The sequence below is a fragment of the Euwallacea similis genome, unplaced genomic scaffold, assembly GCF_039881205.1.
Source record: "Euwallacea similis isolate ESF13 unplaced genomic scaffold, ESF131.1 scaffold_58, whole genome shotgun sequence".
NCBI classification, from domain to species: domain Eukaryota; kingdom Metazoa; phylum Arthropoda; class Insecta; order Coleoptera; family Curculionidae; genus Euwallacea; species Euwallacea similis.
Genome location: NW_027098683.1, coordinates 192,567 through 264,655, shown reverse-complemented (window position 1 = coordinate 264,655; position 72,089 = coordinate 192,567). Strand labels below are relative to the sequence as shown.

Here is a 72,089-nt window from a genome sequence, read left to right as displayed (position 1 = left end):
ACCTTCAATGTCCTCTCATATTATGTAAAGGGCAATGTGACCAATTTCTAAGACCCACTGTATAAATAAAATTTATAGTGTAGGGAGTGTGCTTCATTAATACACAAATTTCGTAACCGTAGTTTGTAATTATTATACATAAATTTTTTATATAGCAATACATCATATTTACATATTGTAAACTATTTACAAATACAAGGAACTACGTGAGATTAAGACAATATGCACATATTTATTATAGATAATGATTTTTTTTTTATTTTTCATAAGCTAAGATTAGACAATAAATATTATTGAAACCTTATAGAATTGGAAGATTATTATCACTTGGATTGTGATTGTGGTAAATAGTCCTTGTACAATTTAAAGTGTACTCTTGCTGCTAAGAATATAGCGTCCCTCCTGGGTACACCAGACACTCGCTCCTGCCAACATGGAACTCCCTGCCCAAGAATTAATATAAATTAGATAAATTGAACTTACCTTTAGATACTCTGATAACTTTTGTTCGACATCAATATCTGCCACTTCTTTGCTTCTTTATCTGGGACTGGGATCGCTTGAGAAAAGGTGTGAATTTGCATACTGAGATCTTTATGTTTGAGTAAAAGTAAACTAACATTAAACCAACTAAAAACCTTTAATGTGGAAATATTTAAAAACAGACAAATTTATTTCCTTCTTTCAATAAAACCCTTTCCACAGCTATGGTGGGGGTTTTTCTGAATTTAAAGGATTAATCTATCCTTTCTTCTGCAAGAACAAGGCCTGCGTCAATCCCAATTGTGATTTTTTTGACACTGTTGATTATTTAATACCACTAAAAATAGGTGCTCATAAAATCTCTAGGTAAATCAATATAAACTCTCATTTATTTAACCCATGTTTTCCTGAAACACTGAATGTCCAGCCTCCCTAACACCACTCGCTATGTCCTCCTCTTCTGTGGCTGCGGTAATTTCCATTGCCTCCTTAAACTAACCTATTAACTGATTAACCATACAGTTTTTTAAAATCCTTTAACATACAAATATATTCACTCATTCGAGGGTCCAAAGTGGTTATAATTGAGTCAACAGAACTTTTTGCTTTCTGAACTATTTTAGTCAAACAACCTGGCCTGAAAGAGTCCCTCTAACAAGCCCCAGGAAGCTACTTGAAGCCACTGGTGGTTCCCCTTCAAATGGTTGTACAGATTTGAGTTGTGTTGTTGCTACTTTACTTGAAGGTATTGCGATACTGCGGGATTGGTAATTAAAAATTTTTTGTTGGAACTTAGGAGGATGTTATGTTATTAGGTTTAATATTGTCTGTGAGTTGTGTTGTATTTATGCGAGTTGTTAGCGGCCTTATTTGTGGCCTCCATTCGCCCGTCTACATCGCCTTTGTACTCTTCGGCGAGGACTTGCATCATACTTAATCGATCTCCACTTTCCATTACGACGGAATAAAAGCGAGACGAGCAATTCAGTCAATTTATTTGAGGGAGAAACAACGTGGATTTTAATCACTATTACTAATCACGGGGTACCACCTTGGTTTTCTAAAGTTCCTTTGCAAGAACTTTAAAGATTAACTTAGGAAACTTTAAATTAAAGGAAATTTAAGCCCACTGATGTGAACACTTATAATTCCATTAATAATAATTTAAAATTACAATTGAATAAATAAAAGAAAATATTTATAATGATAATTATAATCAACGAAAATAATAAAAAATATATATATATACAGGGTTGTCCACTAGGCGCGTGTCGGACGATTACGGCCTTATTCATAACTCTTTTTGAAAATTGTTTCTTCTTGTACATTTTAAAAATATTTTCATTTGCACAGGGTCCGTCAAAAAAAATGATACAACATAAAATGTTGTTTTTTTAAATGGAACACCCTAATTAGAATTGAATTTTTTTTATTCTACGTGCAATTTTAATACAAGTCTATTAATACATTGGCATTCTTAGAATTTATAGTTTTCAAGATATTTATATGCAATTGAATGTTAAAAGTGACAGTTACAGATGCCGGCAAAATTGCAAATTGCTAATGGGAATGGGAAGGTATTTTCTATCTCTTTTTTGCCACTATACACTAGAAGGTCCGTATTTTAGTATGCTAGGAAGCTTTGCTTAATACTATCTATAGGGCGTCCACGAAAACAGTGCCAAGTTGAACATCAATAAATGGTGAAAACTTGAAAATTTCAAATGGAACCCTACTATTATTTTGACGGTTTATGAAACTACGAAACCTAAGTTCATATTTAATTACCCACAGTAAAGTTGTATGATTTTTGTGTAATTTGGCTTTACAAGTTTATGCAAGGATGGTCCATCCTTAATTTCAATTATTATTTAATACTTTCTCAGGTCGGTGGCTATTGTTTAGCATACAGTTGCGGACAAAACATCAGCCCCAAATTCATAAACTTTATTTATGGAAACGTTGCAAGCTTATTATTGACCATTCAAACAACAAGCGAAATACACCATTTTGTAGAGAATTGGAAGCTCTATAAAACGCACAATTTTGCTTTTGCATAACTTTTATTTATAACGTAACAATCTTATTTAAACAAAACAAGGTAAAAATTCGACCGGACAAAACATCGGCCCCAAACCGAAGTCAAATGTGTTTCATTTTGTTTGTGTCAATATTTTTAAATGTTTTTTAAGTTACGTTTAGGTTATTTTGTTGGTATATTTATATGGCCATTTACACGTGGGATTACAATGAACAATGCCACGAGCCACACGTGTAATAGTCATCCATAACACACTTCTAGCTTTAAGTTTAGGTCAGCCAATCTTTAATTATAAAAGGGGAATTCCAATTAGCATAGGAAGTCAATTGAGTCTCTGCTTTCAAATGCTGCATTTTTACCTGTAACTTTTGTATTTTAAAAAATAAATAAAGTTTTTTTTTTAAGTCAAAACCAAAAAGTTAATAAAATTTTTATTTCCTTCGTTGTTTTTCCTCAAAAAAAATCTTGAAATTACGCTATTTTTCGAGGGTCTAGGCTAAGGCTTTCCCCCTTAAGATGTCGATTATTTTCATGTTGACTACATTGTCACTTGTCACCAGAACTAACGTATGTACAGGGTAAGAAATTTTGGCAATTCACATATAGGAAATCTCGATAATTGTAGAAGGAAAAATAAGAATAGAGTACTCTCTTTGATTTTCTTTAATAAAAAGTAGTTCTGTTTGTATTGAAATGGTTAGATAAATACTTATACGAACACGTAACGGTTGCCAAAAATCCTTAATCACATTCTTCTTACTATTTACCAATCATCATCCCAATTTAAGTAAAATCAATCGAAGGCTAATTCTATGCAAACTCTCTTTCCTCTTTTGGGCCTTGCCTCCTACACGCGTTCTCCAACTGTACAATTGCGGATACTCACGTGGTCTGATTTAAACACATAGTCAGAATAATTTTATACTTCCTTTATTTGAATAAACTATTAAGTGCACGTTCCTGCGTTGTGGGTTATGGTTGTACTAACTGCTCCGAGCTGCGAAAGTAGCTGATCAAGAAAACCCCTACACCGACAACGGGACAATGTTATGTGGTGGTTTACTTATGTCCTGGTTGTCTACGTGGGGTTTTCAGATCGGCTGTCTAGGAGTGGCTAGGGCGATCAAAACACACGACACAGGATCGTTCACTTATTTTATAACGAAAATAAATATATTGAAATAATAAAGATAACTGACTAAATCAATCAGAATAGTAAGCGTTCAGCAGCGACGTGTATAGCACGGAGGTCGGGTCAAGAGTCTGAGGAAGAAGAGCTTCCACAGGGCTGTTGCTCCTTTTAAAGGCAACCAACCCTTTCTACACTTCCGGGTACTGTCACCTATCCAGTGTCGCTCGAGTGAGTGTCACTCGTCGGTGCATGTTCCCGGAATCCATAGCTGTAGAGTAAGTAATCCATTACAGTGCTGCTGTCTCCGCCACACTTATTTGTCCTGTTGTCGGTGTAGGGGTTTTCTTGATCAGCTACTTTCGCAGCTCGGAGCAGTTAGTACAACCATAACCCACAACGCAGGAACATGCACTTAATAGTTTATTCAAATAAAGGAAGTATAAAATTATTCTGACTATGTGTTTAAATCAGACCACGTGAGTATCCGCAATTGTACAGTTGGAGAACGCGTGTAGGAGGCAAGGCCCAAAAGGAAAAAAGTGATTGTATTGGGCCGTTGGTCTTTTTAAAGGCAACCAACCCTTTCTGCACTTCCGGGCACTGTCACCTATCAAGTGTCGCTCGTGTGAGTGTCACTTGTCGGTGCAAGTTCCCGGAATCAACAGCTGTAGAGTAAGTAAACCACCACAGCGCTGCTGGCTCAGCCACATATTTGTGGTGCATTATACACTCGAGAGTAGTTCACACCGAGAACCTGCACCGACAAGTGACACTCACAGGAGTGACAGTTGACGAGTAGCAGGGACGGAAATAGCGAAAGGGTTGGTTAGCTATATAAACCCAAAACAGACCCTTAAAATCTCTCTTATATCTCCGATCTCTTATATCTCTGATCTCTTATACCTCATATACTCTTACTCTCAGTTCTCTCGAGGTAACGTACCACGATTATCACCCTCAGTATAGTATATACAGACTGTGATAATAAACGTAGCAATAGTTTTGTGTAAATAAAGATAGTCGAGCAGTATCAGCGCGTATTTTGTATCTACGACTAGTATCTTTGCCGGGTTAGAATACTGGTCCCTTCAGCGTGTCCGACTCGTAACGGGAGAATAGATCACCCCGTTAGCACCCACAACACGCCGCGTTACTCCGAACCCTATCGGTAAACGCAAACACCTACAAACCCGACAATTGGTGACCCCGACGTGATCAGCGCCATACGAAGCCCCAGTACAGGGAATCTCGACAACAAGAAGAACACAGAACGGCCCCAGTGACGCCAAAACCTAACACGAGGATCATGGCAAATCCAGGCCCGACAGAGAGTAGCAACAACGCCACAATGGTAGACAGAGTAGCAGTTAAGCCTCCTCCATTCTGGAGCAGAAACCCCGAACTTTGGTTTTGCCAACTGGAATCACAGTTCCAACTGGCTGGAGTTACAGCAGACTCTACCAAGTTCCACCACGTGGTCAGTGCTCTTAACTGTGAGGTCATCGAGCAGGTAGGGGACTTATTACGTAACCCCCCAGCTGGGGACATGTTCCTAGCGATAAAAGACAGGCTCATCACATTGTTCTCTGAGTCTGAAGAACAGAAATACAAAAAACTAGTCTCACACACATCACTGGGGGACAGGAAGCCGTCACATTTGTTGAATGAAATGGCAGGATTGGGCGGTACCTCGGTGTCGAAACGGCTACTCAAATCAATGTGGCTACAGCAGCTCCCGAATCAGATCCAGTCAATTCTGGCTAGCAGCAATGACCCACTGGAGCAGCTGGCAACGAGGGCAGATCAAATCGCTGAGATCCTACAGCCTAGTGTGTACCAGATCCAGCAACAGCCTGAAACCCCTAACTCGCCAACCTTAGCTGAAAGTTTGCGTCGGCTTACCTTGGAGGTGAAGGAAATAAAAGAAAAAATCCCACTTCTGACACCACGGGGAAGATCACAGAGTCGGAGAAGCTCAGGCTCAACAGGCCAAAGAAGGTCAAGATCGTCAAGCCGGAGACAGCAAGACTCAGGGACATGCTGGTATCACCAACGATTCAAGGAGAAGGCCACCAGGTGCTTACTGCCTTGCAATTTCAATGCGGAAAACTAGCCCCCACGTCGCTTAAGGCGAACAGCAACGTGGGACAGCCAGATCGCCACGCGTCCAGCTCTCTAGCTCCCACTAGTAGTAAGATAAATACTTATAGGCTAGTCATTAAGGACGATTTGACGGGAATCAGATTCCTAATTGACTCTGGCGCCGAGGTATCAATAGTTCCCCGCTCGAGGAGGGACCAGTGTGTTGATACCCGATTCAATTTACTCGCGGCAAATAATACGCAGATACCTGCATATGGCAACAAGCATTTAGCCGTCAGCTTAGGCCTGCGAAGGAAATTCAACTGGAATTTCATCGTAGCTAAGACGGATATGGCTATCATAGGCGCAGATTTCCTGCATCACTTCAACGTGCTGGTCGATATGGGCCGCGGTAGAATTATAGACGGCACCACGCAAGTAGCCAGGTATGGACAGGTGAAACTTGCTAATACGTATTCGGTATGTACCATTCCGACATCCTGCAAATATGGTGAAGTCCTAAGGCAATTCCCCAACCTCACCAAATTCACCTCTGCTCCCAGCGATTTAAAGCATAATACCTCACACGTCATCCACACAAACGGACCACCGGTCTACTCAAAAGCGAGACGGTTGCCCCCGGAGAAGCTTAAGTTGGCTAAACAAGAGTTCCAGTACCTACTCGAGATGGGTATCTGCCGACCCTCTAAAAGTCCTTGGGCTAGTCCACTGCATATGGTCCCAAAGAAGGCAACAGGCGAATGGAGACCCGTGGGAGATTACCGTCGTCTGAACGCGGCAACAATCGAGGACAAATACCCAGTTCCAAACTTGCACGACTTCACGCATTTCTTAGAAGGGAAGACCATCTTCACAACACTAGATCTCGTACGTGCATATCATCAAATCCCCGTCGATGAGGACTCAATCCCGAAAACTGCGATTATCACCCCATTTGGGTTATTCGAATTCACCCGCATGCAATTCGGATTGAGAAACGCAGCGCAATCCTTCCAGAGATTCATCCATGAAGTACTGGAAAATCTGGACTTTTGCTTCCCATACATCGACGATATCCTGATAGCATCCGAAAACGAGGCGCAACACATAAACCACCTTAAGACGATATTTGAACGTCTACAAAAATTCGGGTTGACCATCAATCCGGAAAAATGTGTTTTTGGTGAGGAACAGGTCAAGTTTCTAGGTTACCAGGTCTCCCAGCAAGGTTCCACACCGCTCCCGGAGAAGGTAGCAGCCATTGTTGAGTATCCCCTGCCTAAAACTATTTCAGACTTGAGGCGTTTTCTTGGTATGATCAATTTCTACCGAAAATGCATACCAAAAGCAGCTCACAACCAACGAATCCTCCACGAATTACATAAGAACGGCAAGAAGAACGATAAAACTCCCATAAGCTGGACGGAGGAAACTCAAGCAGCCTTCGAACAATGCAAGAAGGACCTAGCAAATGCTGCAATCCTGGTACACCCTAGCTCATCGGCACCAATTTCACTCACAGTAGATGCTTCTGATTCCGCAATGGGAGCAGTAGTCGAACAATTTGAAGACAACTTATGGAAACCACTCAGTTTTTTTTCGAAGAAATTTTCGAAAACCGAGAGGAATTACAGCACTTATGATCGAGAATTACTCGCTATTTATTCAGCTGTAAAGTATTTCAGATATATGCTGGAAGGCAGGCATTTCAAGATTTTCACCGATCATAAACCGCTTACATATGCTTTCCGGCAAAAGTCCGACAAATCATCTCCGAGGCAATTCCGTCATCTGGATTTCATCTCACAGTTTTCAACGGATATAGATCACATCAGTGGTAAAAGCAACGTCGTAGCTGACGCTCTCTCCCGGATCGGCTCAATCGACGCACCTCAACCGGTCGATTACGAAGCCCTAAGCAGACACCAGGCAGACGATCTGGAACTGCAAGCAATGTTGGGAGATCCTCAAAGAACCGCATTGAACCTAAAGCAATGCAATGTATCTGGCACTGATGCAACCGTTTACTGTGACGATAGCAACTCGAAAATCAGACCCTTTATCACAAGAAGTTTTAGACGATCTATTTTCGACAGGTTTCACAACCTCTCCCATCCAGGGATAAAAGGAACCACCAAGCTGATATCCACAAGGTTCGTCTGGCCATCCATGAATAAGGACATTCGAGACTGGACCAAAGCTTGTATCAGCTGTCAAAAAGCAAAAGTCAATAAACATACATACACACCATTGAAGCAACTGCAAGTCCCAGACGCCCGTTTCCAGGATATCAATATAGACATCGTCGGACCACTACCACCGTCAAACGGCTACAGGTACTGTCTGACATGCATAGATAGATACTCCTGCTGGGCAGAAGCATACCCGATGGCCGACATGGCAGCGGACACCGTCGCAAAAACCTTTTACGACAACTGGATTTGCAGATACGGAACACCACTCAAGTTAATCACCGACCAAGGCCGACAATTTGAAAGTTCTCTTTTCAGCGCTTTATCCATTTTACTAGGTTGCAAACGAGCTCATACCACGCCATACCATCCTATAGCGAACGGCAAAGTAGAAAGATGGCACAGAACTCTCAAAGCTGCAATTATGGCCCACGTAACGGAACGCTGGACGGAAGTTCTTCCCACAATACTGTTGGGATTACACTGTACCTTGAGAGATGAGGTGGGCGTTTCACCGGCAGAGATGTTGTATGGAACAACTCTACGACTTCCAGGAGAATTTCTCGAACCCTCTAAGCCAGACCATGACCCAACATCTTTTGTACAAAAACTGAAGCAGAAAATGAAGCTGTTACAACCGATCCCCACTAGCAACCACAGCAGTAGAAAAATCTTCGTTGCCCCGGAACTAGAGACCTGCACACACGTCTTTGTGAGGAACGATATGGTGAAAAAGCCTCTCCAACCTCCCTACGAAGGTCCAGTACCCGTAAAAAGCCGTAGTGACAAATATTTCACCGTCACCATGAGCAATAGAGACGTCAACATCTCCAAAGATCGGTTGAAGCCAGCCTACATTCTCCCTACAGATCCTATAGCGCACGACCATACCTACGTTGGCCAGAATCAAGTGAAATCTGCAGGTAGTAAAAGAAAAACTGTACATTTCAGCATACATGGTAAATAGTATTTTCAGCAGTGTACCAATTATATTAGCATATAGGTAGTTGCCATCATGTACATCAAGCCCTGTATCATTTCTTATTTCTGGTAAATTCGGTACTCCGTTTCTAGGGGGGGAGTATTGTGGTGCATTATACACTCGAGAGTAGTTCACACCGAGAACCTGCACCGACAAGTGACACTCACAGGAGTGACAGTTGACGAGTAGCAGGGACGGAAATAGCGAAAGGGTTGGTTAGCTATATAAACCCAAAACAGACCCTTAAAATCTCTCTTATATCTCCGATCTCTTATATCTCTGATCTCTTATACCTCATATACTCTTACTCTCAGTTCTCTCGAGGTAACGTACCACGATTATCACCCTCAGTATAGTATATACAGACTGTGATAATAAACGTAGCAATAGTTTTGTGTAAATAAAGATAGTCGAGCAGTATCAGCGCGTATTTTGTATCTACGACTAGTATCTTTGCCGGGTTAGAATACTGGTCCCTTCAGCGTGTCCGACTCGTAACGGGAGAATAGATCACCCCGTTAGCACCCACAACACGCCGCGTTACTCCGAACCCTATCGGTAAACGCAAACACCTACAAACCCGACATATTCTACAGCTGTTGATTCCGGAAACATGCACCGACGAGTGACACTCACACGAGTGACACTTGATATGTGACAGTTCCCGGAAGTGCATAAAGGGTTGCTTGCCTTTAAAAGGAGCAACAGTGCCGTGCAAACTCCCTTTCACTATAAGTTTCTCACCAGCTCTGCATCGTGGCATTTTAGGCAGTAAATCACACACAACATCACCCCTTAGTACCGTTGTATAAAGTTGTGATAAATTGTGTAAATAGTGTAAAATAAAGTGTTGAGTTGGAATTTAGTGTATTAGTGCTCAGGATCATCAGTTTCGTCGTCGGACTCGATTACTGATCCCCTTCCACGTGTGCGTTCGGCAGCTAAACATCAGAATTACCCTTTCAGTTCCAATCGCACACGGTGTTGTACTGACCTCTCATCAGTACACGCAAGCGCCTAGCAAACCCGACATGCGTTACGAACGACAATAGTGACATACGTCAGAATTTCTAATTTATTTGATTTTATTGTTTGGATATAAAGTTTAAATTTGAAGTGCAATATCAAAATATTGTGTCCTTAAAAAATTAAAAATTAACAAACAAAAAGTAAAAAGAAAGTGATGCCGGACCACCTATACAATATCAAGGGACCAAGAGGTACGACAGAAAAGATATCCGTTGCTGAAACATTCCCAATAATTCTCTATATCCAATACTAATTCTAGTAGGCTTAGAACGTATTACAACCAGTAATAAGTTTCCGTTTCTTCTCGCGCAAAGAAAACTTATCTTTTGGTACTGTTCCAGAGCACAGTTTTTATAAACGACCACATCAGATTCATTGTTAGGTTTTGATTAACTCAAGACTTGGAATTCGAACATAGGGATTTAAATATTAAGATTGATTGGTGGGATTTCCTTATGCTTGTGTATAATTAATGATAGGGAATATTACTTTCTCGATGGAAGGGTGGATACTATAATTGTCTGTGTTTTTTAACATAAGACCTGCAAGGGAAAGAACTAAACTTGAAGTTCCAATTTGGAAGAGACAAAAAGATAAGGACCAAAAAAATGACTCCAAATTATAGAGGAAGACAAGTAGAGCACTTTTTTCAATTTTCCTTCCATTTATTGTAGTTATCCATTGTTGTTGACTTATAAACACTTCGGTATATTTTTAATCAGTTAAGTCCCATTTATCTGTATCGACATTCAAACTTACAGATACATCCTGGCCATTTGGCCGCTTTCCGATATTGCTTAGAGACATTTTGTAATTGAGACGTTTACTTTCAGGGTCTCGAGAAGTAGCTTTAAAAGGAATAATACTGTCCAGTTTCTGCATATCCTGCAGCTCCAGTATTGTGTAAGTTTAGGGAAGGCAGAAGCTTAAGTGATAACAAATGAATAAAAACTGGAAGGCTTTGGCATGTCACAAGTTTTGTTACCTCAGAAGGATAAATTCTTGGACAAACATAATTTGAAAATTCTTATTGTATTTTGTGCGCGAGTGATTCGCTTTTAGGGTAAACTAATTTTATTCAGTGGCAAATAATAAAGACATTAATATTTTGGCTTTTTGTTTACAATTCATTACTTAAATAGTTCTCTCTTTTAATTGGTGCACCTCAATTGTGTAAATATGTCCTGTAAATTATAATATACATACTATAAGTTAATAGTAATAAGTAATGTAAATATAATATATAATACACAAGTATAGAATTTTGCTTTTTTTTTTATTTAGTTTCCACGCCAAAAAAAAACGCGTGTTCGGACATAGAAAAAATTGACCGAAGTTTTCTAATGCTATAAATATAGGAACTTGCTTTTTTTTAATTTAATTCCCATGTAAAAAAAACGTGTGCAGACATAACAAAAAATCACCGAAATTTTTCCAATGTTATAGGTATAGAACTTCGCAATTTTGGAAAAAAAAATTTTGTTCACTCGTTGAAAAATCAGGAATTCGTTTGTGAATTATGAAAAGCATTTATTAAGGGTAAATAAGTTTCAAAATTAAATCAAACAACACAAATTTTAGAGTTATTGATTTTTGTCGATGGTGGCGCCATCTATGAATGGGGTACAAAACTACAGGTTTCTATTCGTTAAATGCTACAGATATCTTTATCGAAAATATTATTGATTTTCTTCTCTTTTGAAAAAAATCGCCTGTGGGACTTGGAAAAAAATCACCTAAATTTTTCTAATGTTATAAGTATAGGACTTTGCTTTTTTTGAAAGAAAAAATTTTGTCCATTGAAATATACCACCGAATTTTGCAATGCTATAGGTATAGGACTTTGCATTTTTTGAAAAAACAAAATTTTTTTTTCCTTCCCCTTAGACATCAGGAATTCCTTTGTGAAGTATAAAAAGTTTTTATTAAATCTAAATACGTTTCATAATTAAAATGTGCAACAAAAATATCCAAGAAGTTATGGATTTTTGCCGATTGTAGCGCCATCTGTGAATGTGGTACAAAAGTGTAAGTTCCTATTCGTTTGACATTACAGGTTTCTTCCGCGTCGTTGCAGGTTTCTTTCTTGTGTGCTTAGTGCAGAACCGGGTTTATTATTCATTATGACAGACAATAGTGACTTACGTCAGTAATTCACTGGTCCAGATTTTGTATTCGATCGTTTTCAAAGTTCGAATTTAAATTAAAACTTTAAGTTTGGCGCAAAAATATTGTGTTTAAGGAAAATCTAGAAGTTAGAGTTGACCTGCCACCGAAAGAATAACTAGGAACCAAGGTCTACGATAGGAAAGAAACCCACTGCGAAAAAAACTCCAATAATTCTCCACATGCAGTATTGGTTCTAGTACCGATGGGATTTACAAAAAGTAGGGACAAGGTTTTTCTTCTTCCGAGGCAAGGAAAACTTATCTCTGCCACCATGGCAAAGCACCGTTTTTATAAACGATCACATCACATTTATCTTTGAGGTTCTATTATCTAAGGAAATAGGACAAGTCAAAAATACCCACCTTTTCTAATTGAGTTTCCCCACACATAAAGCAAAAGGTAAGAAAGCTCGGAAGAGGTCCGTTCAATCAGAGACGGAAGCGTGTTTCCACATTTATGGCAAAGAAGATGGATCCGCATGACATGCCCAAGTACATGAAGGTTCTTTTTAGCCAAACAGCGAGCAAGTCCAGATTTCTGTGGATAGTATTCTCAGAAACAAGTGGCTCCACGTAAAAGAAGGTCCCCCGTCTTCCTAAGGAGAAAGTTTAGTTTAAATTTGTAGCACAGCAAAGTACCAAAGGGAAATTAAAAGTGACCCATTAAAAGAAAAGTCAAGAAGGTAAAAAACAACGGCCCTTTTCCAAGGTATGCGCACGGAAGTTGGGCCTCAGTTTTTTTGTATTCAAGACCTTTGGAATATTTTTAAACTTCATCGGTCAAATTAACTCATCGAAGTGCAGTTGGTCAAGCAAGATTTTAATTTTTTTTAGGCCCGTTTGAGGTGCATTACTTAACAGTGAAACAAATTACTTCGTAAGTCGTCTCAGAGTTTGTCGAAATAGTTTGCCGGAAGCAGCAAAGAAATTACCTTCTAATAGAAATTGTAAATTGGGGATAATTTGGTGAAGGAAACCGTTCACCACAGAATCGCGACAAGTTCCCTATCGTTTAAAAGGTAATTTCATCATTAGATTATCGGAATTATTCAACTCTAGAAGTTATAAATTGTTTAACAACTTGGAGAAAATGTTAAAGTCAGAGATTCATTAGTCCTTAAGTTTAGCAAGGTAACGATAAAGTTCACAATAAGAGAAAGGGCAGGCGGACAGAGCATCTTTAAACGAAGCAGGCAAGGGTGGGAAAGGTCTTCGAAAGAAAGGGACCGGAAGGTACCTTTCTTTGGGTCCGAGGGACTCACCAGTACCGGGAAATGTGAGGAAAAAAAGAAACGGATGGGCGGAAAAGGGGTCGAATCGTAGGAATTTGCTTTTCTTACCTACTCAAACTACTAAATGTGGAGAAAGTCAACAATTCTACCCCGACACGTCAATAGAGTAGGAAATTTTAAATTAGTATCCTCGCGGTAAGGCGTCGAACTTTTTTGTCAAGAAAATCTTGCAACAGGTTAGCATAAGGAAAATGCCCTCTTTTCTTTCATTTTACCTAATTTAAAAACATCACAGGTGTCGTTTCTCAGCCCGATCAGCTGTACCCGGACAAAGGGCAGGTAGTACCGACATCGCTTCGTAGGTGATGATTCAGTCGAGTATTAACACGGGGACGAGAAAGACGGCGGTGACGCACGCGGTACTAATAATCGAAATAATCGGGATTTCTCTTGTTCTAAAGACCAGTGAGGAACTGGGTTTAACAAATTCGGTGAGGGAGTGAGTGAAACTGGAAATAGTCGGTGTGAAGGATTTAAAAATTTAATTAAAACGGTGGAAAGTCGAAATTACTCGTAATTTAAGTTCGTCGAGAAAGTACCTCAGGTCCTTTTGGGATCGTGGTCTTCGACCACGACATCGCAAGTCGTTTTTCGGGCGTTTGAGGTTTAACCGCGTATTTTTCTGTTTCGAACATGTTTTTCAGGAATTAACATTGATTTTTAACAGGTATTTCTTGTTGGAATTAAGAAAAGTATTTATTTAAGATAAGTACGTTTCCTAATTAAAATAAAACCAAAGAACGTTCGAAGAGTTATCGATTTTTTTGTCGCTCGTGGCGCCATCTGGGAACGAGGGTGCGCAAGTATAGAGTTCCGGTCTTGGCGTCATTCGTCTGTGCATTACGAACGACAACATTGACGTGCGTCAGCAATCGACTCATCACAATTTTCCGTTCGTTTGTTTTTGTCATTGGGAAATAACCTTAAAGTTTTAAGTTCAAAATAAAAGTTTTGCGCCCTTCAAAAATAGAAAATTAGGAAGCAAAAAGCAGGGAAAACGCGACGCCAGGCCACCGACAGAAATCTAGGAACTAGAAGGTACGACAGAAACGAAACCCACCCGTCGCGAAAGAAATTTCCAACAATTCTCCACATCCAGTACCCATCATAGTATCCTCGGAGCATACTTAAACTAGGGACAAATTGTTATTTCTTCCAACGCGAAGAAAACCTATCTCCAGTACCGTGCTAAAGCACAGTCTTTGTAAACAACCACATCAGATTCATCATCAAAGTTCGATAACCCGTAGACTTGCTATTTGAATTTATAGGAGTTGAGTTTCAAGATCAATCTTAGGGATCTCTCTATTCTTGTGTATAATTAACGATAGGGAATATTACATTCTCGGTGGAAGGATAGGCAATATAGTCGTCTGTGTTTTTTAGGATAAGAACCGCATGGGACAGAAGTAAAGTTGTGGTTCCCCGTTGAAAGGGGGAAAAGGATTTTATCACCTTGGAAAGTGAAAGCCGCCTACCAGAGAAAAGGTTTCTGACAGCAGTAAAAAGGGGTAAATAGTTTTTAACTATTTTGTGCAAAGTAATAATTGTAATGATGCGAAGGAATAATTCATCCTTGGGTCCAACCTTTAATTACACGTATTTTTTTCTTCATTGTAGCAGCATTTTTCCTCCCTTATTAGGCATATTATTAATTGTATATTGTTTTACCAATTTATAACATATTTTAAATCATATTAAACATAGATATTACATTAAAAAAGTGAATACACAGTAGATGCCTAACAATAAAGGAGGGAAAAAGCATTTTTCACTTCATTTTAATGTTATTTTATTGTAACATTTTTGAAACTTACATTTACCATGGTTATCCATTGTTGTCGGCCTATAAACGACTTCGGTATCATCTTTTTGATCAGTTAAGTTCCATTTATCTGTATCGACATTCAAACTTATGGATACATCCTCGCCGTTCCGCTATTGCTTAGAGACATTTTGTAATTGAGACGTGTACTTTTAGGGTCTCGAGAAGAGGCTTTAAATGGAACAATAGTGCCCAGTTACCGCATATCCTGCACCTCCAGTATTGTGTAAGTTTAGCAAAGGAAGAAGCTTTTTGAGAAACCGGCAGTGTTCGAAGAAAATCAAGAGGTGGTAGACCGACTAAACGAACCCCAGAATTTGTCGAAAATGTGAGGCGAGTAACGGAAATAGTCTACAGGTGGAAAGAGACCTACCAGTGTACTTACAACTTTATCGATTAACATAAAAAGCAAAAGGACATAGAAGATAAATTTTTATTTCGAATTTTGGAAAGTAACTTCGAAAAAATTCGAATTATAGAGGATGCAAAAATGTCACCCTCACTACCTCACTACCACCACGTAAATATGTTTAAAAAAGTATTACCGTTCCGAGCACTACGTTATTTAAAACGTTATTTTTTCTGATTTTTTGAATAAATTTAACTCGTAACCTTGTAGTCAAGTGGAAAACTGTTGCGTATGAAAATATTATCGGTTGATCGTATTATTATTATTATTATTGTATCATTGAATGTATCACTTGATCGGTCGTATTGTGGATGAAATTTTTTTTTTAATATCAAAACGATGGGATACTTTTGGGAGGGCCACGTCCCAGTAATAGCGTGTAGAATCCGTAGAATCCAATATTTATGGGAACTTTTTTTACTATTTTGGCTCTACTTTCACCTCCTTAAATTTGGTATCGACTTATGTATATAATAAATTTTACGATTCGTTAAAGGAACTCGACACGGGGAGATCGACGAACCGGGAGGGTAGGTCCAAAACGAGGTTTTTGCTCGAGTTATCAGTATAACGAGGAAGGAGTCGTCGGGTAAAGAAAACAGAAGAGGACCAATGGGGTTTTTAGGGTACAAACCGGAAGAAAGGTTTGTGGCTTCGATAGGTGTGAAGTGAAGAATAGATAAAAAGTATTTGGTAAAAGGTGTGGGTAAAGCTACAAAGAAGACGACACCGGCCGGCTCAGGCCTAAGGTTCCCAGACCGGGAATTCCAAAGAGTCTGTGGGGGGGGACACAGGCCCAGACAAGTAGCTTTTGTCGAACCTTTCAAGGAAAGTGGAATTACTACGGTTTCGCATTCGCGGATCCGCACGTTTAACTTTCCCAGAAGAGACACTCCTTACTTCTTCGGGGAGTTCGAGTCGAACAAAAACAACATACTAACAGAAAGGTAGGTAATACACGGCAACTAACCCCCCGAACTAACCTAAGGTGTAGAGGTGAAGAGCTTTAAGATGGGTTCCCCTCGAGGAAAAAGATCGAGGTGGATAAACAGACGTATAATAAATTAATAAAAGGAAACGAACGTCTTTTACTAAATTTCCCAGAAGGAAGAAGGAGCCAAAGATATACGTATACAAATACATCGAAGGAGACGATTATCGTTAAGATGATCGGTCGTTTAAGACGAGGTAAGTTTCTCGTCTCTCAGGGAGTGGTACGGTGGAGTTCGATCAGTTAAATTTGTCGGGTATTTTCTCACAGCAGAAAGACACATTACTAATTTCACCGATTAGGATAATTTTATTTGGAATCTTTAACTCGGGTTAATAGTAGTTTTCTTTCGTACTCGGGGCCCCAAGGGCGGCGTCCTTTAAGACAAGGGGTAGAGGTCTCCGTTACATTAGGAAAAAGGAAATTGGATTTTGTTTCCTCGCGAGCGGAAGAGTGGAACTCGATTAGAAATTGTCAGGTATTTCCTCCCGGCACAAAGACAATTTGCCGATTATAGAGTCATTTCATTTGGAATTTTAATTCGGTACGTTATTTCGTTTCGATTGAATTCGAATCGAATCGAAAGAACGTTAAAATTCGTACAAGCTCACAACAAATTGAGGTTTGAGTTATTTTATTTCGTTAAGTCGGTCCGTACCACAAGGAAATGGATCATCGTCGTCGACGAGGAACATTTGATAGTTTCGAAGCAAAACGAACCTAAAACGTTATCGTTTTGTTAGAACAAAAGCCGAGAACGTTTCTAAGTAGGCGGCAAATTTGAATTTTTCGGAGGATTCGTATTCGACGTAGGGGTGGTACGCCAGAAAATAGAATTGTAAAGCCACCGAGCAGCCGTTTCCTTATAGAGATTTAGGATTTTACCGGAAGGATGTGTGGAACCTTTTCTGAAAACGTCCTTTTTAGGCTAGTGGAAGAAAGTAGTCATCCCGAAAGGGGTGGAGTGCACAAAAAAGGAGGTTAAAGGAATCGAACGGGGAAACAACAGAACGTGGGAAGTAAGGAGAGGGAAGGATTCGGAGGATTATACGGTGAAAACACAAGAAGGGAAGAGATTTAAACGGGAATACAACGCCACACAGAGAAGAACGGGATGTGGAGCGGTTAGCTCTAGAGGGGAGGAGAAGAAGAAGAAGAGGAATTTGCTAGTAGATAATTAATTTGGGTAGTGAAATGGCCAAAGCAAATCATATAATAAAGTAGGCATCTCCGATGCAAAGTATACTTTCGTAAATCGAAAAGTAATTGAAATTTAAAAAATTAAAATACTCATTTCAAACAACGTACCCCAAGAGAAATACTTCTTCGTTTTAAAGAACGTTCCATTTAATCGACAACTAGAAACGAACATTCTTTTATCCTTCGGATACATTATATTACGGGTTACGTCAAAAGCAGAACGCGACAAAGTGCATTTAGAAAACAACGCAAGACAGCTCTCTTTGCCATTTCACCATCAACGTATTTTTCCTGTATTTTTCTTCGTAAACCAATTACGAACTTCTCCAAAAGTCTCGAACCTCTTCGATAATTTTTGAACTCTAATCTAAAGTAAGAGGATTATTTTTCATTTATAAATTATTATTACATCATAAAAATAAATACACCACAGTTGCAAACGGTCGTTCCAGTCGTCCAGTTTGGAAAATACCCCGGAGGGAGGTCAAAACTTTTGAAGAAGTCTTTTAGATAGGAAGAAAGGGAACGACATGGCGAAGGTGAAGTTTTTAAAGTTTCATAAAAATGTTTAAAGGAGAGAATCGCAGGTTTTTTTTTAAACTTTTTTAAAAGTTTTTAAGATACGGGTGACTCAACACGGACCACAGAAGACCAAGTAAATTTTAACCATACTTTTAAGAAATCGTCCGATCGTCCTCTTTCTTCATAATCGATACGGTACAAGTAAGTACAGGGGGTAACGGTTTATAAGGTTCATTACGTATTTTGGTGTATTTCTTTCGTCCATTCCCGTTTCTATGGGGTGTTCGGGGAATATCTTTCGTAAAATAAAGTTAAGATTTGAGTTCCATTAATTTCCCCGACACATCTCGTAGAAGTAAGTATTCGTACGTTCCTCCGTATCTACACAGACATACCCGGTAGACGAACGATTTTTCGAATTCGTAAGTGGACCGTTAGTGCCTCGGTGCGCCATTACTAGGTGTCTTCGTACGCCATCATTTAATTTTTGGGGGCACCGGTTCATCGACAAGGAGGGACAAGGGAGGGATACATTTCAAGATTCGTAGCATCTCACAGTTCACATTAACCAACGAGTTAACTGGTGGTAACTCGTCGTTCTTGTAAGTACGGGAGGAAGAAGGTACGAATACAAAGAAACCAAGGAAATGACCACGTTATTTCATCGATAATTATATTTTGGACGTGACAAAGACAGAATTTTTGGTATTATACGGGGGGTATTATACGACCGATCGAACAAATTTCCTTATCGGGTACGCACAAGTCATTTTTTTTTTGTGTGTGTTAAAAAACGTTTAAGAAAAGCCGACTTTTACGGTAAGAACACTCTGTTCTTAAAATTTCCAGAAAAGGAAACGGTTCAGGCGGTTTTAGACAATTTTTGCACTTTTTCGTTAATTTTTAGGTGGCGAAGCGTTTACTTTAATAGTCAGTCAGTCGAACGGACGAAAGTAGAGTCTAATACGATAAATAAACTTTTATTATAACTAGTTCCATAATTAAGTTCATATATATCCTTTATTGTTTAACCCTGTATTAAATTAGAATAAATCACTGGTCGCAAAAGATAGAGAGTCTGTTTATCATCTTGACCGGAACGTAAAATGCAGAAAAAGATTCACCTATCAGCCTGTTCTAACATAAGTGTGAAGAGAAAGATTGAGGGTTGTGAACGTGGGAAGAAGGTAGAATGGTATGTGTTAATTCTTTTAAAGATAAACAGATGCACCAGGGGGTGACCCTGATGCATCTTTGGTATGGTGGGTCATTCGATTCCCGAAAAGGACGAAATAAAGTTGGTTGAGAAAACACGTGCGTGTACTTTCATTAAAAATAAAGCCTCTCATCCTTAACACTTTCGTTATTATACATCTCGTTACTCGTCTTCGTAGGACTTAAGCGGTTGAAGTTCGATCGATAAATTATGAAACACCTTGTGGTGGATTCGTTGCTTTAGAGCACACCATTATTGCATTATCTTATTATCGTATGTAATATTTTCAGAATTGATACTTAATTTAGGACACGGTAATAGTGGACAGTACCTTAGGATGGTACGACACGTAGCAAATCCAAGTTGTAGCTTAGTATATTTCAGGATTTATAACTTTGGGGCGGCGCACCATTACCGCGTTCTAGTAGCGGTAGTAGGTTAGTAGTAAGTAGTAGGCCGACGTAAAAACCTCGACAGGAGGGTTCATTTCGTTAAAGGATGTCCCCAATAATTTGCGGATCGATCGAGAACTGGCGTGAAAGAACGTGTGAAAAAGCTTGGTCAGGACTTGACGAAAAATCCGTTTGACAAGAAAAGAAGGTCGAACAAGGTATTCGCAATGGGTGGTTCGTTTTCCGGGTTGGGTAGTCGAGTAGTTTAGACTTACAGGGTAAGGCATTCTCGTTCCGATTTTGGTCGATTAATAAAGAGGTGTGTTTCGCAAACTCCGGTATTATTATTTTTCCAAAAAGGATTCGCTTTTCTTACACGTAGACGTTTGCAGTTTACATCCCCCCACGGTACAACGTTAGGATGATTATCCAGTTGGAAGTACCGTTCAACCTTGTTCAAAGCTTCCGCCGCATACGATCCGAAACGATAGAGATTAATACAATGTGCAATTTTTGCACCAAAAGGTTCGTATCACCCCGTTTGACCTGTTAAGAATAAAACCGAATCTGGTACAGAAAAATTAGCATTTTCATTTTTTATGTCAATTGCGTGCAAAATGAAATAATCGAAAAGATACATGTACGTCAGATTTCGAACCCTCTTAGGAAAGGAGCAGCAAAGAAAACACAAGTCTAGGTAGCAGTGCTTTACTTCTTCTCCGCGATCGGGAATCTAATGGACGAGACTCCCTTACCATCACGCATGGTAAGCAGGGAGTCTCAGACCCCAAGTGCGTCCGTTGTATCTTCACCAAAATAGACGCTAACCTGCCCGCGTACTTCCCGTGTTTTTTTTTCTTCCCTTAATCGTTCTCTTCGAACTTCAATACGTTTTCGACGAGACGATAAACGGACGCTCTTCATCTTTACAACATAAGATTTATTCTAACTAGTACAAGTTTAGTCCATTTCCCAAAAATATGATGTGGGACGACCCTGACAGGTAACTTGACGATAACATACTACTACGTACATGCTAAACGAATTAATAAGCAACCCCGTATAACTTTCTCTAATAAAGCTCACGTGATGTACTCGTACGGAATCTGAAAGAATAATCAGAGGAACGTGGCGTAGAAACGAGGTAGAAAGAGAGCAATTAAAAAAATTAACGAAGCAATAACTATCGACGGAGGTGGACATTTTGAAAAAAAAATAGAGTTATTTGTTTAAAGGATAAGTAAAAAAGCATTTATGAAAATAAAGTTGAGACAAACGAATGGAGAAACGATTTTGAATGTGAAGAATATAGAAAAGCCGTAAAAGAAAATGTAGGCATTGGTAATTTGGGGGGGGGGGGGGAGAGAGAGAGAGAGAGAGAGAGAGAGAGAGAGAGAGAGAGCGGTAACAAAAGCTTAAATTCTTCGTAAGGTAAATTTGGTCGGAGACAAAATACGAACGTAAGAAAATTAGTCACGAATATTAAAAGATTTTATAAAATTTTATCAGATGGCAGACTCGATAATATACGTATCAACGAATGAAATGGAAACGTGTTACAAATCGATTACGAGTATAAAGATTGCTATCTAGAAAATGATTTCGATACCAATATATTCACAGCTGCTTTTACAACTGCAAATGCAAGGCGAAGATCGTACGAAACGTTAGACGTAGGTCAGGAGAAAGTATAATATATGTCGGAGATTTATTAGTCTTTAAGATGTGTAAAAGTAGCATTAGGATAGACAATAAGATGAAGGGCAGGCTGGCAGGGCCATCTGAAGATAAAGCACTGTCGAACGAGGTCACTATTGCCACGGCGCGCTTAAGTGGCCATGTGTGCTAATTATTTGGGTGACACTAAATTATTGGTTCTTTGGTAATAGGGACTAGCAGGTACTTTTCCCACGGTTCTAAAGGACTCACCAGAACTGGGAAAAGTTAAGAGAAGAAGGAAAAAGAACGGGCAGTGAATAGATTGATGGGAAGAAGAGCGGTCGTGGAATAGTGAACTGGTTTGTCTGTCTCTTCTATCTTTCTTTTCTGTTAAATAAAAATAAAGCGATATACAAAATACAAAATGGAAAATACTTCTCAAGTTAATCCGACATATATTACGATACAGATAGCGTTGTTGAATGTCTACGGGGAGATTGGACCGACGAATTAGGTAAGGGCGTACGGATAGTTGACTGGGTACCAACAGGCCCAAAGAGTCGTAACGAGACTAATACGGGTGAAATCGTTCGTAAAATAAAAGGATTTACATTACACCTTTACGTTACCTTGCCTCATAAATAAAAAAAATCATAAAAACAAAAAATATCAAAAACGAAATTAACAAAGACTTCCAGATAATTCTCAAATTAATTTTTATTCTTGTACTCTTCAAATATACATGATAATTTGTTTTCATTTTTAACTTGTAATTTTTCTTTTGGTAATTTTAACTTATCCCATAAAAAGCCAATAATTTTGAGTTCCGTTGGTTCTAAGCTTATGTTTGTTATTATTAATGCATTTTCTGCAAAGAATGTAGGATGTGCTGCCTTGCAGACTTTCTCATACAACTGGGGGAATATTTTTGTAAATTTGATTTGGGTTAAACCCCACTCTTTCAGTTGTTCGTCTTCATTTTGTATGAATAGCGTAAATCTTCTGTTTCGTTCGTTTGAGTTGTTAGTTATGCAGTTCCGATCAAAATAGTCGATGAAGCTTCGTACGTCTAACAAATTAGTTTTTACCAATCTCTCCCAATTGGCCTTTTCCTAAAAGATAACAATGACGATTTATTTTAAATTAATTCCCAACAGTCAAAAATCACATTAACTTACTATAGTATCATTCATATGCTTGCACTTTAACTCTAAAAGTTTTATTTGTTTGTCCATTTGTTCTTTCTCAACTTGGGCTTTCAATTCCATTTTTTCAACTTGGGCTTTCATTTCCACTCGTTCTTTATCAACTTCCATTAGGATGACTTTACACCTCAGTTCTATGATTGCCTTGTGCTCCTCAGGGAGCTGGCTCACGATCTGCTGATACACGTGCTCTGCCTGAAAATATATTATTTTTCATAAACAATTAAAGATCTTACCACGGTCTCGTTCGATTCGGATACCACAGAATTTGCGTCTCTTTTTTTTTAAACAAACACCTTAGAGTATACCGAGTGCGAGGGCAAAAAAATTCAAAATTTGCCTATTTTGTGTTATTTCCAATAGGTAAAGGATCTTTTGGGACCTGGGGAGCGAATCGGAGTGCCGGGTGGGGTAACTGAAACGTTCTTTTGACGCATTTTAGATTAGTTCAGCTTAGGTCGGGTTATTTTTTGTGTAATATCCTGATTTTTAGTAAAGAGCGAAAGATTTATTGGATTTTAAGAGCGTTCGAGTTACTTAAACGATCTAAAATAACCTAAAATGCACGAAAGCACGTTTTAGTTACCCCACCCCAATTCACTCCGCGAGTTAATATAAAATAAAAATAAAAGTTTAGTCAAAGTATGATTTCGCGGCTGTGGAATCGGTTTCGGGAAACGGGAAATGTGAGAAGACCTGGACAAGGTCGACCATCTTTCCCAACACAAAGGGAAGACTGTTTTCTTCATCTGCTGACTCGGCGATATCACAATCTCAATGCAACACTTCTAAGAGGCGAGTATGCTAATGCCACTGGAAGGCTTGTGTCCACTCAAACCATCAGGAATAAGCTGCATAATATCGGACTTTATGCCCGAAAGCCTATGGTTTGTATTCCATTAATGGTGCAGCACAAACGAGCAAGGAAAGAATGGACCGAGCTCCACAGAAATTGGAGCCATAATGACTGGGGCTGTTCCTGTTCAGCGATGAGTCCAGGTTCACTCTGGAACCTGATATTCGCCGTGTACTGATTTGGTGTGAACACGAAAAACGAAACAATCCCTATTTTGTAAGAGAACGATCTGCTTTTGAAGGCAGCGGCGTAATGGTATGGGCAGGAATTCGTTTTGATGAACATACAGATCTGTATTTCATCGACAATAGTCCTTTAAATGCCCATAGGTATCTTCATGAAATTCTACAACCTATTGTAATGCTTTATGCTGCGGCAATAGGCAATCAGTTTATTTTTATGGACGATAATGCTCGTCCACATCGTGGTAACATCATGAACAACTGGTTGGAAAAAATAAATATAGAGAGAATGGTATGACCTGCCAATTCTCCGGATGAAAATCCAATTGAACATGCTTGGGGTACTTTAGGACGACGTGTTGCCAGTAGAAATTTGCCACCCGGAACCATTCCAGATCTTCGAAATGCCCTAATTGAAGAATGGAATGAAATTCCCCAAGCAATCTTCAATAACTTGATTGAGTCAATGCCATCAAAGTGCCAAGCTTTCTTAGCAGCAAGAGATCATACTCATTACTGAAATTTAGTTTTTTTATCAAATTAATAAACAGAAAGTTTTATTTACCTTTATAAACCATGACCTTTTAATACACAACTGTACACATTTTTATAAAATATTGTCTCCAGAGGTCAAAATAAGCCTGTACAGTATAAAACACTTTTACTATGCTCAAGAAAACTTAACATGCAAATAAAAACTTGTTTTGGAGTATTTCCTGTAACAAAAAAAAATTTTTAGGCTTATTTTGCAATATCTCCTAATTGTTTTGAGCAGTGTATAAATAGTTATACAAAATTTTAATATGAACACGTGCATACACGAGTTATATTAACTCCCTAGTGACTTCACTTTTTAAAAACACAATTTAATAATATATCAGGTTGTTCGGAAAGTAATTTCGTTTTTTTATGTGAAAATGAATGACAGTTTTCGTATAATAAACAAATGCTTTATTAAATTATATATTGGCCGTTCTGGTCCAACACCTTTTGCCATCTTTCTGGTAGTAGCATAATTCCACGCTCATAAAATTTTTTGTCTTTGCTGGCAAAAAACTGATCGAGGTGGTTTTTGACCTCATCATTTGAGATGAAAGTTTTACCGTCTAAAAAATTTTGGAGTGACCGGAACAAATAATAATCCGATGGTGCCAGGTCTGGAGAATATGGTGGGTGTGGCATTGTGTCCCATTCAAGCTGTAAAAGCTTTTGGCGAGTGACCAAACTTGTGTGAGGTCTCGCGTTGTCTTGGTGAAACACTACACCTTTTCTGTTGATTAGTTCGGGTCTTTTCTGTTGAAGTGCATCCTTCAGTTTGTCCAGCTGCTGGCAGTAGACTTCCGAATTAATCGTTGTGTTATCCGGTAAAAGCTCAAAAAAAACGATTCCTTTAAAATCCCACCAAACAGACAGCATCACCTTTTTTTGGTGAATATCGGCTTTGGAAATGGTTTGAGTCGATTCATCTTTTTTGCTCCATGACCTCTTGCGTTTGACGTTGTTGTATACAACCCATTTTTCGTCCCCAGTAATGATGCGCTTCAAAAACGGATCATTTTTGTCACGTTTGAGAAGCGAATCGCAGACGTCAATGCGGCGACACAGATTTCTCTCTGTGAGAACATGGGGAACCCATATATCGAGCTTCGAGGATAATCCCAGACCTTTCAAGTGGTCATAAACTGTTGAATTCGATAAATTTAACTTCAATCCGATCTCACGTGTTGTTATTCGACGGTTCGCATCAACTAATGCCTTTATGGCGTCTTTATCAGCTTCAACCGGCCTTCCCGAACGTGGTGCATCTTCGACATCAAAATTGCCAGATCGAAATTTAGAGAACCAGTTCTGACACTGGCGTACTGTCAACACACCTTCTCCATACACATCGGTCAATTTCTTTCTGGCTTGAACAGCATTTTTACCCTTTCTGTAGTAAAACAGTAGGATATGTCGAAAATGCTGCTTATCGCTCTCCATATTTAAAAGGGCACCAACCAAAAACTACTGCGTAGAATTAATTGAAATGTTTCACACACAAGCCTTGTTATATGAGCTCTCAAAGCATATAAAAATTATATGGCTTAAGTGTGAGGTTAAGTGCAAAAAAATACCATTAAATCCTCTGTCGGGAAAAAACGAAATTACTTTCCGAACAACCTAATAGATTATATTTGAAAAATTATATGGTGGTTCTAGAAACAACGTCACGGATGAGCTTCTGAATTATGATTAATTCTAATGCCAATGGAATGTGCTTTTATATAATAAAAATGCTGAAGATGCTGAATCTGGAACGTGTTATGATTTACACGCGCGGCATGTGTTATTACCTATGGAAATGGTCATATAATTCCTCCCTCCTTAGGTTTGAGAAAATAAGGGTTTATTTTCGAGAGGTGCTAATTCTATGGCCATTTTTACAGTTTTCTTAGGTCTATAATAGTAATAATAACAAATGATTCCTAAAATAGTGAATACAATAATCACAATAATTACAGAACTAACAGATATGCTGGTATTTATTACATTAAAGTCCTTAAGTTGGTGCATTGTTAATTGTTTCGCAATTTCTAGGTCCTTATGCAGACTGTCCAGATTGACTTCTTTGAGATTCAGAGGTTCAATTTTTTTCTTTAAATCTTCATTAATATGAATTGCTGGTAATTTCAAACGCAAAGTAATTATCTCAGGCTTTTGAATTGCATAGGTTTTGTTCATAATTTTGGTTTGACATTCTGCAGGGATTATAAGGGATGCTTGTCTAAGGGTTTCTATAGTCTGCTGATTTGGACAGTGGAATTCCACAATTTCATGAGAGGCTGGAATTACAAGAATCGAGTTGTCCGTCAGTTGGGTGACAGATGATTTGTTATAGATTATTGGTGTCATAGGGCAATGATTTGTGAGCTTGATCGTTTCTATAATGCATTGCTCATCCGTATGCAGGATATTTTGATTGCAAAGGAATAAGCCTTCTATTTTAGGACATTTATTTTTTAGATTGAAGGAATTATTTTTAGAGCGTACAAGATAAGGATTTGATATTGCCATTATGTGGTTGTTGAGGGGTATCGAATAAAGTTGGTAAAGAGCATAGGGTTCGCCTGTTACTAGAGGAATTGATATATGAAATATGACCAGATCGTGTTTTATGGTCACGTCAGCATGGGCTATTTCATAATAACTAATAAAGTTATCAAAGGGGATCTTAGTTTCAGGCTTGAAATGTTTTAAAAGTAATTTCAATTCTCTGTATTTAAAGATGCTGTGATGTAGGACATTTACTTTTGCAAAATCTATTGCAGTTTGTACGTTTTCGCAGATATTGTTAATAATTTGAAGATTACTGTCTAAATTGTCGAGGAGTATAATAAAATGAATGGCTACTGACGATGCTTGTGCTAATTGAGTAAGGTTAGTGACGCGTTCCTGCAAGGTATGCTGGTTTTCCAAGATAGTAGTCAGCTGTGTATCAACGTCCTTGCTTAATCGTTTAAGTATAGTTTGCGTTGATGCGATATCTTGTTGCACAATTTTTTGATTTGTTTGAAGCGTTTTGATATAGGAATCATAACGCTCTCCATCGTCAGAATCAAGAGTTCCATACAGATATTTTTGGATTTTTCCTACTAAATTGACGAGTCCTCTTTTAGTTCTATTTAATGGCATTGAATAATGTTTAATAAACATTTCCATTAGGTTAATTTGAATTAACAAATTATTGAGTCTTGTTTCTAACGGTGCATTATGATTTGTTTCCGTTACGTGCAGGGTTGCGTTTAGTAAAAGAAGGGTTTGCTTAGTTGATTTTAGACAATTACGAATATTTGTCAGATTTATGTGATAGTATACATGATGTAAGTTGTCAATGATATAAGTCGGTCCTATGTCCAGTGGTAGGAGGGGGTTGATGATCTCCTCAATTTGGTACTGGGTCCTAGCGAATACCGGTAGAAGTACTAGGATAATTTTCATCTTCATTTTTCTGAAAACATTTTCGTTTAATGTCTTTTGGATGTCTTTGATTTTGAAAAGTGACTACTGCGTATTTGGGTCGTAATTTATCTGGTAATTTTTTAGGGGTATTTATTAATTGTTTAGTTCCTACTGCTATTTCAGGATCGTCTTCCCGATTTCTGTTAAGCTTAGCTAACACATTGGCTTTTTTTGCATTTAGTTTTAAGTTAATTGAGTTGTTTAGTTCTTTGAAAATATTGGATAATTCATATATATAATCTGTTTGTAATTGGTTAAGGTTCTTTTCAAAATTAAGTTGATAATTGAGATTGCCTTTCATGATTTGAAAAGGGGTATAATCATGGGACGAGTGAATGCTATTATTGTAGTTCAGTACGGCAAGATTTACTAGTTCTGAGATAGTTTTAGATCGATGAGTATCACGGAGGGCAATGAGACTTTCCTTGAGAGTCGAATGGAATCTTTCTATCGGGGAATTTGAATTTGGGTTATATGGTGTAGTGTAGTGCAGTTCGATTTTATATGTTTTACAAAGGTCTTGGATCAGAAAACTCTTGAATATCTTCGCATTATCCATCGTTATTTTAGAGGGTGTACCGTGATGCGCAAAGAAGTTAATTAGATTTTGACAAACTTCGATAGAAGTTTCACTTGTGGGGTAGGCCGCTGCGAATTTAGAAAAATTATCTATTATAGTTAAATATTTCTGATGTGAAACCGAATATGTGTCCATATAAAGATGTTCGAATGGTTTATTGCCGGTTGGTGTAGGTTTATATATGATCTTGTGAGGATGTCTATCGTACTTGGTTTTTTGGCAGGTTTCGCATGTGTTAATGTAGTTTATAACGTCTTTTTCCAGGTTAGGCCAATAATATCTTTGCTTGATGTTCGTGATGTTTTCACTTATACCTCGATGTGACGTCTTTGTCGTATGGTATCTCTCGATTACTTCTCTCTGTTCATCGGGATCCGTTACATCTTCTAATAAGGTATTGGATATGACTAGTGTATGAGCGTTATTTGTAAAGGTTTCCTGAAAAATTTTAATTATCAAGGGTTCTAATTCCTTTTGAGGAAAATGTAAACAATAGGTATTTGGTGGCAATTGTTCTATGAGAATTTTTTGAATTTCTTCCGTTATTGGAGTTTCATTAATAAAGATTATTTTTCTTTGTTTCGTGTTGAATAATTTTTGGGTAGTAGTGTATGGGGTTTCTTTTGTAGTCCATTTAAATATAATCTGATTTTTGTATGCATTGACGCACTTATATACGTAAGGGGCTCCTAGAATGGGATTTTCAAGTGATGTGTGAATGGTTTCTGTTTCACTACTTTTAGATTCCTTGGCGGTCAATGTGCTTGAACTGTTTGAAACATTTTTCTCAATTGGTTGTTGTATTGTAGGGTTTTCCTTTGGGGGTTTAACTTGTATGTCTGATAAAATTTTAATTTTAGGTTTAGCTAGGCTCTGAGGGCATGCTATTTTCTTGCGTGGCTTATTAAACAGGGGTCTTTCAGGTAAATTTTCTTGAGATTCAAAGAAGTGTTTGATTTTTTCATGCCATAAATACTGATCCTCAGGGTTTTTCTTTGTTTCTGCTACTCCTGAAGCATGTGTCAATGGAGGTTCTATTTCTTCCATTGGGTTTACTTCTCTAGGGGGGCGAGAAAGAGCATCTGCATTTAAGTTTTGTTTTCCTTTTTTGTAATGGATTTCGTAATCATATTCCTGTAACTTTAATCGCCAACGTACTAATTTTGAATTAGGTTCTTTAAGTGAAAATAACCACTGAAGAGGTTTATGATCAGTTACGATCGTGAATTTCCTACCAAAGAGATATGGCCTGAAATATTTCGTAGCCCAGACGATGGCTAAAAGCTCTTTTTCAATTGTAGAATAATTACATTCCGCCGGATTGAGTGTTCGACTTGCGAATGAGATAGGTAGGTCTTTCCCTATAGCTCCTTGCGACAATACGGCTCCTATGGCATAGTCAGAGGCATCTGTTGTCAAAACAAAGGGTTTTTTGAAGTCAGGGTATTGAAGTATGGGGTCATTGGTTAGGAGATCTTTACAAAGGTTAAATGAGTCTAAGAATGGTTTATCATGAATAATTTTTGCGCCCTTCTTTAAACATTGGGTTAGGGGTTTAGTTAATTTGGCGAAATTTTTGATGAATTTTCGGTAATAACCTACAAGTCCAAGGAATGATTTTATTTCTTTAGATGTACTTGGGGTTTTAAAGTTTTTTATTGCACTGATTTTCTTGGGATTGGGTTTTATACCGTCGGGAGTGATGATATGGCCTAGGAATTCTACCGTTTTTTGGAGAAATTCGGATTTGTCCAGTTGTATTTTCATATTATAATTATTGAGTCGGTCAAAAACTGTTTTTAATGAAGTTATGTGCTCTTGAAGACTAGTAGAATAGATGATTATGTCATCCATATACACTAGGCAAATTTTTCCTTGCAAACCGCGGAGAACGTTGTCCATTGCGCGTTGAAACGTTGACGGAACATTTTTTAGTCCAAATGGCATACGTGTAAACTCGTAGTGCCCGTTTTCTACATTAAAAGCTGTTTTGGGTATGCTCTTTGGGTCCATTTCTATTTGATGAAACCCGCTAGCAAGATCTAACGTAGAGAAGTATTGGCTTCTTCCTAGTTTATCTGAAATTTCGGTGATGTTAGGCAACGGATATCTATCATCTATGGTTTTCTCGTTCAATTTTCGGTAATCGATAACTATTCTCCATTTTCTTTTGCCTGAGGCGTCCATCTTCTTTGGTACTATCCAGACTGGCGAACTCCAAGGAGAATGAGAGGGCTGGATAATTCCATCTTGTAGCATTTGACTAATTTGGCTTTTAATCACTTCCTTTTGAACATATGGATAGCGGTAATTTTTTGTATGCACCGGTATCTCATCTGTAGTATTTATAACATGTTTTACTTGACTAGAGAAAGTTAAAGTGTCTCCTGGTTTGTACAGAACTTGTTGGTATGAGTTTAATAGTTTGAAAAGTTGAGTTTGTTCCTCAGAATTTAAATGCTCATGTCTTATAAGGGATTTTAAATATTTATTCATATTTTCCGATTTAACAGGGTTCTGGATTTTACCTTTCGTTTCCCAATAAAAAAATTCATAATTGTTCACTTCTATGGGTTCTAGCGGTAAATTATCACCTATATCATATTCAATAGTAACGTGTTTATTTGAATAATTAAGGATGTCTACGACATAACTCTGATTATGAACTGTTATCAAGGTAGGTTGTATTTCAATATCCTTATTACAAAAGTGGTTTACTATCCACGTTGAATCATTTGGCAATGTTGTTTTGACAAGTGTTTTTTGTAAAGTTCGAGGTGGGATTTCAATCTTATGATGTTCGAAATTTTGTCTATATTTGAAAGGGATTTCTAAATAATTATTTTTTAATAACTGATTTTTGAGATCTATATCGAGTTTTAATCTGCAGAGGTCTTTTATTCCTAAAATTCCATCATAGAATTCATGGAAGGGGTATAGGACAAAATCAATAACTTCCAATATTCCATAACATGAGAGTAAAGCGATTTTTGCCTTTTGATGCTTTTGCTTTTTGAGTGGTTTTCTTTGTACCGGTGCAAGTTTGTAGAGTACTCGTATAGGGTCTTATTTTATCAGGGAATAATTCTTCTGCTAATGAGGGTCTTAGGAGGGATGCATGTGAACCTGTGTCAATTAACAGCTTAATTTGATGAGTAGGGATTTCGATGTAAGGTAGTTTATTGACCTGGAGACTGTTTATGTCTATCCGTAACTTGTGTGAGTCGAGGCTGCTATTTGAAAATTTTCCAGTTCGTCAAGTAAGTCAGTAGATTTCTCTTTAGGGGTTTGGTAATTATTATCTGGACTGAAATTTTCGAAATCGGATTCCTGGTTATCTTCCAGATGAGTCAATTCCTGAAACGTATACTTTGGTTGGGTCGGAAGAAATGGTTGCCGAAATTGGCGTTGAAAGGGATTTTGTTGTCCTCTATTTTGAACAAAACTCTTATGAGTCTGTGGCACATAAGAACTTACTCCTGACATTGGTTGGGGGTACTGTCTATTAACATTCGGACGTTGATTCCTGTAATTCGGGAATTGGTTTCGTGGAATAAATTTTTGTTGGGTTTGAGACTGAGATGGTCGATTTACTGGTGGGGGATTTGAAGAATAAGAATTCATTGGTTTTGGGGAATTTCTAAAATTGTTTTGCGCGTTTGAACTTCTAAAATTCTGTGTATTAATTAAATTTGGTCTAATTGGATTGTGAGGTGTAGATTTATTTTGAGACAAATAATTGCTTTTGAAACTATTCTGGCTCATCAAAATTTCATAATTAGTGATGATATCTGTGGCTTGATCAAGATTTTGGGGATTTTGAACTATTAACAATGTACGCAATTCATTGGGAATATTTGCTAGGAGGTTCTGTGTGGCGGTTAATTCGGTTTGGGCAATGAGAATTTGACGCGCTTCCGCATTTGCAACTTCCGAACAAATTTTTGCGTTGATTTGAGTGACTAAGGCATTGAGTTTAAAGATATAGTCTTGAGTTGTTTCATTTTTTTTGGATAAAAAGATCAGCTGTTGTTGAAGATTAGCCCTTGTTACCGGATCGCTAAATTTTTGCCTGAGTGCTGTTTTAATATCATTCCAACTTATTAAGTCGGGTCTTGTTAAAAGGAAATCTTCAGCTTGTTCTAAAATTTTTGATCTTATTGCCAATAATACATACTCCTGCTGTGAAACGTCATTATTAAAGTATCTTGCATGAAATGTATCGATTTGGGTGATAAATGATTCCAGTTTGGCGGAAGTTCCGTCAAAAGTTTTTAATAGTGTAACCGTGGACCTCAAAGCATCAGCCATATTTATATTATTAAGACAAGAATCTGTGATACAAGTATGAAGCGATATTTCACTATAAAGTTGATCAATATGATATTCCGTAAGGGAATTAGTACTGGCTTCAGAGTTGTTTCGTATGCGCGGATAAGTAATATCACTTAAATTATGTTTCTTAAACTTTTTCATTAACTAGTCTGGGATAACCTATACATTCAGAATTTAGGAATTAAAGTTCTTAACTTACAGAGCTTCTTCTTTAGTTCTATTCTGCCAATTTTGTGCAGGGGATGTACGTTGTCCAGATTGTGGTTGCAGTGGTCACTAGCGGTTGTCACTATGTCCTGCTGGTTACCTCGCTGTGGGATTTTCCAAAAACGATGGTGGCCAGTATTACCAGGTTCGTGTTGTATTAATCCTTTCTGAACTGTTGATACAGAAAGTGCTGCCTTTCGGGAGTTGCCGGGATCACGAAAATATTACGAATTTCTCTTGTAACTACTCGAACACCCGAACTTCCGATTTTATTGGTGCACCGAAAGGATCCGAACGACTGCGCCAGTTATATTAACTCCCTAGTGACTTCACTTTTTAAAAACACAATTTAATAATATAGATTATATTTGAAAAATTATATGGTGGTTCTAGAAACAACGTCACGGATGAGCTTCTGAATTATGATTAATTCTAATGCCAATGGAATGTGCTTTTATATAATAAAAATGCTGAAGATGCTGAATCTGGAACGTGTTATGATTTATACGCGCGGCATGTGTTATTACCTATGGAAATGGTCATATAATTCGTATTCCGAGCGAAGGCGCCTTATCAGTTCACAAAAAATGATCCACAACAAAAACGTTGTGTCGAGCGAATAAATTTAGAATTTTACATCTAATATCAAGTTTGCAAGGATATTTTCAGGCTGTTAATTTCAAATAAATCAATTCGGTTAGTAATTGTATGAAAACATCACTATATTAACATTGAATTTTGTAAATTGAACAAGTTGATATGGCTATATAATTGTTTAAGATGAAAACTAAAAAAATAAATGTTAAATTCAATTATAAACAAGACCAACAATTTACAAAACACTGTAGAACAACTTACTAAACTTCAAGACTTTTATTAACAATAATATTTTGCTGGGAATTAGGATGTAGTAGTGATTTCTATGTCGCAAAAGTTCTTTAGACAAAAGATGAGATAAACGGCGTTTTTTGTAATGCGTACGTTAAAAGAAAAAATTTCAAGACACATTTTTTTCGGAAATACAGTACGATTCAGAGAAAATAAACTTAAAATTTATATAAATAAAAAATAAACAATTCTAATAGCGGGTTACTCCCCCATTGGCGTCGATGACGTCTTGTAGCCTCCGGCCCATTAAACCCACAGGGTTTTGACACAAGGGTGAACCTCTAACCGCATTCCAGATTTGGTTGCAATGTGCCACCAAATCTTCGGTAGTACGTTCATTATTATTGTGCCACCTTTGAACCATTAGGCCCCATAAATTTTCTATGGGGTTTAGGTCTGGTGAATATGCAGGCCAGGGAAGATTATTTATGTCTGGATGCTCGTGATACCAGTCCTTCACGATGTTTGCGCGATGTATCCTAGAGTTGTCATCAACATAATTGATGACAGACATTACTGCCACAGGATACAAAGTACGATCAGAAGGAAGCATAACTTCGTCGAGCATCCGAACGTACTCAATAGAATTCGCCCTTGTTTCAAAACTTGCCAGTTCGCTGGGACCATCAGCAGACATCCACCCATAGAAGTTAACCCGTATTCGGCCGGACCTTCTGTTCGATACAATATAGCGTTCATCGTACCGAGTATTATGAGGTCGCCATAAATGTAGCCTGCCGTTTTCGCTTGACCAAAAAGTTTTTTCGTCAGCAAAAATAGCATTTGCCCAATCGAAATTTAAATACTCTTGGGAAAATGCTAAGCGGGCCTGTTTATGTTGCTCTGTCAGAGCAAGTTTCATTGCTGATCGCCGATTATGAAGACCCTCTTTAGAGTCACCCTGTATAACACAGCCGACATCTCACAGACTTTTCGCTCAACTCAAAATGAATTTCTTGTCAGAAGTAACAATATAAACAAAAAAACGTCCCCAAATTTAAGCCAGTGACAAAGTTGCCTTAATTGAAAAAAGACAATGTGATTACGTACCCTAATATTCAACTCTCGACTAATTTCGGAAATATTACGCCCTTGTTCATACAAAAGTACTATATTATTTTTAATATTATCGCTCAGACTTGGTGGCATTGCAGCTGAACGATGAATTGAGAAAATACCAAAAAATAAAATTGTCTCAATGAATTGGGCCAGCAATACATGTTTTTGCGCAAAAAGGGGGATCCAACAAAAAGTAATATAGGTCAAGTGTGACAAAAAAGGTATCCGACCCACAGTACCGCAAGCGATTTTGATTTGAAACTGGTCGACCACTTTTGTGGCCGATAGTACATTTACATAATTCGTGCTTTGCACAGTATCATCAAAAATGAAACCGTCTGTTACCAATTGCGTTAATGCACCATGAAATATTATGCTGTTTTTTATATGAAATAAAGTTTTATGTACAAAATAATTCAATTTTAGTTATTTTATGTAAGATTGTAACATTATGGTATAAATTTTCGTTAAAATTATTTGTAGTATCCTTATGTGTCCCAAAACAGTATTTCATATGTATTCCCAATGGTTCGTTTACGCACCAGTATTTTTTTTTTGTACATAATTTTTTTCCAGTTTTTTTGACATATGTAATATATTCTTAAATGTAACAAAATAAATATTTACAAACAAAAAATTCGTTTTTTTAAATTTTTCGATGCTTGGGACAAGATGGGTTAAATCCATTTTTAATTTTAAAGTGTAGTTGTTCAACGTTATTGATCGGCTCATTGTACACTAGTGATTTTATATGGTTCCAAAAATAAAAGTCCAACGGATTTAAGTCAGGTGACCGTGGTGCCCAAGACAACGGCTCATTTCTACCAATCCATCTGTTCGGAAAGGTATTGTTTAGATGGGCACGTACAGCTACACTAAAATGTGGTGGTGCTCAGTCTTGTAATAGCCACATATTTAATCTGGTTTCTAAAGGAACTTCTTCTAATAGGACTGGAAGGTTATTTGTAAGAAAATGTAAATACATTGCACCATTTAGTGTTTCATCAAAAAAATAAGGTCCCAAAAGAAAATTTCCTATAATTCCGGCCCACACATTTACAGTAAATTTTCGCTGATGCTTTAACTCTACGATGGCCTGAGGATTTTTATTCGCCCATCGGTGTGTATTATGTAAATTCATAATCCCATCTCGTGTAAATGAAGCTGCGTCAGTAAATAAGACCAAATTCGTAAAGTTGTTATTTTCTTCCCATTTTTGTAATATTTGACGACACATTTGACATATTTTTTTAACTCAACTTCTTCTGGTTCAGATGTCAACTTCAGAATTTCAAATAAAACTTTTGCAAGCAAACAAGAAAGTAAACTGGCAAGCTGTAGAAGCAAAAACTGTTAAAGTAAGAAATTGGGACAATTCAAAATTCCCATACTTACAAGGAGTGTTTACTAAGGTCATTTTAACTGCACAAGAAACTTGGGCTGAGGAATTTTTAGCTGGATCTGCAAATTTTCTCTCTTCTCCTGTGACCAGGTCACATGGGGTTCCTTAAAACCTGAGATATTCTTCAATACTTACAAACTCTGTCATTGCATTTGCTAGAAACTTCTGAGGCCAATAGCTTTAAAGGCCCACAATAAACGCCCGATTTTGCTGTAATAAAGCATTCAAAGGCATGGTAAGTCTTGCCTAAGTTGGTGGGGCCTGCATGAAGGATAATTTTCCTGTTTATAAATCTGGTTTCAGGGTACCAATTAGCAGGAGATCTGTACATAATAATCAATAAAGGAAAGTTTAGTAAAGCAGTTTTACTGAAAGCAAATATGGAAAATTATGCTCCTACATAACTTAGCAGGACTAATAACTCAAATGTTAGTTACCACAGATCTGAGATCTTTTTCAAATCATCCATACATTCCAAATGTGGGAACATTTGTTTGGCATGTCGCAAGAAATAAGGGAAAATGTCGGTATGATTCCGTGCGCCCTGTAGAATATCACTTACTACTACATGTAAATCAACAAGCAGATCTGATGCGTCTAGGCAATATCTTCGAAAACTAACATATGCTTGGTGTTGAAGGTAATCTACAATGAAACTATATTACACCAATACGAAGACGAAGAATTCACTGTCTAACCCATTTTCTGCTAATGAGTGCTCGATGGAGGGATTCTGGAAAAACTTGTTTAAAATTTTCAACAAATCTGCCTTGTTAAGATTGTCAGTGAGCTCTGCTCTCACATTAATATCATCGGGATTGGGCTTTACTTGAATGGGGGTAAATAGGGAGGAGACACTGTCTTTGGAACTCTTTCTAAACCGGATTTGCAGGCGAAGGGGGAGACATATTTGACGGTTTACATCGGTTAGGGGCAAAGGATTCTGAAGGAAGACACTGTTTACTGTGCGAAGTACTATACGCATTTTTTACTTTTGTAACATTTTGGATACGAAAAATTCTTTAGAAAAATTGTGAAATTATAACATAAACATTTTAAATAAAATCTAACTTCATTAGTGTTAGAAAGGCAATGTGAAAGAATAATTCAGGCTATGTGTTCCCTCCTTTATTGCTACTGTATAAAAAGAGACAGGTATATTTTGCAAGCTTGTCATTCGATACAGTTTACAAATTGAGGTGCGTCGGCCTTGTAGTGCATTCCTTACTCGAAAGCTGTTCACTCCTGAACTTGCACCGATAAGTGACACATACTCAAATTGCCCTTGACTGGTATCCAGTACCGGAAGTACAGAAAAGGTTCGTTCGCCTTTAAAAAGCAAACGACACCCTGAAACTTTTTCTTTCTCGTCTGCTCCTTCGATTCGGAATATCTCCATAATTCTAAGCTTTCTTAAGATAAAGTACTAAGTGCATCACCCTTAGTATTATTATACAAAGCTGTGATATTAGAGTTAAGTTTTCATTAAAAGAAAACTTCTAAAAAAAAATTTATTTACTTCAAAAATAAAATAAAAGTTACAATAAATGGCAAGATTTTGTACTCGATATACTAGCAATTAGATTAACTGATGATTATTACAATAATAATAATCCTATGCTAAATACCTGACTTTATATAATAAAAAGATGCTGAAGGTGCTAAATTCTGGAGGGTGATATGGTTTTTGTTTATACACGTGGTACATGTGTTATAAGTTCATATGTAAAATGACCATATAATTTTAGTGTAAATAAATAGTCCAGTGTTAATAAAGTGGTTACGTAGAAAAACACGTATCTTATGTCCAGGATCAGTTTCTTCGTTGGATAGAATACTGATGCCTCCAGTGTGTTCATTCAGGAACGGGTTATTTGGTTACCCCGTTAGCTCCAGCTACACGCATCACCGTATCGACGCCAAGTCGGTATTTGTAAACACACCTCTAAACCCAACAACGCCATCAGTTGTCAAGGTCGTACAATATCGACGATCATACGTTTAGTTTGTGGGTTTAGTTCTTTAGTTTCGTCTTGGAAGAGTGAACGTTGGGTGAGTATTAACCGTTTTTAGTAACTTTAGTTAAAGTATTTTCTTAAATATTTATCGCACTGAGTTGAGAAAATACCATAATTAATATGGTTATACAGAGTGGTCCAATGAAAAATATGCACCTTACTTTGTCTTCTTTTGTGCAATTTAAAACACAAATGCTGGGAACACGTCGATTTTGCTTCGGAGAGGGACACATTTTAAGCATGAATTCTAACCCACATATTCAGTCCCCCGGCGGAAGACAATATCACCCCTAAAATTTCAAATGGGAAGTGGGGTTGAGTGATAAATCCTTTTAAAGGGCACACACTTATCTTGCTAATGATGTCCTATTTGTTGGATTTTACTTGAACAGTTAATGCATAAACCATTTTAGGAACCTCAACCCTGTAATTTTGGTATTAATGAAACAGACACCTAGATTTTATTTCACTAACGATTTGTGGTTTCAAGGACACTAAAACCAAGATCTCCATCAGGACAAAAAAAATCTTTTTTATCCTTTGCATTTTTTGTGGTAAAAATAAAATTAATCTGTGCATGCCTTTAGCTTGGTTGCTTTTGAAATTATTTCAATTTTACTGTAAAAAATATTTTATTTTATTCCAGAACGAGTTGAAATTATTAAACTTTATTTCATATTTCATATTTCATATTCAAAATAATAGTTATGGTAGGCTTACAGCTCGTTTATTTAAGGTATCAAAGACAGAGTTTTTAGTTAATCAAAATAATGAAATTTTTGGATATCTGTTGAGTTATGGACACTAAAGCTACTAAAGTCCACAAAAACTCAACTAATATTATAACTAAGATAAAGGTTTAGATTTATTATATTTAGATTTAAAGTGGAGGATAGACACTATCTATGAGATTTAAGGTGATGTTGACGGGTCTAATGTCCCCTTATTGGGGTCGTATGGTTTACATATAGGGATGATACAAAATGGTATAGTAGTGCATCTTGGGCTTGCTTTCCAAGTGGTCTTAGCAGATAATAGATCATATAAAACTATATAATTGTGTTATTTGCTAAAGCCGATATCCTACAGTATCAAATGGTACCATTATGAATAAACTACAACTAAATAAGTGAATAAATATTTTAAATTCAATATTTTCTTAGGATTTACCTGGTGTGCCATATGGTAACGCTAGTACTTAGAGGCAGCGTCGAAAATTGAAACCAGAATATGAGACAATTTAACAAATTTTTTAATGCAACTGTGTATAATGTTATAGTCTAAGAAAATGTTCTATATACAGCGTGTCTCACGATTCATGCAGCCACAATCGTATTTCATGAATCGCTTACGCGATTTGTTTCAAGTTTGAGTCACCTTTAAATTGCGATTTTGATTTGGTCAAGATCATTTCGTTTTACCATTGACGTATGTTTTTATACTAAAAAATAGGTGTCAATTTTAAGGAAAAAACTATTAGGGTAATTTTAACGGCAATTTTTTTTTCATTTAATGAGAGAGTAACGCCAAAAACCCCCTAATGTACAATTTTATTAAAAAAGGACCAACCGCGTTTAAAATATGACATTTTAAATGAAGTGTGAAAATCCTTAATTTAATATGCAAGTCATTTAAATTCTATTGTTGCTAGGGTTAAATAATTATAAAATGCATCATATAAATAATTCTTATTATTTCTAATCATTTTAGCAAATCGTTCTGTAGTTGCTGAGAAAAAAAAATACATGCAAATAATGCATACAAATAATGTAATGTAATGTGTTTTCAGGAAGGTGCGTTACAAAAAACTACTGCGCAGTTAGTTGATGAATTTCGGCACATGGAGAAATTAATTTATGAAAACTCATTACTAAAAAAAGATTTAGAAATCCAAAAACTGCAAAAAGATGTCGAACTCCAGGAACTGCAAAAAGATGCCGAACTCCAGAAACTGCAAAAAGATGCCGAACTCCAGAAACTGCAAAAAGATGCCGAACTCCAGAAACTGCAAAAAGATGCCGAACTCCAGAAGGTCCTAAACGATGCCGAACTCCAGAAGATCCTAAACGATGCCGAACTCCAGAAGATCCTAAACGATGCCGAACTCCAGAAGGTCCGAAAAGATGCCGAAATTCAACTTCTCAAAAAAGAACTACAAATTACCATCCAGATGTATGAAATAAAATTAGAAAAATTGGACAGTGAGATTGTAAGTTTATGTGACTTTAATTGTTGTGAATTAATTTAATTAACCTTGTTATCTTTTAGAGAAGGAAAAATTGGGAGATATTTGAACAGAACAAACATATAACAGTGAGAGGTTTCCTGAATGAAACCCAATTAAAAAATTTTGACCGCACGCTCAGCTCAAGATACCACCAGTTTAGGGAATTTGCAAGTCAACATCAAGAGTCTCTCAAATCATGGGGCTTCACTGTCGTTAGGTTTGCGGATGCGGCGTCAAAATTATATTCCAGAATGTGCGAAGCTGCGCATCCATTTTTCTCCACTGAACAAATTTGTTGCATCCCCGAAAATTATTTACATGAAATAGAATGGCGAATCTTAGGTTTCCTTTGGGAAACATACCCATTACCTTTAGAAAAACTGAGAATGGAAAAACACGATAGGGAAGCAGTTAGTGTCTCTATACTAAAGATGGACTCCGTTTCCGTTCCAGACTCCCTATAAACAGTTTTTTTGGGAGATTGAATTATACAAAATGTGTAGTAAATACTAAGGCCTTTTACTGGTCTCAGGGTAGAGGCCTCGCTGAGTCTCCCACTATATTTCCTTCTCTAACATTGTTTCTTATTCTCATGAAAACGGTTATAGCTAATTAAACAAGTCAATAACGAACTTTAATCATTGTGTCTTCTATTAAAATATATGGCAGTTGGAGAAACTTATTGGTACGGGAGCCAGTTCTGAATTTTTGTCTGGGTCAGATTACAGATTCCCTGATCCTAGTTACAAGGACTGAATAGGTAAATCTTTTGTTGCTGTAAATATTACATTGAGATGAAGCATTTTTAATACCATGTACTCTCTAATTTTGATAATGTACCTCACTGTGCCATCCTTCAATGTATAAATTTCATTTTTCAGGTCAAACTAGTTTCCAAAGTGCTGTGGTGACAGCAAACTGGATCAACCCGCCTCGATGGCGATGCCATAATAGATTTCGTCAAAACCCTCTGTCAAGTATCTCTAGGCGAACTAACTCATCCGGGACACCCTCGGATGTTCTCCTTTCAGAAAATAGTGGAAATTCCTTATTACAACATGGGTAGAATCTGTTTGCAGTGGTCAAAATCTGGCAAATACTGAGAGAGCACTTCAATACACTGATACGCACTTATGAAAGTAATTGTTTTAAGTTTCAAGTAAAGAAAAAAAATCTCTATCAATATGCTTTTCAGAATTTACCATAAACCCTGTGATAACTAATGGAGAGGCGAAATTCGCAAAAGAAGGCTCTGGAAACATAGAAGAAGGAGAAAAAGTCGGTGATGCTTCTGAGAATAATAAAGATGGCGTAGCGGATTAGCATCTTCAGGAGGTTGCGAAAATAGCTGTCGAAATTTTGGACAGGATCATTGATGACGTTATTGTGGATGTGGACAGTAGGCTAAATACCTCGAGATCTACTATATCTGTTAATTCTATAGAAGAAACTAAGAGCGTGTCGTCTTCAATCATTTCAGGTAATAAGATTCCAGAAATCCAACAAAAATTTATAATACTCAAGTACTTTTTTTCAGAATTTCTTCGCTGGAGAGCCCCACAACAAACAGCGAGAACGATTCTGCAATTACTGTCAAATTCACTCACATACTTCAAAAAGATGCTATCCTAGTATCCCGATCCTTATGCAAACTATCTATGACACCGCTCTCTGAGGGCACTTTAGACCCAAAATTTCACGAACTCAGATCCAAAATTCTATCTTTGCAGCTGCTTTTGTCGATATTACAAAATGTGGGTCCGGTTTTTCGGTCAAACGAAATGTTCATCACCGAGATGAAACGGTACCTTTGCGTGGTTCTGAGCAAGAATGGTGTCAGTTCGATTTCCACAGTGTTCAAGCTGCCTCTAGCCATATTTTTGGCCTTATTTTCCAACTTCAAGTTGTACCTGAACATGCATATTGAGATGTTTTTCAAAGAAATTTTCCTGAGCATCTTAGAAACATCAAACTCGTCGTTTGAACATAAGTGGGTCGATGGTGATCCAGGCTTTGACGAAGATTTGTGGCGATTTCCAGTCAGTAGTGGATATTTACGTTAACCATGATTGTGATTTGGCGGCAGCGAACTTGTTTGAGCGGTTTATCAATGATCTATTTAAGGTGGCACAAGGTAAATTTAAGTTATTTTGTTATATTATTAGGTCGTGTAGTATGAAATGAGTAGAATTGAATTGAAACTTTAGTCATTTTTTTTTCATATGAAATGTTTTTATTGTCAATCGAAATATGCACCACCATTATCAATACACTTCTGCCATTTAACGGGAAGTTCATTGATTCCCCTGCTGTAAAAGCCTGCAGGCCGGGAGTCGATAAACTCTTGGAAGGCAGCTTTGACAGCCTCGTCGGAGTTGAATGTTTTCCCTACCAAGAAGTTATCCAAATTTTGAAAGAAATGGTAATCAGTGGGTGCTAAGTCGGGTGAATACGGTGGATGACGAAGAGTTTCCAATTCCAACTCCTGTAGCTTGGCCAAGGTGACTTGTGCGGTGTGTGGCCGAGCGTTGTCGTGCAACAATAGCGGTGCGCTTCGATTGACTAATCTTGGCTGCTTAATCGTCAGTTGCCTCATCATTTCGGTCAGTTGTCGGCAGTAGACATCAGCCGTAATCGATTCACCAGGTTTCATGAAGATGTGATGGATGACACCTGCGTTGGACCACTAAACGGACACCATAAGCTTCTTTTGACGAAGATTTTTTTTCGCACAATGTTTTGGTGGTTCATCTTGATCCAACCACTGCGATGAACGTCTGGTATTGTCATATAGGATCCATTTCTCATCACAAGTAACAATCCGATTCAAAAATGGATCGTTATTATACCGGCACAACAAAGAAACACAAGCTTCGAGACGTCGTTCTTTCTGTATGTCGCTCAACTCATGCGGTACCCACTTGTCCAGCTTTTTCACCTTACCAATTTCAGCCAAATGAGTCAATATTGTTTTTTTGGTTACACTGAATATTAACGATAATTCGCTTGCACTTTGACGTGGATTCGCTTCCACCACGGCTTTCAGATAATCGTTATCCACTTGAGTTTCAGGTCGTCCACGTGGTTCATTTGTTAGGTCAAAATTGCCAGAACGAAATTTCATGAACCAACGAGATACTGTTTGCTGTGAAGTGACTTCAGTACCAAACACATCATTAATATTGCGAGCCGTCTGAGCTGTTGTGGTTCCACGGTGGAACTCATATTTCATTAACACACGAATTTCATTATTTTGCATGGCTGCACAAAAATTTTTATAAAAATAAAAGTTTTCAATAATTTTTAACACTTTAAACTCTGATCGAAAGAGGAAGAATGTGCCTTTTCCACATAAAAAAGTCAAGTCCAAATATAGATTTAGAGTGAAGTTATTCGCAGTTGAATGTGGCATTTCGAGAATCTACTCATTTCATACTACACGACCTAATATATTAATGCTTACCTCTTATTAGGACGACACCCACAAGAATTAGGCGCGTCTCCCAACCAAGAAAAAACGACAAAACTTCAGGGCCTAGAGTGTTTAGTATCCATTATGAAATGTATGTTGGTGTGGAGTAAGGACCTTTATGTAAATCTGAATCTTCAAAACACTGTGGGCGAGCCCCAGGAATCTAAAGAGACAGACGACGTATCGTTGAAAAACCATGGTGGCAGCACCAATAGCCTGAGTTCGAGCGATAGCGAGAATAAAGAAGTTTTAGATTCCCCCGAATAACTGGAGGTGTTAAAGCAACAAAAAGAAATAAGTCCTGGGGAAAACTGGTAATTTTCTGTGTATTTTATGCAGAATTTTTTTTTGCTTTCGCCCAAACATGAATATTCGGGGTAAGTTCTAAGGTAAATTTATTCAATAGGTTTGAGATGCCGGCATCTACATGTTCAATAGGAAATTACGGAAGGGCATAACTTACTCTACAGGAACATAATCTACTGGGTGGTACTTCAGAAGAACTTGCAAAATTTTTACATTCCGAAGAAAGACTGGATAAGACCAATATTTGAAGAACAGGTTTTTTGGGCGATAACGATTACTTTAACGAGAAAATTATGTATACTTACGTCGACCAAATGGACTTTGTTAAGTTGGACTTTGTCGCCGCTTTGAGGCATTTTTTAGATGACTTTAGATTACCCGGAGAGTCGCGAAAGACGGATCGGTAAGCGACATTTCCTTACCTTTAAAACTCCCCGTTCCAACATTTCTCACCGTTCTTTTTAGACTAATGAAAAAGTTCACGAGCAGATACTGTGAATGCAACCCGAACAACGGTCTGTTCTCAAGCGTCGACACAGCTTCGGTACTGGGATGTCCCATTATAATCTTAACAACAGACCTGCACTCCCCTCAATTGAAGAAGAAAATAACCAAAGAGCAATACATCAAATTGAACAGAGGCAGCACTGACTGCAAAGAAGTACTTGAGAAATATTTGTCGCAGATTTACGATGAAATTGTGGATCATGAAATAAAATTAAAAAATACCGTAAACAAGCCGGGCAAGCAACAAATCAACAGCGAAAAACGAAGGAAAATCCTCTTTAACATGGAAATGGAAGCCATTTCCTCTGCGGCGAAGAACCTTATGGAGTCGGTGTCTTACGTTCAGATTCCGTTTACCTTAGCGAAACACCTAGAGCACGTGAGGCCAATGTTCAAGATGGCGTGGGCATCATTTCTGGCGGCGTTCAGTGTAGGATTACAGGACTGTGATGACCCGGAAGTGGCTAGTCTATGTTTAGACGGAATTCGATTTGCCATAAGGATAGCTTGTATATTTCACATAACGTTGGAAAGAGACGCCTATGTGCAGGCCTTAGCGAGGTTCACGCTGCTCACAGCCAATTCGCCAATAATGGACATGAAGGCGAAGAATATTGATACTAGATATTAAAACGCTTATAATGGTGGCTCATACGGATGAAAATTATTTGGAAACGTCCTGGTTGGATATCTTGAAGTGCATATCGCAGTTGGAATTGGCCCAACTTATTGGTACGGGAGTCAGGTCTGAATTATTGTCTGGACCAAATTACGGGGTCTCTGGTCCTAGTTACAAGGACTGAATAGGTAAATCCTTTGCTGCTGTAAATATTACATTGAGATGAAGAATTTTTGATGCCACGTACTATCGAACTTTGATAATGTATCTCGCTGTGTAATCCTTCAAGGTATAAATTTCATTTTTCAGGTCAAACTAGTTCTCAAAGTTTTATGGTGGCAATAGACCGGATCAACCCGCTTCGATGACGGTGCCATAGTAGATTTCGTCAAAACCCTCTGTCAAGTAACTCTAGACGAACTAACCCATCCGGGACATCTTCGGATGTTCTCCCTTCAGAAAATAATAGAAATGTCTTATTGCAACATGGGCAGAATCCGTTTGCAATGATCCAGAATCTGATGTACCTGAGAGAGCACTTCAATACAGTAGGATGCAGCAAGAACGAGGATACATACTTGTTTGTTCGCCGTTGACAGTTTTAGGCAACTGTCGATGAAATTTATAGAAAAAGAAGAGTTTTCTAATTTCCGGTTTCAAAAGAAGTTTCTCCGTCCATTTGACCATATCATAAAAAAAAAACGTTTAGCCCACGATAAGAGATATGGTGGTCAGGTGCGTGGCATAGATAGTCAACTCTCAGACCAGCAACATCAAATCAGACTGGAAGAATATTTTCTCAGTGTTCTACTTAGCCGCCAGTGACAAAGAGGAAGTGATTATAGAAATCGCCTTTCAAACTACCCGAAAAATAATGTCCTAATTGTACGACAAGCAGTTTCCTTCGATGACTGATTCGTTCCAGGACACAGTCAAATGTCTATCAGAATTCGCATGTAATGCCAGGTTCCTGGATACTTCTATGGAAGGCATCCGGTTAGCCCAGTTTTGTGCTGTTTTGTGCATGTTACGTAGCTTTTGCACCCGCTATGTTCGTAGAGCGTGGTGGCATGGAAACCGATATAACGATAACCGAAGAAAACAGAGTTTGGGTGCGCGGGTGATGCCCATTGCTATTTTCCTTGTTATGCATAGTGAATTGGTATAAACTGGATGTTAGAACACGAGCGTTGATGGTGCTATTTGAGATCGTTAAGACGTACGGGGATAGTTTCAAACCGCATTGGTGGAAGGATTTGTTTAAAATATTATTCCGAATATTCGACAATGTGAAGCTGCCGGAAAAGCATACCGAGAAAGCTGAGTAGATGACCACGCCTTATATGCCATAGTCGATGTGTTAGGGTCTTTGATGCTGGAGGATCTGTACGCGCAACTGTACTGGTGCGTTCAAGAGGACAACGAACAACTCGCGAAGTCAGGTAAAAATCGTAAACAGAGTGTCTCTAAGTTGCGCTTTTCGTCCTCACATATGCAATATGCGAACTTTTTCAGCTACGAACTGCTTGGAAAGTCTAGTCAATTCCAACGGCCACAAGTTCACGCAGGATACATGGGAGAAGATATGCAAGTGTATGTTAGACATCTTCAATTCGACAATACCAACTGCTTTACTCACATGGAAACCCGAGTCTATGAAAACGACCGCTGTGTCATTACCGGAAGGTAATGACCCGAAGCATACGGTGTTAATAGTTAGCGAATGACTCTTATATGTATAATGTGCCGAAATTGCTGAAAATTCCCCCACATAGTCTTGACATAAACTCCATAAAAAATTTACGGCACCTATTAAAAACTATAAAGTCCAAAATAAAATCCCCAAAAATAAAAAAGAATTTAAAAATATAATTTTTGCTGCATGGGAGGAAATATCACCTGACTATACTCTTAAATTAATCCAATCAATGCCACGACGACTTCAAGCCATTATAGGGAAACTCCACAAAATATTGAAGTTGAACTTTATATTTTTTACTAAATTGCGTGTTTATTTATTTGGTGTGTAAGCTCAATTTTATGTCACAATTTTACAATTTATATTATTTATATTATAATTTGCTGTATTCATTTTTCTTATTGTGTTGTTTCATTTAGAAAAATATTCAAATATTTTGTTGTCTTTTTTATGATCTAGAATATTATCAATCATCAGTGTAGACAATAAAAACTTCTGAATGCGTTGATCTCAGATGATTATTTAAGGAATTATATCATTTTAACATATGTACGCTCAATTTTGTGAGTCACTGTATATTCTGACAAAGGGACTTCTATTTCAGAGCAAGATGGATCAAGAACTCTTGATGAAAGGGTTGTGAAATGCTTGCATCTACAATAAAGTCTAAAGATATAGTACTATGCTTTGATAGATATATTTCACAAGTGTGAATTTATTAGAAACTCTGGATTATGCAGTTTTGGGAGCACGCAAGTTAGATTTTCTTTCCACGGAAAGGGATTTTTAAAAAAACGCAAAGAGCATTCAACTAACTATTCTAATTCTGAATACTAAAAAGCTACTTTTTTCCGTGATTCCTATAATTTATATCGTAGGTTTGCTGACTCTGCCGATTCCTAGGAAATAGTTGTTTTGCATTCTCGTGGGAAAGGATCTTCATTACAGGTTCCCATCCTTTGTTGTTGTAGAGGTTGAATATGTAACTTGCATGGTAAACAGAAAAAATGTACCTAATACACAAGGGAAACTTCAAAGAGGGCAGTCTACGTTTAGATGTATAAATATAGGATTATTGGTGAAATGGCAATATATCAAAGAAGTGTTAGTAATGAGCAACTGCCATAAACCTGATTTGACTATTGTTAACAAAAAAAATAAAACTGGAGAGCAAGAAACAATTGAGTGCCCAGAAACTATTGCATTTTACAGACAGACAAAAAATGGGTGGAGTTGATAGAGCAGATCAATTTATAGGATTGTACGAACAAGACAGAAAATCAGCGAAGTGGTGGAAAAAAGTATTTTATACTTGCCTTAGTGTATGTGCAAGAAGTGCATGGATAATAATCCATAATAATAAATGGACTTAAGACGCGAAAAGATAAAATTCCATATTTATCTTTTATTGTAACTCTCGCCGAAGGTATGAGAAAAACCTCTATGCGGCCACCAAAAAGAGGCCCACCTGCTAAAAAGCGGAATCTGCGCACCAGTACCTTTACATCTACTATTAGAAGCTCCGACAAGAAGGAAATGTGCAAGATATACAAGAAAATGATGAGGAAGTGATAATCACTGAAATTTCTTCAATAAAGTCTTATAGTGAAGCCCTGAAAGTGATTGAAGACTTAAAAATATTTACACAGGAAGATTTTGTGGCATTTCAAAATCTTAAAAATGTGGAATCCCACTTTCAAAGCTGTTTACTCAAGAAAAAACAAAAAACGATGAAAGGATCAAAGATTTCAGATTTTTTTACCTCTAACAAATAAGTGAGCTGCTATGTTGAATTGGAATTTATTTTTAATTTAGTCTTTCAAAACCATAAAAAAATGTGCAGTATTATTTTTTATTTTTATTTCCACCCTTCCCACAAGTGGACACCTCCCATAAGCGGACAAAAAAGGTGGAACCAACAGTGTCCGCTTATAAGACGTTTCACTGTATTCGGTCGTTCTTCGGGTGATAGTCTAAAGTGGTCAAAAAGAAAATTTTGCATACTTGCTTCCTAGTTCCAACATCGGTTTGTAGGTAATATAGGAAAGATTTTTGCCTCCTACTGTTATCAGTTCTCTGATGACGTTTAATGGGACTTGAACTTATATTCGCACTTATAAATATCTGACGTTCCTTCCACCCCATTTCCTAATAATGAGCGTTTAAATATTGTCGATGATCTTTATCAAAATGCAAACATCACTTTCCTTTATACTTACCCTCTCAGCTTGCTTTAACTATAATACAATTTTCTTTACGTTTTTTCTTCTATCTTCCTTCTTCTGCTCTTTTTTTGATTTGGCTAGTTTTGTTTTCCTGCTATTCGTCACTAACCATGTTTGCATAAGTGGTTCATTTTTGGTTTCACTTTGTTCAATAGTAAACTTTCTATTAGAACCATTTTTTGCTTGTTTAAAATTTCAACAAAGGATTATCATTTTCTGATGACGTACAATCAGATGAATCGTCATTATAGACTAGCTTAACACAAAAACTACTGAACATATTAACACTCATGGTGAGTTTCACAAAAAATATTGGAAATACAATGTCAATTTGACATACAAATGAGTATGCTAAGATGAACTTATGTCACTTCCACAGCAGATTGCAAAATCGCAAAAGAATTGTCATAAAACGTTAGAAAACCCCGGTAGGCGATATGAATAAAAAATATTTTCGTAGTTGCCGGACTTGCTAGCGTTCGTCAGTCAAACCAGCGCAGCGGTGGAAGCATTACAAAAATCTTACTTTTTGCTCTACAATTAATAATATACTTAATATTAAAATCAGGCAATAGGAAAGAAAGAAGTAATGATAGTTAAAGATTTACTGCTAGTGTATGTACGTATTGTTTTTGAAAAATACGCACCCCACGGTACAACGCTAAAAAGCAGTAGTGGCCATTTTGACCTAAAAACTATTTTGGGGTATAGAATTCCTAGTATTTTATTAAAATTTGTTGTTATTTTTTACCAAAAACCAAATCAAAGTACTAATGATTTATTGGTGAATCTTAGGATTGAGCTTAATATTAGTAGCTCCTAAAATAGTAAAGATTGGAAATACTGCTTTTTAGCTAAGCAAGGCAGATTAGGTGGCTTTGCTTCGTAAATTGTAAGATTATACTATCGGCCACAAAAGTGGTCGACCAATTTCAAATCAAAATCGCTTGCGGTACTGTGGGTCGGATACCTTTTTTGTCACACTTGACCTATATTACTTTTTGTTGGATCCCCCTTTTTGCGCAAAAACATGTATTGCTGGCCCAATTCATTGAGGCAATTTTATTTTTTGGTATTTTCTTAGTTTATCGTTAAGGCGCAATGGCTCCGAATTTGGGCAAAGATATTAAAACTAATATAGTACTTTTGTACGAACAAGGGTGCAATATTTCCGAAATTAGTCGTGAGTTGAATATTACGGTACGTAATCACATTGTCCTTTTTCAATTATGGTAACTTTATCAATGGCTTAAATTTGGGGACGTTTTTTTGTTTATATTATTACTTCTGGCAAGAAATTCATCTTGAGTTGAGCGAAAAGTCCGTGAGATGTCGGCTGTGTTATACAGGGTGCTCCAAATTCGATGTGCTATTATTCCTATCTCTTAAACGGGAAGAGTTACAGGGTGGGTTAAATTGGAAGAAATGTGCCAAATTTAATACTCTTCTAAGAACCGAAAACAATGTTGCCGAATGATTTTTAGTTTCTGAGTTGTGAGTGTGAAAAAACTAAAATTAGGTCGAATTTAATTTTCTAAATGAATCGATAACTAAAGGTTTTTCATCAAAACGTTTGATACAAGGACTTTGTAGTTTTCTTATGTCTACAAACCAATAAATTTCAAAATTTTAAATATTCCTTAGCTTTTGAGATAATGACAACAACTTGAGTTTTTCAAATGCGGACCCGTGCATGTTTCGGCGGTTTTAAAAGTTCTTAATAACCCCTTTACAACGATGTGTCACAAGATAGAATTTTTTATGTCTTAGTTTAAAAGAAGTAATTCTGCATTTTTCTCTCAATAAGCTAGGCCGGTCTTGGAGTGCCAAGCAAAAAATGCAATTATTATGCCTCAAAAATGTTATGCAGGTAAATGAATTATCAATCAAGCTATATGATTATAAATTTTTGAGGCATAATAATTGCATTTTTTGCTTGGCACTCCAAGACCGGCCTAGCTTATTGAGAGAAAAATGCAGAATTACTTCTTTTAAACTAAGGCATAAAAAATTCTATCTTGTGACACATCGTTGTAAAGGGGTTATTAAGAACTTTTAAAACCGCCGAAACATGCACGGGTCCGCATTTGAAAAACTCAAGTTGTTGTCATTATCTCAAAAGCTAAGGAATATTTAAAATTTTGAAATTTATTGGTTTGTAGACATAAGAAAACTACAAAGTCCTTGTATCAAACGTTTTGATGAAAAACCTTTAGTTATCGATTCATTTAGAAAATTAAATTCGACCTAATTTTAGTTTTTTCACACTCACAACTCAGAAACTAAAAATCATTCGGCAACATTGTTTTCGGTTCTTAGAAGAGTATTAAATTTGGCACATTTCTTCCAATTTAACCCACCCTGTAACTCTTCCCGTTTAAGAGATAGGAATAATAGCACATCGAATTTGGAGCACCCTGTATAAGAAAAATTGCTGTTCAGAAACCCAAATTTGAAAGGCTTTTAAAATTTTTGTGCCCGTGCAGTTTTGATCTCGTTTCAGAGGGAGACCGTCCGTCGCTGGATCACCCGTCATGGGGTCGAGGGTCACGTAAACGAGCGACCCAGACCTGGTAGACCCCCCAAGTTATCGGACGACCAGCGGCAGGAACTGGTTACCGATTTTCGGAAATGTGGTTTCCGACGAACATCCCAGTACGCTGTACGTTGGGATGTAAGTATGGAGACCATCCGAAGGACTCTTCATAAAGAGGGTCTTCATAATCGGCGACCAGCAACGAAACTTGCTCTGACAGAGCAACATAAACAGGCCCGCTTAGCATTTGCCCAAGAGTACTTAAATTTCGATTGGGCAAATGCTATTTTTGCTGACGAAAAAACTTTTTTGTCAAGTGAAAACGGCAGGCTACATTTATGGCGACCTCATAATACTCGGTACGATGAACGCTATATTGTATCGAACAGAAGGTCCGGCCGAATACGGGTTAACTTCTATGGGTGGATGTCTGCTGATGGTCCCGGCGAACTGGCAAAGAAGGCGAAAGAAGGCTTTGAAAGAAGGGCGAATTCTATTGAGTACGTTCGGATGCTCGACGAAGTTATGCTTCCTTCTGTTCGTACTTTGTATCCTGTGGCAGAAATGCCTGTCATTAATTATGTTGATGACAACTGTAGGATACATCGCGCAAACATCGTGAGGGACTGGTATCACGAGCATCGAGACATAAATAATCTTCCTTGGCCTGCATATTCACCAGATCTAAACCCCACAGAAAATTTATGGGGCCTAATGGTTCAAAGGTGGCACAATAACAATGAACGTACTACCAAAGATTTGGTGGCACATTGCAACCAAATCTGGAATGGGGTTAGAGGTTCACCCTTGTGTCAAAACCTTGTGGGTTCAATGGACCGGAGGCTACAAGATGTCATCGACGCCAATGGGGGAGTAACCCGCTATTAGAATTGTTTATTTTTTAATTTAGTCATTTATTTATATAAATTTGAAGTTTATTTTCTCTTAATCGTACTGTATTTCCGAAAAAAATGTGTCTTGAAATTTTCCCTTTTAACGTACGCATTACGAAAAACGCCGTTTATGTCATCTTTTGTCTAAAGAACTTTTGTGACATAGAAATCACTTGATTGTTAAGTGAGAGGTAGGAAACAGTCGGACTAGTTAATTCCTAATTCCCAACAAAATATTATTGTTAATAAAAGTCTTGAAGTTTAGTAAGTTGTACTACAGTGTTTTGCAAATTGTTGGTCTTGTTTATAATTGAATTTAACATTTATTTTTTTAGTTTTCATCTTAAACAATTATATAGCCATATCAACTTTTGCGATTTACAATATTCAATATTAATATAGTGATGTTTTCATACAATTACTAGCAGAATTGATTTATTTAAAATTATCATCCTGAAAATATTCCGGCAAACTTGGTATTCGATGTAAAATTCTCAATTTATTCGCTAGACACGTTTTCGTTGTGGATAATTTTTTGTGAACTGATAAGGTACCTTCGCTCGGAATACTCGTCAAGCGATTTTGAACCTTAGCGTGGTCGACCACTTTTGTGGCCGATAGTACATTGAGAAAATTAGAATATTGATATTGTATGTAATCGGTAGTTTTGGACATTGCTTTATAACTATGCTAGTAAGAGAAAGCCAATTAAATGTTGAGGGGGTGTGTTGGATTTCTGATACAAGTGTTCACGTCCAAAATTCAATAGTCTTTATGTTCTCAAATTTATTGTCTGTAAGAGTCAAGTTTGTTCAATTTATGACTCCTTTTCTTAAAACAGAAGAAAGAAGAAAGTATGGGTTTTTGGGTCTTTTGTTTCTTGAAGTTAGTATTTTCACCCATGTAAAGACCAGATGACCAGGACAATAAATCAAGAGAATGGTTGTAGTGTTTGACCCTTTTAATACTGATGGGTGGTAAAAGTGTGAGCTTTTAGTAGTTAGTTCGTTACAGATCTTTTGACCGTTAACACGTGCCTTCTGACTGTAATAAAGAAATTAGAGTTCTAACAGAAACGATCTGTCTTAGATTCTTTTATTTCTATACCCCATAATCTCACACATAAAAATGAAGTTCCAGAAACCTTGGAAGAATTCTACTATATGGTAGAAAATCAGACAGAACAAAAAATTAAAGTCCTGAGAACCGACAATGGAGGTGAATATTGTAACGAGCGTTTATCAAAATTCCTTAAAAATCATGGAATTAAACATGAACGAACCGTGCCATACACTCCTCAGCAAAATGGTATAGCAGAACGCTACAATCGAACCATACTTGAAAAAATACGTTCGATGCTCGTTGATTCAAACAGCCAAAAGCAGATGTGGGCAGAAGCTGCCAATACAGCAGTTTACCTTCTGAACCGCTCACCTACAAAAAAAATACGTGGTGTAACACCAGAAGAAAAATGGACAGGCCAAAAGGTAGATCTGAGTCATCTTAGGATTTTTGGATGCCGCGCTTATGTCCATATAAGCGATGCAAAAAGAAAGAAACTAGACGACAAGAGTAAAGAATACATTTTTGTCGGATATTCTGAGACAAGTGCTGGATACAGGCTTCTAGACCCAAATAACCATAGGTTGAAAATAGCCAGAGACGTCGTATTCTTGGAAAACAAACCCTCAGATGATACATCAAGGACGCCCATCCAACCAACTACACCAGAAGTCGTTCCCTTTCAGGAGACACGAAACGATGAAAGCGATAGTGGTGATTTAAAAGATTCAATGTTCGAACCATCTCATCAGGAAGCCGGGGGCACTAGTGAAGTGTTAGTTAGTGAGGACCAAACAGCTGAGAGTAAATGTGCTAGTCGTGAATCTAGGTATCCCAAACGCGTAACAAAAAGACCAGATAGGTACGGTGAGTACATTACTAATTATGATTCCGACTTTTCAATGTTAACTGTAACAGATAATTTAGAACCAATGACTATTTCCGAAGCATTGTCAAGCCCAAGAAGTGTAGAATGGCGAAAAGCCATAAAAAATTAGCTTGAACATTCAAGGCAAACAATGCTTGGGAATTGGTTGACAAGCCTAGCAGTAGAAATATTGTTAAGAATAAGTGGATTTTTAAAATCAAAAGAGATCATAATGGAGATATAGTAAAGTATAAAGCTAGACTTGTAGCGAAGGGATTTACTCAAAAATATGGGGTAGATTACGTAGAAACTTTTTCGCCTGTTATTAGATTTGGCAACTTAAGACTTTTATTGGCAATGACAACTGAATTAGATTTAGAAGCGGACCATCTAGATGTAGAAACCGCTTTCTTAAATGGTGACATTGATGAGGAAATATTTATGAGTCAGCCCGAAGGGTTCATTGAACCAGGGTCGGAAAACAAAGTTTGCTTACTTAAAAAGGCTATATATGGGCTAAAACAATCAGCCAAATTATGGTATGAAAAAGCATATCATGTATTATTAGAGTTAAAATTCATGCAGTCAAAAATAGAATCATGCATTTTCTTTAAAAATTTGGGAGATTCCATTGTAATTATAGCACTTTACGTTGATGATTTCTTTGTTTTCTACAATAATCACCAAGAGGCAAAACAATTGAAGACCGAATTGAATAAGCATTTCCACATCAAAGACCTTGGACCACTATCAAATGTCCTCGGTATAAAGGTCGAAAGAAATCGATCGAAGGGCGAATTAAAGATTAGCCAAGAACAATATATTGAGAAGATACTTGATAGATTTGAAATGTCAAACTGTAATGCAGTAGGCGCTCCCTTGGAGCAAAATCAAAAATTTCCGATTGTCGGAGAATTCCTTGACGTTCCGTATCAACAATTAATAGGATCTATCATGTATCTTGCAGTGTGCACTAGGCCAGATATTTCTTTCTCTGTCTCTTTTCTGAGCCAATTTAATAATATTCATACCAAGGATCATTGGGTGAGTGCTAAAAAGGTGCTCAAATATTTAAAAGGGACAAAAGATATGGGAATTTCCTTCAAAAAATCATGTAAGCCTATAACTGGTTTCGTGGACGCTGATTGGGCAAATAATGAAAGCGATAGAAAATCGTTTTACGGGTATTTTTTTGTATTAGCCGGAGGTCCAATATCGTGGGAATGCCAAAAACAAAAAACGATAGCTTTAAGTTCCACCGAGGCTGAGTATATCGGCATATGCGAAGCTACAAAGGAATCATTATACAGCAGACGCTCGATAATGTGAACTATTATATATCAGACCAAGTGTGGTTCACTTTATCGAAATGTTTACCTTAGCGAATGTCATGTAAATAATTAACTGCATATGTATTTATTAAAAGAAACGTTTAATACATATATGTATGTAAGATTTCGGTATCGTTATGGAAAGAAAAAAATAAAACAAAAGCAAGTTTTGAGGTACTTCTTTACTTGTCAAGGATCCGAGTCAGAATGCCCCCCGATACACATGTCTTATCCACCCCCGCGCTCTTTTCAAGAGCATTGATAAGCCACATTCCAAGCCTTTTCCCACGATTCCCTGACCCATCATCAATTTTTCTCTCGCCTATGTTAAGAAATTCATAAACAACCCTCTATCGTTTTCTCACGCTTATCTTAGAAGTAATTTACGGCTAACCCCCATGTCATTCTCACATGGTATTACTTGATAGTCTTAACATAAGCGAGGAATGCTCACATGTATATAACAAAATGAACAAATATTTTAATAGCAACAAGTTTTTTTTAATTAGAAAAAAAAATCTGCAATCTTAGTTTGCGTAAATTTACGTTTAGCATTGTCTTCCAATGCCTGCACCCTTAATTTACGAAGAACTAAAATATCCGTGTATGCTACTTCTTTTTTTTCAGCCCAATCTAAAGCAAAGCTTGGTTAAAAACTTGTATAGCTTGCGCGTCAGTCACTACACTTCCAATTTCAATGGGAACGTCTTCATCGTCTTCACTGTCTATATCTTCCTCCTTATTAACATCAATCGTCTGCGTATCTTCGTTCCACAAGTTAATATCAGCTGAAGTACAAATAACGTTGGGATTCACTACTTTCAATAAATTAACAACATCCAATGACGCACTGACAAGAACATCAGCACTGGATCGCAACTGTTCCCTAATTACGCTTAAGGGAATATTGTCTTCATCTTGATCATTGGTACATACAGATTCTTCCAACATTTTTGAATAGTTTGTTGATTAAGTGCATTCCAAGCCATATGCAAATTTAAAACAGCTTCTCTTAGTGTTACTTGTTTCAAAGCCTCAGATATGTTTTCAGGATTCTTTGACAAGACAGATGAAAGTAGAAACTTTCTGTAGTATAATTTGGTGAGCCTTATTGCGTTCTGGTCCATAGGCTGAATTAATGGATTTACGTTGGGCGGCATGTACATGACAAAAATTGACCCATCCTCGCTCTTTAGTTGTTGCTCTGGAGGATGACTTGGTGCATTATCTAATAGTAACAATGCTTTTATTGGAAGATGCTGTTTTTTCAGGAAATCTTTTACCTACAAATTAAATATAATCCTCAAGTTATGAATAAAAATTTGTGACTAGAAAGTCATTGTCATACCTGAGGGACAAAACGCTTGTGGAACCATTTCAGAAATATACTGCTAGTCATCCAAGCGGTTTTGAAACAGTCATAATCAACAGGGATATCAAAATGTTTAAATGAGCGCGGATTTTTTGCTTTTCCTATTATCATTGGCTTTATTTTGTGTGAACCATTAGCATTAGTGCAGGCTAGAAACGTTATTCGTGGTTTTTCTGGCTTTCTACCCGGAGCAGATTTTTCAAATGTTGCAGCATAGGTTTTCTCTGGTAACATTTTCCAATAAAGACCACTTTCATCGGCGTTATAAATTTGTTCCATACTTAAATCTAGCTCTTTAATTGTTTTCATAAATTTTTCTTTGAATGGTTGTATCAATTGCGGTTGTGCTGATAATTTCTCACCTGATATTGACAGCAGTCGAATTCCATATCTTGTTTTAAATCGTTGTAGCCAACCATCACTAGCTACAAAATTTTCAATTTCTTTCAGTTTTGCATTTAGCAATTTAGCCCTCTCTTTTATTATTTCGCCACTAATTGGGACATGCTTTTCTCGTTGTTTTAAAAACCACTTATACAGGAAATTTTCCATTTTAGGCGCCTTTGCATTTTTTAAAGTTTTTCTTTTTCCTAGCCCTCCAACTGTGTTACACGATTTTCTTAAAATTTCTGTTTTTAAGCGCTTAATTTTACAGATTGTTGCCTTCGATACTCCATATTTTTTTGCTAATTGTGTTACTCCCGCACCTAGTGCAACCTCGTCTATGATTTTCACTTTGTCACTAAATTTTAAACACTTTCTTTTATAGGATGTGGATGCCATTCTCGTGAAAACGCATAAACGCGTGCAACGTACTCGCTTCAGATCGAAAGTAAAATGTAAACTCTCATAAGGCCGACCCAGTGCGTGTCGCAAAGTATCACAGAGGTGAATCCCCTACATAAATCGGGGGAACTCCCCGATTTAAATCGAGAATAGACCGTCGGCAAAAACTGTTTACGTTATCGAGGGTACACATTGTTTACGTTATCGCGCGTTCCACTTAATCCTATAGTACGAATTTTGTGTTTACATTAGCGCAATGATTTCATTATCGCGTGTTTACGTTATCGAGCGTCTGCTGTATTTAAAACCGCTATGTGCAGAACTATTTGGCGGAAATGACCGTTGTACCTTCTTAAATATCGACACGCCGACAACTATCTTCAATGACAATCAAAGTGCGATAAAACTTTCGGAAAACTAAGTTTTTAGCAAACGTACTAAGCACATACATGTAAGGAAAAAATATTTCCTTCTTAAAAAAATTTAAAAAAACACGAATTTAGGCAAGACTTCTTTATTCGACCAAGATTGGGAAAAGAATGCCCCCCTCATACAAGGTGTCGGAGACATCCCCGCGCATCTGTTTTCCTTCAAAAGATAATCGCTAAACCTTCTACATTCTTCCCACGCTTACATCCCTTAGTCATTCTCTTCACACCCCCATATGATAAACAAACCCTCTTTATCTTTTAAGGCAACGATCTACTTTAACTAGTACAAGTTTAGTCAATCTCCAATGGGCACTCATAGGTGTCTGTGACATACCACATATGCCCAAGGATAAAACGTAGCTCCATCCTTGTAAGATAACAGGTTTATTGCTCTTGCCTTAAATGAATTAATAACCAACCCCGTATCACCTTCTATATGAAAGCTCACATACATGTAAAGTATCATTTTATTCGCGATAAAATTAAAGAGAAAGACATTGAACTTTCGTATATGCCGATAGCAGAAATGGTCGCAGATATATTGACAAAGCCTTTAAATTGCAAAAGGCAGAAATATTTGTGTGACAATTTGAATTTAATATAGCAAGAACTAGGTTTATACAGTAAAAAAAATTTGTAATTGTACCCGCAAAGTATTTGACTGTCAGAGTAACGTTTTTTTTTTTTTTGCTATCTTTAATATTGAGGGAGAATGTTAGAAATCACAATATTAAAGATGGTTTATGGGAACAGTCTCCCATTTTAGGTAATAAATACTTGATATTGATTACCTTTCGTCTAGGGAGACTGTTTATGTTTATGTCTGATTCTTTTCTGGCTACGTTGTGTTTTTATTTTTTGGGTTCTATGTACCCTTTACTTCTTTGAACAGTCGTCGTTTGTAAGAGGTTACGGAGTCACCTCAACCAAGCACTTTATTTCTTGTATAATATACTAATAGTTTATATACTATTAATGTGTATCATTCTGGTCACTCACACCCTGCATGGTTTTTTTTACCAACATTAACTGTGAAAATCTCGCCTAATCTGGGTTCTCTGAAGAGAAGGGCATAAACGCGTTTGAGGTTGATATATTCCTTTACAAGTTGTATCATTCCTTTAATTAAAGCATTTTTTAGGAGTGTGACATAAAGTCTAGTGTTTTCAAAAATAGTTTCCCTTTTAAATCGCGCTTCTGGAACGTCTCCTGTTATTATGAGAATCTGGTTTTTATAACTATTAAATACTCTGTCTGTTATTGGTAGCTCGAAGATAGGGTTCTCTAATGACGTGTGAATTGTTTCCAAATCGTCGTCAGAATTTGTGATAACGTTTTCGTGATGCAAAGGGTTGTCATGAGGTGGTTGAATTTGTACGTCAGAGAAGATATTTATTTTTTGAGGCTCAGGTGGTTAAAGTGGGCCTAGGATATCTTTTATGGTTTGTTCGTCGAGTAGTGGATATTGGTCTATATCTTTACAAAATTCTAAAATAGTGTTGGAGTCTTAAGGGAAAAGCCTTCTGACACCAGGTATTCTTTTGTACGTGGGTACCGCCACGTCAAATCAGGACGATGGTCGAGACAAAACACTACCGTAACGTCAACAAGTCTATATTTAAGAATCTGTGATAACTATTACTGAACTAGGTGCGTTAGAATCTCAAGTATCAATTTGGAGGAAGGTCGGATCTTTGTTTATGCGTAGAGTTCCACTCTCAATCTCCCAGAAAAAAGGACGCAGGGAAAACGAGCAGAATTTGGTTTCGGCCCATTTTGTTCTAGTTGACCAATCAAAACACAAATTTGGTAGGTTCCCACGAACTTAGGATTTTTAGATTGAATGAGAAAAAACAGACCTTAAAAGGTTTTTGCAATTAACGTCTTAACACATGTGATTCTGCGAAGGGCCAAATTACTGATAAGGACTGGTGAGTGGCGACAGAGTCACGGTGTGTTAAGTGTACTCGAGAATATTTTTACCTAATGGTTCTCACGGTCAAACCAGAACATCCCTCAAGTTGAGCGATTTATGTATTGGTTATCGCTTCGTTTGAGATGAGGCATAACAGATGATTTGGACGGGTATCCAACACCTCCCTCCTAAAGAATTTTGATAGGGCGAACTAACAAAATTACAAAACTAGAACTTGCTCCTAAACAAAATAATCTATGAATCTAACACTGGGCTGATTGATGATAAATAAGTTCGAAATCTAAATAGTGAAAGAGTACATTAGCCTAACAATCTAGGCGTTTAGAAATTTAAGAATATAACTTATGTACTATAGTTACTAACATTAGGTTCACTTAAAATGGTAATACTAAATATTGGGCATAAACTTATGCCTTATTGGCGAATTAGCACTGAACACTTAAGTAATTTTTTTTTCTTTTTTTTTCCACTTTACAGTTCGAATCTACTTCTGAATTCATTTCTTGTACGAGGTCGTAGCTTGGTTACCGGTGATGCAGGAGGTGATAGTCCCTCTGGCATTTGGGGCATGGTGTGGTCCTCTTCTTCCAAATATCGCAGTCGGAGTCCTGTTAGGTGGCGGTCGGTAACCTCGTATCTCTCATTATGGTTGGTAATGCATATATTGGGTAAACCGCAATATCCTGGGTTTTTGGGAAAGAATTTTCCGATTACGGGCAGCCAAGAACATTTGCAGCAATGACACAGCAGAAGGATTACCACTGTGGTTACGACTATCACTCCTATCGAGATAGATATCCAAGACATACTCTTAGAAATGCTCAAATGTGGAGTATTTTCTTGTAATAGTTTGTCGAGCTGATCCAGTTTTTGATTAGAATGGCGTAAGTCGTTCAAATTTACTTCGTGGAGTTTTATCATTTCCATTTCTACTGGGATTCGTTTGAAGATTTCCTGATTCGGATAGCAGCAGTCATCTCCAGAGAGGTCAATAGAAGGGATAAAGTTGCTGTAGTTTGCAGTACTGTTAGACTGGGCATACAGTACCGTCGAAAGGGTGTAGCATTTACATCCTTCTTTTAATTCGAAGATACCGGTGCCTTGAAGTTCCACGTCGAAAATATTGGAATTTTCATGGTTACAATTGACGGAAACACTCGTATTGCTTGTCAGCACGTATAACCACTGGTTAGAATTCAATGGGTGCCATATGTCCATGTCCGCTCTAATTGTACGAATTCGACAGTCACTGGGTAGCTTTTTAGGTTGCCGTCCTAGAAGGATTGTCTCGCACACTGGCCTCTGCTTTGTGAAATAGGTGATAACATCTGAGCAAATGTAATCGTCTTCTGGTATCCTCTGACAAGTAGACAGATCCTTGATACGACTATAGTGCGTTTTGGTAATACTAAGCAGTAGGTAAGGGAAAGATGGATCGATATATGAGAACACGCTGGAGTTTGGGTATTGAACGGGCAACGGGATTAAATTGTATAATTGAAATAAGTTACCACTTACTAATGGTATTTTTATTACGTAAATTACGATATTGTCATAGGTGAATACTGTTAGTTTGCAAATAGAATAGTATTTATGAATATCGTTGAGTTGTATTGGAAGTTCGACATTAGCATTTAATTTAATGTATTGCAACTCCTTGCGAAGGCTGAGAGGGTTAATGACAGAAGGATGAATGACATTTTGTTTTGCGAATAGAATAGCAGATATTTGATCGTTGCATTGCTCATTAAATTGAGTAATCATTTGTAACAAAAGACTAGTTTGATGAAGTATGGCTTGTCTTAGTTCTACTACAGTCAGTTGCGCAGCAGTAGTTTCGCTAAAATTGTTAAATTTTTGAAAATTCGATTGTAAAATCTGTTCGTTTCTGGTAAGGATTTGTGCGGATGCATTATAATTGATTATTGCGTCGGAAATAACATGAACTTGTTGGCGCATTAGAGCTTGGATATCGTAATTCTGTTTAGCTAAATTTTTAATTGCGTCTGAGTAAAATTTTGCATCAGAAGCGTCCGGGGTTCCAAACAGCCAATTGAATGCGTAAGATACTCCATTAATCAGTCCTCGGCGGTTGCGCGTTATGTCGCGACTCCCGACAAGATGCTTAATGCTTTCGAATTTTGATTCAAGTAGGGGAAGTCGAAAACTTATTAAATCCAAAGAATTATGACAAGGCGCCATGTTCAAGTCTTTTGAACAAAGAATCAATGTCACGTCAAATGTTGATTTGATAGACATCAGTTGTTTGCTTAGAAGTGTTATATTTGAAAAGGATAGTAGAGAAAAGCGGTCGTTTGATATTTTTGCTGACCCTAGATTATGATAGAACAGGCCTGAGGTTTTGTTTAATTTGTCATTTTTAAAGGGCAACTTAGATTCATTTTCTCTCTGTTGGGACGAAGCTATGAGTAGGAAGGACAAGGATAGTAGTAAGGCGATGGATGCACTATAGTGTTTCATCGTCCTCTGGAATAAAAGGTTTCAGTAAGTTAATGTGATAGGTTTTATGTTTGTTTCTCTCGATTAATAAATTGACTGTGTTGTTGTCATGAACCTTTAATATCATATAGGGGCCTTTGTAGTTAGGGTTTAACTTTTTGCTAGTTCCTGGTTTAGTAACCTTATTTAGAATATACACTAGATCATTGACCTTAAATTCACATCTTCGACTGTTTCGATCGTAATACGTTTTGGATTTCACTTTTGAAGAGATGAGATTTTCTCGTGCAATTGCATGAGCTTTATTCATTTTAAATTTTAAATTTTTGTAATAGTCGTCGTACGAATAACGAAATTCTGGTTCGTCCGAAATGGTCTTAGGAATGTGTGCTTTACTTCTGAAAACTAGTTCAAATGGTGTTAAGTTAGTCGATTTGTGTATGTGTGTGTTGTACGTAAACATTGCTATTTGTACGTATTCGTCCCAATTGGTTTGATTTTCGTTAATGTAATGTTTCAAATATTCTTTTAATGTTCGGTGGCTTCGTTCTAAAGCTCCATTAGTCTGCGGATGGTACGGACTGGACATTACGTGTTTGATTTTGAATAATGCATTCAGTTCTTTAACAATGTTTGAGCAAAAATCTGATCCTTGGTCAGTTAAAATTGTTTCCGGTATGCCGAAAGTCATAATTAGTTCTAGAAGGTAGTTGGCGATAGTCGTGGCTTCGTGATTTGGAATGGCTTTGGCTTGAGAGAATTTAGTTAAATCGTCCTGTGTAGTTAGTATGAATCTGTTACCGTTTTCAGTTAGGGTAAGTGGACCAACGATGTCCAAAGCGAGTCTTTGAAATGGGCGACTACTTGTTGTTGTTATTTCCATAGGGGCTCTAATCGGTTTATGATTTGTTTTGTTCACTTGGCAAGATGGGCATTTTTTTATGAAATTTTTGATATAATTTTTCATGCCAGGCCACTTATAATTTTCCTTAATACGTTTATACGTGCGTATATAGCCGGAATGTCCTGCGATTGATGATGTGTGGTTATCTTCCAATATGCGTTTAATTGTTTCTTTTGACGTTGGGAGAACTTTTGCTTTATTGACAAGAATTACTTTTATCTTTTTAAACAGGAATTGAATCATTTCATTTATCATGTCTTGGTTCAATTTATTGTTTAACTCCACAGGATTTTTAATAAAAATTTTGTGAATTTTAGCTTTAAGTAACTTTTCTCGGAGATTTTGGAGGCAATAAAACACATCTTTATACTCCAGACTGTCGAAATGATTCAATTTTCCTATACACAAAAATGTTCGTCGATCGACTTTGCTACTTAACAATGCGATATCATAAAGGTTTAGATTGTCTGGAATAACGTTTAAGTCCTGTGTAGATCGTAATCCTTCATAACACGTATTGTTTTCGTCTAAGTCCTTGGAAAATATTAGAGCATTAGGGAATTTAGTAAATATATCTTCTTTTATTAGCTCGACATCAGGAGCTTTTGAGTTAGTGTAGTGAAACTTTATGAAGTCGTCATACGTTTTTGTTTTACTGATTGTGACCGGGTTCACGGCTAATATTGTGTTACGTGATAATGCATCAGCATTCGAGTTTATCTTGCCAGGTTTGTATTTTATTTCATAAGAATATTCCTCTAATTTTAGCCGCCAACGTACTAACCGACTAGAAGGATCTTTACAATTGAAGAGCCATGTTAACGGACGGTGATCTGTCAGAATTGTAAATTTCCTTCCATAAAGGTAAGGGCGAAACTGATTAGTTGCCCAAACTATGGCTAACGTTTCTTTTTCGGTTGTACTATAATTACATTCGGCTTTATTAAGAGTACGCGAGGCATAAGCGATCGGTAAGTCTCTACCAATGTCTCCTTGTGATAACACTGCTCCTATTGCGTAATCTGATGCATCTGTAGTTAGTAAAAATTCCTTTTCGAAGTCCGGATATTGAAGGATTGGCTCTGTAGTAAGGATGGTTTTGAATTTTTCGAAAGCTTCTTGAGCTTTAGGTGTCCAGAAGAATGGTACGTCTTTCTTTAGAAGTTGAGTTAAAGGTTTTGCGATTGCTGAAAAATCTTTTATAAATCGTCTATAGTATCCAGTCAATCCCAGGAATTGTTTTATTTCTTTAGGAGTTTTTGGCACTGGATAGCTGGATACGGCTTTGATTTTCTCCGGATTGGGTGATATTCCTTTGTCACTGATGACGTGACCCAGATATAATACTTCCCTGCGCATAAATTCGCACTTATCTGGTTGTAATAGTAGCCTGTTCGTGCGCAATCGATCGAAAATGGACCTCAATTTTTGGGAGTGTTCATTTAGAGAGCTTGCGTAGACCACAATGTCATCGAGGTACACAAAACACTGTAACCCTTGCAATCCTGTGAGAACCGTGTTCATCAATCGCTGAAAGGTGCTGGGTGAATTGCGTAATCCAAATGGCATTCTGGTGAATTCGTAGTGTCCGAAAGGTGTTGAAAACGCTGTTTTGCCCACGTCTTCAGACTTCATCTCGATCTGATGAAATCCGCTGGCCAGATCCAAGGTTGTGAAGTATTGTGAATGCCCTAATTGGTCTAATATTTCTTCAATATTGGGGAGAAGAAATGAGTCACCAATAGTGATGTTGTTCAATTTCCTGTAATCTACCACAATTCTCCATTTCTTTTCGCCGGATGCGTCCATTTTTTTTGGTACAATCCAAAGGGGGCTGCAATAAAGTGAAGCGGAGGGTCGAATGATGCCTTGTTTTAACATCTTCTTTACCTGCTTGTCGACTTCTTGTTTATGGACCTCTGGGAAACGGTATAGTTTTGTGTTGACAGGCGTAGGGTCAGTGACCTTAATTTCGTGTTGGACCGCTCTAGTATAGGTTAATTGATCATCGGGTAAATAAAATATGTCGTTAAACTCAGAACAAAGATCTAAAATTGATTTCGTTTCTTCTGGATTTAGATGTTCTAAACGTAGATTGTCCGCTAAGAGGTTGAGTCGGTCTCTGTTGTGATATTTCGCATCAGTCGTTGAGTTTAAGTTCAGAATAATTGAATTGTTTTGCTGGAAGGGTTCAAGTACTAACCTGATATGATTAATTTTGATTTTCTTTTCTGTCGTGTTTAATATGGTACTTATAGCTTTATTATTTTAAACTTTAACTAATGATTTAGCTAAGAACACACCTGGACAAATTTCGATTTCGGGACAAATACCTTCGGTCATGTCGGAATTTAGGACATCTAGCTCGACAATGGTTTCAGATCTAGGATTTACGAAGTAGGTATGTTCGTTTGATGGGTTGGAATGGGAGTATAGAGGAATCGGACAAGGAAATGTGTTTAAGGTTAGAGCCCGATTTTTTAGACAGATATTAGCTTCTTTGTCTTTTAGAAAATCATTGCCAATGATACCATCGAAAGGTATATTTGTTTCGGCTTTTACGATGTGAAACTTTACAACTAGGTTTTTATCATAGATTTCGAGAGGGATTTCGATGCTGCCAATAGTGACAACGGGAGCATTAGCACTGAGTCCATTTAGAGTTAGTACTTCCGAGGGATTATAATTTGACTGAGTTTGTTTTAATTTCGGAAGTTTTATTAAAGACACGCTTGCACCAGTATCTAGAATAAATTTAAACTCGATGCCTTGATAAATTGCTTTTATGTACAGGGTGGCCATCGAGAGGTGACCCTGTACCTTATCTCAAAAACTGTAAGAGTTACAAAAAAACTTTAAATATAAAAGTTTCATAGTTTTGTTAATAGTTTTTAAGTACTTTATGTTTATGTATACAGCATGTCTCATTTTCGCGGAATGGAAGCTAACTTTCTTATTTTGAATTAGACAGTATACGTTTTATTTTTTTATTTGATTCTACATAAAAATCTAAGCCTTTTTTGTATTTAGTCATATATACCTATCTCTCATAGTTTTTGAAATAATGAAGCTTTCATTTTTTTTTCCCAAAAAATCAACTAGCAAAGAAATGGTAATATTTAGTTCAATATGCAAATCAAAACAATAATTTTTAAATAGCAAGTGAATGATGGTCTACTAACACTTAATATCTGGTCACTTTGTATTATTAATATACAGGGTGCCGAAAAATTTTGATCAAAAAATTGGACATATATATGAAAAAAAATAGAGAAAATACAAGTTATTTAAAATATAAGTTAATATATAGGGTGTCCCATTTAAAATATTTGACTTTTTGCCCGTCAAAAATCCAATTTTTTGATCAAAATTTTTCGGCACCCTGTATATTAATAATACAAAGTGACCAGATATCAAGTGTTAGTAGACCATCATTCACTTGCTATTTAAAAATTATCGTTTTGATTTGCATATTGAACTAAATATTACCATTTCTTTGCTTTTGTTGTTGTTGATTTTTTGGGAAAAAAAAATGAAAGCTTCATTATTTCAAAAACTATGAGAGATAGGTATATATGACTAAATACAAAAAAGGCTTAGATTTTTATGTAGAATCAAATAAAAAAATAAAACGTATACTGTCTAATTCAAAATAAGAAAGTTGGCTTCAATTCCGTGAAAATGAGACATGCTGTATACATAAACATAAAGTACTTAAAAACTATTAACAAAACTATGAAACTTTTATATTTAAAGTTTTTTTGTAACTCTTACAGTTTTTGAGATAAGGTACAGGGTCACCTCTCGATGGCCACCCTGTACACTACATTATCAGTAATGACAAGAACATTCGCCTTGTTAGAATTTATATGGTTTGGATTTGGCTTTTGCGAATTCAATTGTCGAGGTTTAGAATTAGACATGTAAAGATTTTCGTTTTGGTTTTGCGATTTAGGATTTAGAGATTGAGAGTTAGAAAGATCTAGAGTTTGGGTTGGTATTTTGAATGCTTGGATATGGAATTACCCAATTTTACGCCAGTAAAATGCTTTGATCCACAGGTGCGGCGCTCACCTGGGAACTCAGGGAGTTTAAATGTATCCCTGGTTTGGTATTTGAAGAGTTAGGTGACGATAATCCTTGTGAATTTCCTTGAGGTTGTAGTTTTTTATTATTGTTATATTCACGTTTCCTACATTCACTTATTATATGACCATTTTTCTTACAATATCGGCAAAATTTATTTGAAGGATTAGGCTGGTGAGGACCGTAAAAGTTACGTTGTTCTTGTGAAAAAGCGGGTCGGTTATAATTAATGAATGTATCTTTGGGTTGTCGATTATAACAGTTTTTGATGTCATGACCACTTTTGTTACAGAATTTGCAGAATTTTTGGTTTTTTGGCTTAAACTCTTGGTTAGATATGTTTATGGCGCGTTCCTCTTCGATGGCTTTAGTAAGTGCTTCCGAAATTTCAGTAATTTGTTGTGACCGGAGGAACCGTGAAATATCTGGTTTAGAATGGTGTATAAAACGGTTTAAGGCTAGTTCTTTAATTGTTTCTACTTTCCCAATTTCTTCACTCCTGGATTTATAAGTTAAACTATTTAGAAGTCTGACTGTAATTTTATCTACTCTTCCATGGAATGCAACGACCGATTCTGAATGATTTTGCTTTAAAGTATTTAATTCCTCCATAAGTTGGATGTAATGTTTTTTATCTTGATAAAAAGAGGATAGTATTTCCTTTAATTCCACCCAATTTTGATAGACTTTGCCTTGGAGTTGTGCCCTAACGCTTCCGGTTAACCTTGAGATTATAAATACAAACAGAGGTTTTTGTTGATCCTCTGAAGCGAGTTCTACCGCATTGTTGCAGTTTGTCACGAATTCGTGATATTCCTCTCTTTTGCCGTCAAATGGTTTGGGAATGAGAGAGCAAAGGAAAGATAATTGAAACTCTGCCATTATTGAATTGATTCGGGATTTTATATCAGGAAAAAAAAATGTAATTTTGGTATGTACGTGTGCAAAACGTTGGTTGAGTGTTAAAAGGGAACTTGATAGTGAGGAAACTTATGCTTGTACCGCCAAAGTTACACTAAAGTCAATCAAGATCTGTACTTATAGTTTATGTTGAACGGTAGCTGGTTGGACTCGATGGATGGTTGCACTCAAGGGATTGAAATCCGCCAACTCTGGAGAACCGTAGAGGCTATAAATCTTCGGAGTTGTAGTGCCAAATCCCACTTCTGACACCAAAATTTCTGTTGGAGTCTTAAGGGAAAAGCCTTCTGACACCAGGTATTCTTTTGTACGTGGGTACCGCCACGTCAAATCAGGACGATGGTCGAGACAAAACACTACCGTAACGTCAACAAATCTATATTTAAGAATCTGTGATAACTATTACTGAACTAAGTGCGTTAGAATCTCCAGTATCAATTTGGAGGAAGGTCGGATCTTTGTTTATTCGTAGAGTTCCACTCTCAATCTCTCAAAAAAAAGGACGCAGGGAAAACGAGCAGAATTTGGTTTCGGCCCATTTTGTTCTAGTTGACCAATCAGAACACAAATTTGGTAGGTTCCCACGAACTTAGGATTTTTAGATTGAATGAGAAAAAACAGACCTTAAAAGGTTTTTGCAATTAACGTCTTAACACATGTGATTCTGCGAAGGGCCAAATCACTGATAAGGACTGGTGAGTGGCGACAGAGTCACGGTGTGTTAAGTGTACTCGAGAATATTTTTACCTAATGGTTCTCACGGTCAAACCAGAACATCCCTCAAGTTGAGCGATTTATGTATTGGTTATCGCTTCGTTTGAGATGAGGCATAACAGATGATTTGGACGGGTATCCAACAGTGTTCCATTTAAAAAATTATATGTTTGGTATATCACATGTTTTTAGACGACCCTGTATATTTACTAATATTTTTCAGTTGTGCATTTCTAAAAACTACGTTACGTTTGTGAAAAAGTTTTTTCTATCTCTAATAGTGTTTAAGATAGTTGTCGTCCACACACTAATGGGTCACCATACATGCCTATCTACACGAATATACTTTCAGAGTATATCAGGTCACATATAAAACCTCTGAACTAACGTAAAGTAATCCAAAAAATTTAAATATAATGAAGTTAAAGCTTCTTAAAATCCACAAAAATCGCTCAGAATAATTACCTCCAAGTCGGTTACAGGAATGCAACCTTGTTGTGACTGTTGAATTTTTTTCGAAAGCACCAGGTTTGATTTTTAAATACCCTCTATTTCAGAAATAAAATAACAAGGAATATTCCCGTAATTTTTGTACATGCTTAGAAAACACCCTGTATAATACCCTTCTGCCTTACTTAACCTATTTTTAAGTAATCCTTACAAGTCTAATGTAACTTTCAACATGAGGGTGCTGCTTCAATGCACTTTTAACCTGTTGTTCTGCATCTTTTATTAAATTAAGGACTGTGTAGCATTTGGCCAATTGAATTTTCCATCACCAGTCCTAACCATTTCCCTCATTTACAATCACATAGGCAATGCAAGAAAAACTCATCTTAAACTCACAACTCTGAGTAACTGAAACCGCCAACTTCATGGCATTCCGAACATCCCTTTCATAGTAGAACAAATACTCAAATAGCGACTTATTCAGAGCCTTATTTTTAGCATATTTCGAGAGATTTAGTCAAGAAACTTGCATGAACGGTCCTGAGATACAGATTATAAACGAAGAACATCCCCAATAATAATATGTATATGTAACTTACATATTTTAAAAATACATTATACAGGGTGTCTCTAAAAGATCTTTACAATGCTTTACCATAGGTAGCTGAAATCAAAATAAAACGATTTAACCACATTTGCCTTAGTCCAAAAGTTGATAATAATCGAGCTACAGGGTGGCAAAGTTGAAATGTAAAATTCAATTTTTAGCCATAATTATTAAATGGGAAGAGGAAAACTCATGAAATTTTCTACAAGGGGGTTTTTCGGGATGAAGAATTCATATCTACAAACAAAATTTCGGTAAATCGCAGAGGATCCCACGTATACGCATTAGGTACTTGTTTAGGTCCTTCAAACTTTTCTGTTTTTAACAGTAAACCACTTTTGGATGAAAACACGTATTTGCGCGGTATCTTTGCTTAAAAAAAGTATACCTTAATCAAGTCGCTAACTGCAATCATCTTCGAGAGAAACGCTTGTAAAGTAAATGGAAAGGAATGTAATTTTCTAAATTTTTATTTTTTAATATTAAAAATAACATTAAAAAATTACTTAAGTAACTGTTCAAAATACCCACCATTTACACGCACACAAAAATTAATGCGACGAATAAAATTAAATTGTTTTCTTTGTGTTATGTACCCCGATGCAGGGAAACAGGTTTTGACAACAAAAACGCGTTGGTTCTACTAGTCACTACAATTATATGGTCATTTCCCATAGGAACTCATAACACATGTACCACCTGCATAAACAAAAACCATGACACGCTCCAGAATTCAGCACCTTCAGCATCTTTTTATTATATAAAGTCAGGTGTTTAGCATAGGATTATTATTATTGTCATAATCATCCGTTAGTCTAGTTGCTAGTACATCGAGTACAAATTTAATTATAATTCTTATTATTTTTATTTTTATTTTTGAAATAAAATTTTTTAAAAAGAAGTTTTCTTTGAATGAAAACTTAACTCTACCAATTCATGAAACGTCACTCACATCTTTCGTTACGTCAACCCCAATCCACGTCAATAAATTGTTTGAGAGGTTTCAACAAGGAAAATGTTAATCAATTTTTTGATATTTTGAAAAAACTGTGTGACGAGAATCAGATTGACGCTACGTCTATATTTAACACGGACGAATCAGGATTTTCCATTGTTGCTAAAAAACATAAAAAAATTATTACCACAAAAGGCTCCAAAGTTGTGGGAGCAGTGGCTAGTGGGGAACGTGGAGTAAATACCACTATTGTTTGTTGTGTTAATGCAGCAGGGCTTTACATTTCCCCGATGATAATTTTCAAACGAAAAAGACACTGTCCAGAACTCTCAAATGGGGCGCCTTTTGGTGGTATCGTGACAATCTCCGACTCAAG

The 72,089-nt window shown here is 37.0% G+C and overlaps 3 long non-coding RNA genes and 3 pseudogenes across 8 annotated transcripts; 2 read left to right on the top strand and 4 right to left on the bottom strand.

Annotated features, from left to right (window-relative positions):
* Window positions 1-323: 323 nt before the first annotated feature.
* On the bottom strand, window positions 324-1,438 carry LOC136419029 (protein PRRC1-like; annotated as a pseudogene).
* A 12,872-nt stretch (window positions 1,439-14,310) lies between these two features.
* LOC136419030 (uncharacterized) lies at window positions 14,311-19,611 on the top strand. 3 transcript variants are annotated; one of them, XR_010753048.1, is made up of 6 exons: window positions 14,311-14,439; window positions 14,788-14,912; window positions 15,383-15,559; window positions 16,132-16,279; window positions 16,336-16,823; window positions 17,554-19,611. It is a non-coding gene; the product is annotated as an uncharacterized lncRNA (long non-coding RNA). The 3 variants fall into 3 exon arrangements; XR_010753049.1 differs by having other exon boundaries at window positions 15,383-15,452; window positions 16,336-19,611; XR_010753047.1 differs by having other exon boundaries at window positions 16,336-19,611.
* Window positions 19,612-22,343: 2,732 nt separating this feature from the next.
* On the bottom strand, window positions 22,344-24,556 carry LOC136419034 (uncharacterized). Of its 2 annotated transcripts, none has more exons than XR_010753055.1 (3): window positions 24,424-24,556; window positions 22,794-23,015; window positions 22,344-22,727 (listed from the first exon to the last, which is right to left on the bottom strand). It is a non-coding gene; the product is annotated as an uncharacterized lncRNA (long non-coding RNA). The 2 variants fall into 2 exon arrangements; XR_010753056.1 differs by lacking the exon at window positions 24,424-24,556 and adding an exon at window positions 24,158-24,278.
* A 9,190-nt stretch (window positions 24,557-33,746) lies between these two features.
* On the bottom strand, window positions 33,747-37,381 carry LOC136419033 (uncharacterized). Of its 3 annotated transcripts, XR_010753053.1 has the most exons (4): window positions 37,019-37,381; window positions 36,766-36,973; window positions 36,322-36,651; window positions 33,747-36,261 (listed from the first exon to the last, which is right to left on the bottom strand). It is a non-coding gene; the product is annotated as an uncharacterized lncRNA (long non-coding RNA). The 3 variants fall into 3 exon arrangements; XR_010753052.1 differs by having other exon boundaries at window positions 33,747-36,651; XR_010753054.1 differs by having other exon boundaries at window positions 33,747-36,651; window positions 37,027-37,381.
* A 787-nt stretch (window positions 37,382-38,168) lies between these two features.
* LOC136419028 (brefeldin A-inhibited guanine nucleotide-exchange protein 1-like) lies at window positions 38,169-47,746 on the top strand (annotated as a pseudogene).
* Window positions 47,747-56,724: 8,978 nt separating this feature from the next.
* On the bottom strand, window positions 56,725-58,302 carry LOC136419027 (jerky protein homolog-like; annotated as a pseudogene).
* Between the last annotated feature and the right edge of the window lie 13,787 nt (window positions 58,303-72,089).